Source organism: Homalodisca vitripennis, chromosome 2 (assembly GCF_021130785.1).
Source record: "Homalodisca vitripennis isolate AUS2020 chromosome 2, UT_GWSS_2.1, whole genome shotgun sequence".
NCBI lineage: Eukaryota > Metazoa > Arthropoda > Insecta > Hemiptera > Cicadellidae > Homalodisca > Homalodisca vitripennis.
Window position 1 is genome coordinate 90,140,883 of NC_060208.1, and position 72,089 is coordinate 90,212,971.

Genomic DNA, 72,089 nt, shown 5'->3' on the forward strand with positions numbered 1-72,089 from the left:
ATTCGCAAGTTTTCAGACGGCAGTCAGAGACCAAAATGTTTTAAAATGTGATATTGAAAAATACTCAACTTATTATTCAAAAAATACTCAACAAATGTGTTTTGACATGTGTTGAATAACGTGTGTGTGTGTTTTTTAAAGGAATGATTTGTTTTTAATTTTAGTATTTACTTTATAAAGTGGCTTAGAGCCCGTATCAATATAGTGTGATAACATCTGAGGCGGTGTTATCATTTCGCTGCTAACCATCGGCAGTTGTTTTGCTATGGCGTGGCTATAGTAGTATAAGGTTTGCTTGATTTACCCTAAAAACAGACTAATTTAGAAAATTTACTTATATTTGTTTACGGTAACAGCTGATTGTGTTTGCTTATTGAAACATATTTTGAATCGGATTTTAAGATAAGTTTCCATAAATATAAAACTGACGCGATGTGTAGAGGAGGGATTCAGATTCACCGGGCAATTTTAATATTATCGTGCGAGTTACTATACTCGTGTACGCTTTTGTGTTAGTATTTAATAATACTGAGTTGGTTTGTATAGCGCAATCATAAAACTTGAAATTTTGATTACTCCTCACAGAGAATTGTTTTGGTATGAAAATTTGGATAATGAATGGGTGGAATTGAAAGAAAGGTTTTTGACATATCCGTTTTCAAATACTTAATCATTATATTTTAAAGTTAAATAAGGAGGCACGTATTATTTGAAAATCTTATAGAAGAGAGTAGATTGTTCGTGTTAAATAGACTTTTATCTAGATATAACAGACTCCGATATGCTAATAGGTCAGCTACATAGGTATGAGTTAAGTTAATATCGTTAGCGTTTTTGATAATAATGATGAAAATCATTATAAGCAGTGTCCCATGTTTTGTTGAACTAAGAATTCTCTTTGATTGAGTATTAAATTTGCACTAATTATATTTTGATTTTTAATCAATGTTTTAATTAAGTCCGTGTTGACTATATTGTTTTGCCACAACAAAGAAATGAATATTTTCCATCGCATCAATAATATTTAGGGGAAGTTGAAATAGATTTTAGCGAGATTTAAAAAGTTCTTGTGAATTATAACACAATTGACAAAGTGTCAAAGGCAACATTCTGGTTATAACATTTTAAGAAAATATGATTGCAGAGTTAATGATATTGCTACGTAATTGCTACAGGACATTTATTAAGACTTATAATATATAAAAAAATTATTTAGACGACCCTATTTGACTGGCATTTGAAGTGTGTGAACAATTATAGCAAATGTTACAAATCATTATCATTGTATTTTGAATAATAACCGTTTTAGTTACAGATAAGTTTTAATAAACAAACAGTAATATATATATATATATATACATACTTTTATTTGATGCAATGTTTATTGAAATTAAATAGGGCTATTGCCATTTATCCAATTTAATGCATGTATATATATATATATATATATATATATGTATATATATATATATATATATATATACAAACTATTACGTACATAAAACCTTAAAACTACTATACGCTATTTGCTAGAAATTGCCGCAGAAACAAACCATGCAATACAAGTACATAGCCTGTGTGGGGAGACTGTTAAGCTATGGGTCTCAGCGGTTACTTAGTTGTAATGGAGGGAGATGAATGTTGTTAAGGCCGGATAATCGAGTCTATTAACAGACCATTAGTCGACAAAGATACATTACCCTCAAACCGACTATGCTTTGATTAGAAGGTAAAGGTTTACTACCAGTTCTATAATATTCTAATATATTCTATATTCAAATTATTACTATAGGAACTTACTGGTAATCTTATTATGCTAGAGAAATATCCGAATATGATAATAATTATTTGTAGATTTGTTTAAAATAAATTGAAAATTAACAGCTTTAATTTAAATCATTCGTAAGTTTATACATTTAAGGAATTCTTTCAGAATTTTAGAATGTTATTTATACTAATTGGTGTATTTTAGGATTTTAAGTAATTAGTACTATAGTTAATTAACAACTCTGAGTGAAAATGGCAAACAACTTTATATTTTGGGTATTCAAAATTTGTTTCACGTACTCACGTGCATGTTGCACCATACCAACTAACTTAGTAATGAGAGTTTGTATTGTGATCCACAAAGATTGTATGAACGTGCATTTAAATTCAACTTTCGCTACGGTTGTTATATTAGAATTTGTATTTGTAATATGTACCGATTTTATTGCACTATTGGAACTTTTTAAGCAAAATAAAACTTTATTTGATATTGTTTTTAATATATTTTCCTCGGAAACGCCGTAAAATGTTGGTCTTAACACATACTATCTCAGGCAGCCTTTGAAATATCTATCGGCTCTGTTAGCTATTCCAAATACATTCCTTTTGTGATACTTCCTTGTACAATAATACGAGGAAAGCCAGCGTTTGGATCCTCAATAACCTACTAAGATTAGAATAAATTATAGAAGTCCAAATTTATAGAACCTTAAAAGAATACATTACTATAATTTAGAAGATGATTGAGGAAATACCTATACACTTCACATATGACTATATGAGGTAAATAAGGCAAGAAATAAAAACTTACGTAGCATTTTTTTCAACTCTAATTTGTCTAACGTGCATGAATTGCAACACAAGAATTATTTAAAAAAAATTAAGATAATTTATTATTTCTATCAGTCGGCCAAATAATAACAATTTTTATAATAAACTGCATGATTCCTTAGATAGGGAAAACTTACACCCACCCCCATACCAGACAATAAGTGCAATTCCTTTTAATCTAACTTTATAAAGCACTTGAAAACTTTCCGACGCCAGCTGAGAAAAACGTGGAAACAATTGAAGTTCTTCAACGGCACCACTTTACAACAACTTAACTTTGGACAGCTCCAATTTACAACTTAACTTGACAGAGGAAGATTTTCACGCTTTAACTTACCTAGGGTTCATAAATACAAACTTGTATTATACTGTTATCTCGGCTCTGTTTTCCCTCCTCCATCATTTATAATATGAACAGTACATATATTCATATCATAAATATATAAACGAACATAATGTGTTGATTCGACTTTAGGTCGAAACAACTTAAAATGACAAGGAATAAATAATAATTTCCTCTTAAATATTTTGCTATAGTTATATATTTCATTCACACAAGGGATTATTAAAGGTCGGTTCATAGATATCCAGTAGCTCTTAAACTTGTTATATCAAACATGTATTTCTTTCATGAAATGCTGATGTCGCATCATATTAAATTTTTTGATTAATCTATTGACACATATTAAGTAAAAGAAGTCGAGGTAGGAAGGGTAACTCGGTGAAAAGGCCTATTTCACTATTATGATGAATGATTGGGGGGAGTGGACTTTCCTCAAATTCTAGCTTTCCTTGTTTATTTGGATAGACTAGCAGGCACTACCCAAGTCTTTTTCCCAAAAAGTAGTAAGAAACAGGAAATGGTTTTATAACCCTATTCTTGAATCTGCCGTGTCTGTGCAGCTAAAATATTCGCCATAAACTATCATAAACTTCAGGTAAATCAGACACCAAGTGATCATACACGACAATAAGAAGTATTATTATACTGGTAAATAGCCAAATCTGCAGCAGGGTGTTTTTTTATATTCTATACCATACCACATGGTGACAATTATTAGATGTCTCCTTCTGTGTCACAGTGCATTAGGATAAGGTAAACTGTCAGCAATCCTGTCTCATATAGCATATGAAAGGCAGTTTCTAATACATGAATAAAGGCTATTAAGGCTTAATAAAGGTATTAAGCAATAAAATACTAATTCACTCTTGTTTTTCATTACAAACTCATTACAAAACCCCGTGTTGACTTGTGATTTCAGCACAAGAAGAGTCCACATACGCAGTTGAGGGAGTAAAACCTGGATTTAATTAAGTTATGTAAAGTCTTCGTTGAACTATACTTTACTTTCACTACCAACCTAGAAGTAGCGTTATTTATATTATACCATTTTCTCTACTTTTTTGAAACCTTCATTACAGGTTTTTTTATTTTAAAATATGTAGCCTCAAAAATCCTCAAAATTTGCTCAAAACGATCAAATAATAATTCCCTGACAACGATACCACTATAAAAAATATTTTATAACTTAAAACAATATATATATATATATATAAAGTATATACGAACGTTCCTAGACACATGCTAAAATGTTATAGTACTCTTTATGAAAATAGGTCTTTAAATATTAAAAATAAAGTGACATATTCCTGTGAGCTCTTTAAATAGAGCGAAATTATAAAGAAAAATTAGAGGGTTTGTAGTAACTTCATAAATTATTAAAACATGAAAAAGGATGAAAACAAAGAAAAGCACTTACTAGGTAATGGGCGATGTGTATAGATAATTGGTTCTTAAAGGAACTTATAAAGCGCTTCAGACTAAAAGATGACATAATTGGATAACTTAGTACTAACAGGACTTAGCTGCTTCTGAGTGAGGATAATAACAAGACAGCGTAATAGAACTTTTAATGGAGCATATTGAAAAGAAGAATAATTGAATGCTATTAAACTATTAAACTTAACTCATCAGTAACTTTTTTATGATTTTCTCTTTTAAGAAAACACTAATTAGGTAGTCGAGTTATTTTTATTATTGTTATTTCAAAAACATATTCCCATTTAAAAGTACGTAAATATTTAACTTCCATACACAAACCTTTCTAATGATAAGGAAGCTCAACGCATTCCAAAGTATATTACTATAGTTATTGGTAATTTATGTATTTAAGGAAAATGTATAATAATGATCCACTCCAAAAGTTTAACATAGTAAGCTTTATATACATGAGTAGCGCTCTTAATGAACCCTAATAAGTGATTAAATACTAAGTAAACTGTTAGTACCACATTAATTTAAAATATCCTACTGCCTATTACTCCCACAATTCTTCAGTCATGAGCTTGCCACAGGTATAATTCATGAATCTATATGGTCGACACTTAACGGTGATTATAAGACCTCTCTTTCGGATGATTAGATAATACTATAAAGGATTTTCTAAGAGAAAAACATTAGAGGGAGGAATTTGTCTAATGCTACCTACTAAATTAACCCTAAAATGTATTTAAAATCAATTAATAAAAATACAGAGTAACTCAGAAACAGATGGTCCGATTTTTAAACGTCACATCTTTTAAATGCATACACACGTCATGTTGTTCATAATTTTAAATGTCAGTGCATCCTAAACATGTTGGAAAAGGAAAACGAGAATGATCTCTATTAGTTTCAAAACGGTGGTATAAAGTGTATAGAAAACAAGTTTTTACGCTCTGTATGGCCAATCCTTTGATACGAACCCACACCAAAATAAGTTTTTTGTTACAATTCTTCGTGATAGAAGCTTTAAGATGATAGCACGCATGACTGTATTTTAATCGTTTTTTTACAACCGTAAATGATTTTTAGGATGTATGGCTAGCAGATTATATAAACAGTTTTCTTTAAGCAACTAAACTAATCGTATATATTATTAATTATTATTAATCGGACTGAAAATCTCTTGTCTCTGTGTCTGTATTTTTGACATCGTATCATCTCAAAACCCATTTATGCATGTAGTGGAGAGATACAGTACTAAAATATTAGACCAATTAGTTTCACATGGTTATTCACACAGTAAAACGTTTGTTACACAAGAAAAATGGATTTTCCCACTAAAACCAACAAGCAAATTATCTTCTTCTCCTGTTTGAGCTGTCTTATCAACACATTCTTATATGATTTATATATATATATAAAATTAATTTTTAAATCGTTATGCACAGGTATGTCATTAAAATGTTGTAAAAATTAGGTTTAACCAAGAACGGATTATCTGAGCTGCAAGTTTAAACTGTTGTTGATATTTATTAACAACAGCATTTTGTAATTTTTCACTAGAGACAACAATAGAGAGAAGAGGGAAACTATGTACGAAACATGTCACCTCTGATACGTTTGTACCGTGTAGAGCAATGGAGCGGGAAATGACGCGCTGTCAAGATTGTTTTCCGCACCAATGATCAGAAACTACTGCCACCACTTAGACTGGCAATATTGTACCTGTGCACTGTTACATATTGTCTCCTTGCCACTTTGTACTGCGTCACACCTTTCAGTATCAAACAGTACAGATTTATATTCTTCAAACTCTTCATATTTATATTTATCATAAAAGAAAAAAAATAATGATAATACAAAATATTTTGTTCTCGATTTGTGGTCGTTGTGGAACATAGAATGCAATAACTAATTTTAATTATGTTGAAGGCATATTTAAAAATAAATTTTTATGAAATGAAAATAATTATTTTACTTAATTACTCCTATTGCACTCTTACAACTACAGTTTTTAATTGTGATCAGACATTTTTACACGCATGTAGTGATCAATATTTTAATTCTTATCATAAAAGTTTGACAAAATTTTAAACAGTAAAACTGTGTCGTACCTTTTAAATGGAGTCTAAAGTATCCTCAGAGACGATCCAAGTCCCGTTAGTTCTCTAACTACCTTCCATACAGTTCCGTGGAGGAATAGGTTAATATGTAATAAAAATTTAAACAATGTAAATTCAATTAAAACTTGGGAGCGAACATTTTATCAGATATTGTCGCTATTAATGAACCCATCTTGTTAAACTTAACTAATGATGCTTTCTTGACGATTGTAAGTGGCATTTATATCGTTCCCAATCAATTTGAGATGTTATGCAAAGTTTCTAAACATGATTTTCCAATAAACCTCTCTGCTAGGTATATTATTGTTCACTGCAACAGGATATTTAGTTTACATAATAATAAATTTACATTTATGTGCATGAATAATTAAATATTATTGTGTCTACACTTTATTGAAACAGAAAGAGAAACAAAATGGAATAGAGAATACGTCAAAGACAACAAATAATCCTAAATTAGCTCTTTTGGAGCTTAAAAAGTTTGTCTTCTGGCGCCTACACGATATTTCGAGTACTATTTGATATATAGAGTTTAAATTTTGCATGAAGCTTCATTTATTTGTCGGCAACATCGAATTATACATGGTGCAAATTATCGTATACGATTGTTACGAGCGTTATTTATGGTTTATATAGATCTAATAGGTAATTATAATGGAAACAATAAAATATATAAACAAAATTGTAAACAACCCGAGTACAATAATATGGCAATTTAACTTATGATTTTTTTGTTGGTTGGTTGGTAAGACTTTCGCTACATTCTACTGGAGCCCTCGATACCCCTTTTCATAACATTATCAGCATAAAGACAAGATAGAGTTCTATTATGGTTCCTGTTCCTCTATAGAATTTGGCAGAGCGTCAACGATGCCCTTAACTCGAGTGATACATCGAGAACGAATTGAGCTATAAACTGTAAGTTTAGTGTAATTTTCTTTCACTAAGGATTTTGGAGAAGGTCCTCTACTGTTTTGTCTCTTTTTATCTTCATAGGTGTCAGTTTTCCCTTTGATATCTGAAGTGCGGATTGAGCTATGGACTAGAAAGTTTATATGTAACTTCATTTCTACCTATGCAATGTCGTGTTTGATGATATATTTCTCTCGGCGTTTGGATAAGCGTTTGCGTAGTTAACTATCCACATGATATTTTAGAGGGAAATATTATCTATAGGCTTTCAAGTTTAAATAAGATTTCATTTCTAAACAGACAAGAATTAGTGCTATGATAGTACATGCCTTTATGTCTATCTGTCTGCATGATATCTTGAGAATGATACGATCTGTAGACTATTTTACATGGAACTTCAGAAAGTCCTGGCGTGTAGTATTACGTGTAGACGTACTCTTACCTTTAGCAACATAGGCAGGACAACTTTAGAGTACAAGATAATATATATTATAACAACTGGTTTCACAAACCTGTAGAAGATAAACCATTCAGTTCCTTTACAGCACTTAACAAATAAAAAATCAAAACATTTAATAACCTAATAATTTAATAAATGAGTAGATCATAGATAACATTTAAATTGCTTTACTACAAAGAAGATTGGATATACTCGTATATTGAAACCAAACAAAACCAGTAACATTTAAAGCGAGAAAATAATTTTGACTGAATTATTAATGTTATTCCATTTCTAATTTTCAATAGTGGTTGTTTATTTAATTTAGTTATATCGGTTTTTTTTATTGTTTTTAACTTTTAAATATTCTACGTAAAAACTTTCACAATATCTACGAACCGTAATATAATAGAAGGGTAGATAATTCAAATAGCTTATTAAAGATATAATAGATAGACACCTAATCTTATATACATACGAGGGCAGAAATAAATCAAATAAATGTGATATATCAGGATATTACAATACAATTATACATGTATGCATGGTAAAATTTCCAACTTGTACAGTTCTTAATATTTATTTATCTCCAAACATGAATTTTTACAAGTAATAATTTTTATTTATAAAATAGTTGAGCCATGGCAAAAATTTGCTATAAAATTTATACACAATGTAGTTATTTAAATTTCAAAATATTCTCTTTTAAATTGAGATTTACTATTATGAACATTTTCTACACTACGACCTGTATAGTGTTGACAGAGATGTTTTTATTCATACTCTATTCTAGCTTATTAGCAGTAAGTTTTTTAATATGTAATAAAATACAGCAATAACTTAAAAACATAAACAAATTCATCTACATTGTTAGTTTAAATAAACACGAAAACTATAAAATTACCATCTCTGTTGTCAAAGAACAAAGCGGCAATAAAAAACCATTAGTCACAGATTGGATGGTCCTTACTTGAAAGGAACTTTTAATCAACTGTAGAGACGCAGTCAGAGAGAGCGACGTGTTTTTCATTTTGGCGAAAAATAACGAATCGGAAATTGGAAAACAGGCGTCAATTACAATTATTTTCCCGTCAACTTGCAACAGAGAAGTGACAGCGACGCCGCCGTCCAGCATTATTGAGGCGTGTGTCCGGCTGAGCGAATCCGAGTCGAAGCTCAATCGGAGGTGATGGAGGATAATCAAATACCAGGTGACGAGAAGCGGGGGAGGGAGGATCGATGTGGAAGGTTGAGTGGGGCGCCGCGGGCGGCAGCAGCGTCGTGGGTCGGTCCACCTGCCGTCAGTCAGCATGAGTCCGCCGTCCGCGTCGGGTCGCCACTGGGAGGTTCGCCGATAGTCGTCATGAGTGGTGAGTCCGTGGGTGAGGCCGTGGGGTACACCCAGTGTATCAACCAGACTAAGGGGAACCAAAGTGACTTATTCCTGACTTTCTGCCAGCCAAATGTTTCCGGAGCGATTCCAGACGATATGGAGCCGGAGCTCCGGGTCATGGAGCAGATCGTCAGCATCGTCGTCCCGGTTCTCTTCGGAATCATCATCATCCTCGGGCTCTTCGGGAACGCCCTCGTGGTCATCGTGGTGTCGGCCAACCAGCAGATGAGAAGTACTACGAATCTCCTTATCATCAATCTCGCCGTGGCCGATCTCTGCTTCATCGTCTTCTGCGTTCCCTTCACTGCCACGGATTACATTCTACCCTTCTGGCCCTTCGGCGACACCTGGTGCAAGATGGTTCAGTACCTCATAGTGGTAACGGCCTACGCGAGTGTGTACACTCTGGTGTTGATGAGTCTTGACCGCTTCCTCGCCGTGGTTCACCCCATAGCCTCGATGTCGGTGAGGACGGAGCGGAACGCCATCATGGCCATCGGTATCACTTGGATCGTCATTCTTCTCACATCCATCCCTGTCTTCCTTTCTCATGGCGAAGTCACGTACTATTACTCTTCAACCGAGCACACCGCCTGCGTCTTCCTCGAGAGGGACCCAGTCAACAGGCCCGACGGCTTCAACAAGCCCGCCTTCCAGGTAGGATGGGTGTGGCAGTGTGTAACAGCTGGTACGGGGTTGACGCCACTTGTGGCTCTAGTACCTCTCCAACTATCTCTTATCATTTAATGACGCCAATGCGAGCCGTATCGACACCTGTTGATCTCAACACGGCAATAAGCGATTCACTACGAGAACCCGATAATGGATACTCCATCAGTTTTCGTATTATTTATTGCAAAATTTAAATCTCTATAGTACGTATTGGTTAAAAAATACACGATATGTGGCGAAATATGGATATACAGTACGATTATGTTACAAAGCTTAATATTAGTTAATTTTAGAACTTTTAATAATTCGTATAAAATACATATATAGCAATTAAAGGAATAGACTATTATAAATATATAACTTAAAGGTTTTACAGTATAAGTTCAAAGTTCAATTTTTAAATTATAGACTATTATCCAAAACAAACTCCTCAGCTTTACCAAAGTTATTCCTTTGTAAAATTACGCTTTTTGATGGATTGTTTTATTTAACGTCAATTTCTATTATTACACAATTAAATAAATGATTAGTCTAAGAAATTATTCAGTTAATCTGGTATTTTATGTTACCATATTTTTAAGGTATTTAAATAAACTTCATTGGTTCTACCTTACCTTACCTTACCTTTATTAATACATTTTAAACTATTTGTAATAAATAAGATATACAAGTAAACGTTTGTTTTTATGTATTAAAAAGATAAACGCTGGTAGATCTTTTTCAAGTTTGATAATACTTGGTATTGCAAATTTGTTGAAAATTATGAACTGGAACGTGGTAAAAGCATTAGGTTGGTATGACAAAACTAAGACGAGCTGGAATGTTTTAGTAGTACTTAAAAACGTTTAAGGAAGTCCAACGATAATCGCCCTCGTTCCCGTGTGCGAAATTATCGGTTCGAAATAACGGAGACTGAAACTTGTGAAGTTAATCTGTTAACTTCGATAATCCGGATATTAAAACGATCATAACATGACCCTATTTTATTATATATTCGCTATAATTTGGACTTTATTTTTGTGTTATTTAACTGTTATATAAATGTAGTTAAAATCATTATATAGTTTTAAATCAGTTACATCATGTTTTGATCTATCGAAGTTGCCATAGTTGTAATTAGTGTTTAACGATTTAAAAGGTTTAACTTTTAGTTGTTAAAATTATCTTGGACCATTTAAGTTACCCTAACTATACAATTCCTAATTGGTAATGTTTCGGTGGCTTAGGTAATTCACCAAGAGGGATCTTCAGGTAACTAAATCAATTATTTAGTATAAGGAAAGTGAAACGACGGTCACCAGAGCTGTGGGGGCTGCACAGGTTATGTCTAGTCGCGATATGGGTTTTTAGGTGTGGAAAACGTGGTTATTTCTGTAAGAGCAAGGGTTTTTCCTATCACTGCTCCGTTTCTTTTTTTTCATATATGTTATTACATGTATATACATAATCTTACAACTGTTTGCTCAATTCCCGGCATATTTCAGCAAAACCACTGCCAACATAATGACTTCAGTAGTATTAAGACCTAGGCGCATGTCCTGATATATTACAGAAGGCTGTAATTATAAGGCGTACAATACATTACACTTTCAGAAGTGTTATAGCAGACATATTAAACATGAATGTCCAGTTCAAAATGAGGTTTAACTTGAAGAATTGATAAGATTAGGTCAAACCTGGAATTGGAAAAATATAAGACTACAAAACTAAATTTAAACTAAACAAAAAAAATACTATTGGATGTGGTTAAAGTGCAAAATACTAAAATGTAAAGTTTTTTATTAGAAAGTACTACACATTTAATTGACAAGTAGTAGGCTTTTTTCAGACATGACAACAAATTTCAAGGCTTTTAAATAACCTTTTACAAGATTTGGTAACTCAATTTGTACAATTTTTATTAAGAATTCTTTCAAATATTTAATAATTTATATGAATAAAAAAATTGACATCGGTGAGATATTTTCAGAATATAATAGTACGGGTGAAAGAAATATGGACAGTATTAATTACATGTTCACTATTTAGAACTACTTAGACAAACTTCCAAGTATTAAACATATCGTCATATGGAAATGAACGCTATAAAAGTTATTTGAATAAAGAATTACCGGGCAGGCAGACTTACCGGTAAAACTTTTAATCAAAGTGTTTTTAGTCGAAAGATAAACGAGGAGGAACACACAGTGATAAAACTGTATCTTACTGCTGTTGAACATAAATCTCGGGTCTTGCAGTGCCAAACATCGGCTCAGATGAAATACCACTCTTTGTTTACCAGATAGTATATGACAGTACTAAATAACGGTTGTAAAAGCCGTTCTTACTCTTCTAATGTTTTCTGTCATATAAAATGATCCTATTATTTATCTCAGGAAATACTTTTTACGATTTTTATATCAAGCACCTTTAATTCGTAGATTATCAAGGAAAAGTTGTAATGAAGTCGTTGGATTTGATAATACGTGGTCAATATATATATATATACATATACATATATATATATATATATATATATATATAGATAGATATATATATATATGTGTGTGTGTGTGTGTGTGTGTGTGTGTGTGTGTGTTATAATATAATATAGTAGTGTAAATGAAAATATATGCAAATAATAACATATAGCTAATTATAATAACATATACAATTAGGAAAGTATAATTTTAAATGATTTGTGTTACATAGGACTTGAATTGTGTAGCACAGGTAACACTTCAGAAGCGAGAGGTGTTACTGGTAGTAACCCATTATAATAAATATTGATACAAGATATATTAACTAAATTCTTTTCTGTCTCGAATGAGGCTTTGAGAATTATTAAAGATAAGTTTTCAGTCAAAGTAATTATTCGACAACTTTACTTGTTAAAATGAAAACCTCTTAAACAACTTGTAACAACATAACTAATACTATTATTTCAGAACTAATTGCTAATTAATTTTGATACTATAACTTTAACAGATAAATATTATTTTACACAAGTAAATTAAGTTTTGTTTTAATAAACTACGTGCATGTAGCTTTGTTTGTTTAGTATAATTTTAATTGTTGGAAATATGACAATCAGAGATCTAACCATATACTAATATAACACATAATAGTAATTCCTATGCTAAACATCTGCCTATTAGAAGCATTTTCAGCACGGAATTTCATAGAGATTTTTGGCCCATATATATGTACTCTATGTATCGGCTTATATTATATAACGCGGGCTTGTGAACACGATAATAGCCGGTGATAGACACAGACGTAACTTGGTACAGAGAAAATATTTGCACATAGGTTGGATAAATTCGTTAGTTTTCCTAACTTATTCGTTAACTTTTCAAGATGGTGGCCATTTGTGTTTGTGCAAAATTAACTCAGCTATTTTTCAATATAGACTCAAAATATCCTTCTATATTGGATCACTTTAATCATAAACGCAAATAAAATTTGTTCTTGCATGTTTTTAAAAATCTTGTACGATTCCCAGGTAGCTCCCATACAAAGAGTTGAGCAGTATACAAAATTGCGGAAAAAATTGTAGACAGAAAACCGGCCCGTGTTTTATGTGATCTAGACTAAACTTGGTACAAAGGCATTATTTGAACATAGTTTAATTGAGTTTTTTTAGCCAATATTAACCAATTAAACCTTTTAAGATGATGGTCATTTGCATATATGAGAAAGTATTTGAAAGTGTTACATTAAATTAACTTGTCAACCTCGAGAATCATCGTAATATCTGCGTTGTGAATTGTATAAACCTATAACGCATGTTCAGTTTTACATTTCGAGATAACTGCCAGGTGTTAAAGCTACCTTTCTTCCTACTAAACCGGAAGAGACTTTTAAAATTATTTACATTAATATAATATTTTTAATATACTGTGGAATAAAATTATCAATATGGTAAAATATTCGATCCACTCATACTTGCATTATGTAATTGACTCGTAATTTACAAAATAAATTGACCGGAAATACTTTTCCTATGAGACAACCGCATAAGGTAAAAAATTGGCCATCGATCACCATGAAATGAACGTTAGGGTAAAATTCGCACCTGTGTACCTCAAATGTGTTTCAATGTTGTATTGGGCGAATTAGGCACAGCTAATTTATGTGTGAAATATTTCGTTGATAACGCTCGTCAGTAACAGATAAGCTGAGTTTGTGACCTTGCTAGTGAACCTCGTTACAAAGTCCCGGCTGAAATATATCGCACTATGAGGACCAAGCACGACTCCGTCTATCAGTTTCTGACAGGATGTCTACATAATGTGTTGAGTATTTGGAAATTAAAACATCGTTATTCAGCTGGTTTTCTCAGTTATTAAATAGTCGGGGTGATTTGTGATTATCGCTTTTTATCACCTATACTTCTATGGGCACTTCTATAAATGCTTCTTAAGGCTTATTAAATCGAATCTCGAACGAATTTTGATAGAACTCTTTGCTGATTTCAAATTTCACATTTATTTCCTTCAAAATCCTGGTCAAAATTAGTTCTCCAGCTCAAATGTTTCCTTTAGTTGGTTCAACCAAAACTATATGAGTGTGGTCCATCAGATAAGGAAGTCGTACAATTTTCTAAGAAAATTGATAATGTGCTGGTATAGTTACCATAAAGCTATACTTTTATTCATTTTCCTTATGGCCACTAACTAATAAGGTATTGCTGTAGCGCTAATATACATACAAGCCTGGGTAGATAAATGTGAAACTTTCCCGGTCTCTGGAATGGGTTTTCAGTATTTTCCTTAAGCTCTTGTAGGCCATTAAAAAAACTTAATTTAAATTTAGACCACATTTTGACACTTTATAGTTATTTGAGTTTCTTACCATTGAATTGTACTTAATAGCGTCGATGTATTTAATAAAAAATAAAAACAAAGTTTTTAAACATTTATTGAAACTGACATTTACGTGATTATCGTAAATGGAAGAAATTGCACAGCTACATTAAACGTCTTATTGCCGTACAGAGTTATCAATAAAAAATGAAAATAGAACTTCCTATATTGTCTTTATTCACAACAGTGTTAGTTTTGACTTTTCTGGGCTTAATTTGGGTCAGTTATTGTCGCCACAAGCCAGCTTTTCGGTAATGATATGAAGAACATTTCGTTAAGTGCCACCACAAGGAAAGTTTTTCATACAAAATGTACTTAATATTGGGTATTTAAAACTTCAAGCAACAGAAATACAAATTGGAATTTATCTAAAAGTTTTACAAATTAAAATATTATGCATGTATAAAATTATAATTTTTCAATATCGGTAATGAAAGTATCGAAATTGTTTAAATTCCTCACATGAATAGAATTCTTGCGAACATAGTTCAATAACAATGCATTAAGCTAATACATGTGTAAGGCTTTTGCATTATCAGCTGGCTATGAAAGCAGCGTAAGTGCTTCACAATATATAAACTAATTATCAATTCTTTGTGACGTGTGATTATTGTACTTGCGAATTGAATACATATTTAATTAAGTCTATACGAAGGACTAGTTTACAAAATACAAATTAAACATCGTTCCATTTGAAGTTAAACGTATGATTATTAACTAAGCTAATAATTGTTTTCGCCTCACTTAAAATCTACCTGGGGTTCTCGAAAACCGTATATTAATGACGCAAACGTACTATTAAAATCCATGCAAAAAGTATTTCAGTTACATACGACTTATATTATTTCAGTAATAGAGTTTTCTATAGCTTTATTAGGAATAAGACACAGATAAAAACAGTTAGAAAAGGGTAATATTATTCGCTCTTTGTTGTTTGTCGTTACGATATATTTTTATTTCATATTCATCATAAAATAAGAATTACAGTGTAGTTGATTATTGACGGTCTTTTTTTACATTTGTTAGCTATTAAATTGGTAAAAAATAACAATATGTATGTTTGAAATGATTTAAGGGCATTAACCAGTCGAAGAACCAAAGTTGCTGCAGTTCAAGGTCCAGTGCAAATAATGCTCTATTGCATTTTTGTTCAGCTTCACTTATGCTAATAATGAGAATGTCTGTTATAGTGAGAGGGGAGTTTCCTGAGTAACACCATGACAAGTAGTAATTACAGATCCACTTATAACGGAATGGTTCGTAATTCTTGCTGTATATTATATTGAGTTATTCCGTGCGTTAAAAATATAATAATCGTCTAAAAATGTATCATCCATCCTTTGTGTGTCCACGCGCATAAGATATTTACATTTAATAATTTAAATTTGAGGTATATGAAACGGGCAAAGTGAAAAGAATAAAAATGGAACACTATTGCCCTATGGCAATATAGATAATATTAAAAATAATAATGAATGGTCAAGATTAGATTCGAAGTTATGGTGTTTTCCTGTATTTGTAACCGGTCTACACGCCTCAATACACGCTACCAGTAATCTATATATTACTTTTATGAAATACAAACTTGTCATGTTTGTTGTATCATAAATACTTTTTTTTAGAAAAAACGACTAAGTTTATACCGTAAAACTGTGATACACTTAAAAATATAGGTCTATTATCTATTAGACCTATTGTATTGGCTACCTGTAAATATATTTCGACTCTATAAGATATTTTGAAGTCTTAAAATACATATAAATACAGCAGGACACGAAAGTAATTATTACATATGTTTGTATAAACATGATTAATCCACATTGTAAAGAAAGGAACGTTTGTACGTTGCCAAACTATAATAAAAGAAAAACTTTCACAGAATATTTAATTATTTAAACAGTTTATTAGTTCTTTCTTCTTGAACTACATTTTAACGTATAGGACGTAAAATTACGCAATAATGTCATGGGTATCACAGTAAAGAACATATATGTTTATATATTGTTATTTTTACGAGTTACTTGGAGACTGAAATTTGATTATTTTCAGCTTCAGTATGATACTATACTTTTTTATAACCTATGTCAAAAGTTAAGGAATTATTTTTAGATATTTACGCATCACCAAGTACAGCATTACAGTGAGTTCTTACACGACTTCTTCAAAATTTACAATATAAATGAATATTACTTTTTTATTCCCGAATTTAGAATTATTATTGGAGCGTGGCATTTTAAATAATGTTCAAGGATACAATGTTGTCATATTTGTCATAACACCAGTTTTTACACATGTAGTTAACAAATATGTCAAAACATAGTCACTCTTAAAGCTATTTAAAAATGTGATTTAATTAATTGTTTGATATTTCTTTCACTGTCTTCACTGCCAAATGCAGACCACTATAAGCGAACATTTGAATTTGCATGATAACCTAACTAGTTCTTTATATTTTGAAAGTATATGAAGCAGTAAAAACATAAAAACTTCGTATGGATAGTAAATCTAATTATATTATTTTAAACTTTCCATTATATTAGTTGGATTAGTTCCTAAGTCTCTGGAAAAATAAAATTTGAACTCATTATTTACTTTAAATTAGTTTTGATATTTTCAATTTTATAGAGCACAAAAGGGCCCTGAGAATAAGTTAATCCAGAGTCACACGCTCAACAAGTTGCCAGTGAGGAAGTGTTTCCCGCTTTCATTTACACTTTTAACAAATACCAACCCTCTTTCCAAATAAACAAAAGAGTTACTCAACGGATGTTTTACAACATCTCCTTCAACCTTAGCTGCTTCCATTATTTAACGTTTTTGCTTTCATATGTTGCAAAATGAGTAATCGGTTATACAAAAACGCAGTTGATCAGAGGCTGTTCTAATTTCGAAACATTTTAGAATTTCAGAAATATGGGAATTATTGGGGACTTTGGATATTTGTGACACAGTACACACACACACACACACACACACACACACACACACACACACACACACACACACACACACACACACACACACACACACACACACACACACACACACACACACACACACACACACACACACACGCACACACACACACACGCACACACACACGCACACGCACACGCACACGCACACGCACACGCACACGCACACGCACACGCACGCACACACACGCACACACAATTAATGGTTTTATGGTGTGAAACATGAATATAATCTATGTTTATATTTTGAAATCGAGAAGCAGGACTATTCTTTTACGAGATATCAGGTCTATTATGGTCATCGTGTAGTAAAAGCTTATAAAAACGTTATATCTCAATAAATACTTTAAAAATAACCTACGATGGCTTAACTCTTTATTGCGTCATTTTTTGTATATTTTAATTAACGAGAGGATCTAAGTATTATTTTACATTGACAATTCAAGTATAAGATGAACAAAAACTATTGATGAAGTTGAATTTTAGTACAATCAGTAATTATTGTCTGTTTTTGATAAATTTAAATAGAACACCTAAAATAAGTAACAAATAAGTAAAGGTATATATTTTATTGACCAGTTTATGTAAATGTTTCAAAATATGTGTATTCTAATAAACATATTAAATCACCGTACTGTCGTTTGGGGTTTGTCTGCTATAAGGAGTTTAAGTAACACATCAAAAATTTGGAAAGCTTGGTATGAAAATTAGAATTTTGTCTTTTGACAGGGAAGGCTTGTTTTAACGTACAAGTTATAAGGAAGAAAACGGGTTCAAATGATTCCGCTCGTAAGACCTTTGTCATAAGGTAAACTTAACTTTGACAGCATTTAATTATTTCAAATATTTCAATGACCTTGGCCATATTTAAGTATTTCTCATTAGAAAAGCGGTCGATGGTTCATGTTATAAATACAAATGAAATACATAATGTGACTATAGGCGATAATATCGAGAATATATAGAACGAAAAATATTCTTCGAAATCTGAGGAAGGTTTGTACGAATAGAAAAGCCTGACAATTAAGTTATTCTTCTATCAGCAAAAGTGGTTATATTTATCCCTATTAATATTAGACTATAAATGTGAATATAATTTGATGTTATGCTTTCACGTGAAAACTACTTAACCGATCATCATGAAACTTTGTACACATATTGTTGGAGGTATTAGAAGTAACATATTTATTATTTATATTTATTTTTTAATAAACAAAATTAATTTTATTCGAAAAATTAAAAAAAAATCTCAAAATCTAGCTACTTCAACGACATTTAGCATTCCAGTAGTGAAGTTCCAACCCTGTTATTTTCTTCTGTCATTATTACATGGAGCTTAAAACCTTTTTGAGGTTAAGTGTCATTTTTGTGGTTGGATAATGAAATGTCATTATTTTAAATCTTACTCACTTATTCCAATCAAGGGCAGACATTACAGGTTACGGGAGTCCATTTAGAAAAGCCATGCTTCTCTTATGGTCAACTATATGTAGCCTGTTCGCGAGTGTCTAATGCCCGGAATTTACACATATTTGCACCTGACGGAAAGACTTATAGTACCTATAGCCTACAAAAAATTCTACATATACTCTTTTTTATGTTTTTAAATTGTTAGAATTCATTCACGTTGTTGTAATTTAATAAAGCATAATTTAAGTTTTTTAAACGTCACTGTGTGTAGTATTTTTTGACAATTTATAATTCTAGCTAAGCAATAAAATATAGTTATCATATTAATTCATTTATATGTTAATGATCCCATACTTATTTATAAGCTGAAATGTGAGTGAAGCCACGGGTAAAAGCAATTTAATCCATATTTAACTGGTATTAAACAGCTGTAGACACTTTACTTAGATTTAGTCAATGGGGAAGAAATATTTGCTTTCAACTTAAATTTTAGATCAGTGTTTGATAAATTGTGAGTCAGATAGCAAAGTCAATTTAAATATCAAAATGTTATTCCAGATTGCGCCAGTGATGAATTTAAAACATCTAATGCATTGTAAATTCCTCTGTATTGTGAAAAGGCGGTGGCTTAAGGAAAAACAGATAAATGCCTAAACATTATTTCCCGGACGACAGTCCGAGAAACCATAATTATTCCATAATACAAAACTTTATACACGACATTTTGTATGGACCTAATAAGGATTCCTTCCCCCCCATGCGGGAAGTAGGATAGGGGGTTTCTCCTTGAACATAACAGGATTTTAAGTCCTCAGTATGTCTGTATATTTTCTTCGTCGGGACAATAAGGCAAACCAACTACATAGCCCAGGGTTTAAACTCTTCACTAAAATCAATGTCGTACAGGATTAATATTTAGGAGGTTGGGCAACACAGACATACACATGTCTTTAAACTATCTAAAAACGTATTTAACCAATTTCACCTATGAGTCTATTGAAACTGTTAAGTAACAATGTAAATGTCTGTAACTGCAATACACTGTATAAAACAAGAAAATCTTTTATCATAGCTACAAAGTGGTTTGAATTATGACGGTGGTTAAAACACTGGTCATAGTAAAAAAGTATTGTCCAAATATCTTAAACTAGGCCACTTCACATCAAAACAGCCACATTATCCGGATGAAAAGCAGATGCTGCAGTTGCTTTGAAGCTTTGGAGATGATCAAAGTCAACTAGCCTAAACAAGCGTAACTGTGCTATTGTTTGCTGTAACAATGAACGTGGTAACAGGTTATTGTGTACAGTAACATTGAACGTTTTAACAGATGAGAAATACAATCTCAGTAATGGCTATAGTGATTCACTCTAACAGTAGTTAGTGGTGTGGGTTTCGAGTCTCTGGTTGTTATTATTATAACAAGTAACTTTTTTATAACGTTTTTAGAAAGTTTCACATAGAGTTTGTGATTATTGTAATGTGTTATCTATTAAACTGTTCACTTTAGAAATGTTGATTTCCTATATAATTTTATGTCGTTGCATTCAATAAGGGAACTCAAAAATAAAATTATGTATTTGTAATACCAAAAATATTCTAAAATATCCGCTTTAAAACACTTAAGTCATTCCAAGAATTTAGTATTTGTGTAAACTTTTCTAAAAATTAAATATAATAACACAAGTACGTTTAGACATATTATATTCAAAGAAAGCTCCATTTTCCCAAATACTCGTATATCTTGTAGTGAAAAAATGGCAAATTAAAAAGTGAAGTTTATATTAAATCAAACCTAATTTAGGAACTTATATTATGTCTACAGAGACAAGCTGTATGGTAAAAACATGAAAATAGTGATCCAAAAAGATAACTTATTAGTAAATAAAAATTCATAAGACTAAAGAATAGATCGCTGTGCGAAATAAATTCTACTGTTACAAATTGGAACAAACATCCACCGGATGTAAGTTGAGACCCACTTCCGCTCAGACACTGCTGTGAAACAAACAGGAAATGATAACACATCGGTATCAGAAGTTGCTTATCATACATGCTGATATCAAAAATATTTTCACTCACCAATTACCATTCACAGTAAATAATATTAGAGTTTTATAAATATGTTTAATTTATTTTTTCAAGATACCTGTACCTAAAGTGATTAATTAATTTGTCATGTGTAGTGAACAAATTAATAATTTGCTATTGAAATACATTTTTATTAATTTCGTATAATTGTTCTTAATTTTTTAAAGTAATTAATTCATTGTAATTACTGGTGGAGGCGTAGACAATACACAGGAATGGTAAACTGCTAAACTATACAATTTGTTGTTAAAATCAATGAAGTTTAACTCGTAATATAGAATCCAATAAGAAATTTTGTTCATGCTTAGAGTACACATTTTTATGTGCTAAATTTATATTCCTGATCTCTGCTGTTATTTAAAATGACCTCAAAATAATAGGATTCTGATATAAATAAAACATGTGCTAGTTAATTTTAGTGTGTCGTATTGCCGATCGAACTCACAAATAAATTTTCTCACAATTGCCCTTGCTTGAAATATATTTAATTCACAGCCATGAACGTATTTTAAACTTACCAGCTATGATTCTTCCCACCGTGGAAGTGCGGAAATCACATCCATTTGTTCCATATACCTGTACCCACTTACTTTTGTAATAATCACCCAAATGCATACAGTCATTGATGGCAATAAATATACCAGCTGTATATTAATTTTAGAGATTTTAATTTTTATAAAAAAGTATAATTATATGTAGAAACTTTGTAGTTGGTTAAATGCTTAAAATACGTCATAAGTAAGTAAGAGAATGACTGCTGACGATGATTTTCTGCAACTATGATAAAATTAGTGTTAATGCGGCAAGATATGTTTTAACTAGTGAAAGTAATTAAAAGTTGTTTTGCGGATATCCCATTCGTATGCTTTTTAATTAGAATAAATAACAAGTAAAGGGAATTTGAAGTGTATTTCTCTACTACTGAAATTACTTCAATACGTGTTTTATACTTATTGATATTCGCCAAACCGTATAATTTTGTGAAGTAGTAAGTGGGTGGCTGTTCTTTGAACAAAGAAATGTTTTCCTTCCATTTCTAAATGAGAACTCAGTAAAGCTTCTTGCAAAGCCAGCAAAATAACTTTACTTTGTATAGTGGAAATGATAAAAGGCGTATTTTCCGTGAAAGCTTTAATCATCAAACTCCCTTCCGTTGAATATTTTGAAATATTTTCTGTTAAAGTAATTCCTACATTACGGTGCGAACAAAATGTAGAAGTTCCTGTCTTTATTGTCGACTTAGATGGAGAAACTATTGTTTTAACCATTAAAGCCAGAAACCCAATACAGGAATAAATATGGGCACTTAATTTTGTACCGTATCTGTTATAAAAGGACATAACTTTTAAAATTGTATAATTAGAACACAAACACAGATTTTACCATTATCTCCATCTTTGCAGAGTTTAAACACATCATGGGCTTTGCAGTTTATAAACACGAGTCTTATCGGTAGGAGAACCTTCCGAAATATCTCACCTGCTAAGTTATAAGCTTATCCTTCACAACCCCCTAACAGTATTACTGGGATGTAATAAAAAAACTATTGCAATAGGTATCACAAGAATTCCTGAGTTCTTTTAGTCATTTCTGAACCATTGAATGCCTAAACTTAAACGTCTGCGATTTAAAGGCCTGCAACAGGAGAGGGACACGTTTCTCATTCTTCGAATAATTTTAAAAATTCAATATTTACTTGAATAATTTCTGTGATTCTGATTAAAACCAGTGGAAATCAGTGGATCAGTGGAAGAGTTAAATATAAAATAATAAAAACTAAATCAGGACAAACAAAAGCATAATACCGATAGTTTGGTTTTCTTACAATCAAAATTAGGATAGAGTTCATGATTTGATTTTTTCCCATGCATTCACTTTTTATGAATCGTTAAGATATTTAGGGAAAATATGTTATTTTGATATCACTTTTCAATCATTAAGTAACACATCAAATTGCATTGAAAAGATAACTATCCCACTTTTTCTTTTAATACCAAATTCATCCCACATTCTTTGTTGTACTAAATAATAATGATAAATATTTAAAATAATGAAATTAATGTTTTATTTATTTGTATTATTATTATTATTATTGTAGTTTCTTTGAATAAGTTATTATTTTTATATGTAATTAAATATACTATGAAGGTAAGTAGACAAAACTTGTGATCTAAGTAGTACCTACATAAATTATCTTATAAACGATAATCGGATGCAACAGAGCAGCAGAAACCTAACCGAGCATTCAACCAATACACAATAGTCAAATGGTTGTTTAGTCAAGCCCAATAACACAGACCCTTGATTGGTCGCAGTCGCGGACATTGTGTTTGTCAAACGACGACGCCGAGATGAGCTTGGTCAAGCTTTCACTCAATTGTGCCCTTTATTGCTTCGCTATTTACTGTTCCATCCGTCCTGAACTCGTTTGTCTAATTTGAGTAGTAAATTATACCATAATTTAATGCATATTTAATTCAATCGCTAGGGTTACTCAAAATGATGTATAGTAAACACTAATAGAAGTAACAAGACGTTAATAAGACGTTACTAATAGTTGAGTTTTAAATGTATATATTCATTTCACATTACATAGATGATCTCTGTATATCATAAATAATTGTGTAATATTAAGTGGTATATAGTATTTAACAATATGTCTACTCATTTTGAACTATATATATATATATATTCTTCAAATAGTTCAATCTCTCTCATTCAAAACCTTTTAGACATTTCTTTGCATGTATTTATGAACACCATCTCCGAAAGCCAAATTCATTTATAGCCATTAAATAGTCCTGGCTCAATCGGAAGAAGTAGAAAAATTTTGTGACAACTGATACACTAATTAAAATATTTATTTCTTATGGTATTTACATGTAATAGAAATCTCAAACACCATATGAGACATAAAACATTGTTTATTACATAAACTATACTTCTCATTTTTACTCTATAAATAAAGGAGATGTGAGTTGAAAATATTTAAACGGTACCAAAATTGGAACAAAGTGGTGTACTGGGCTGAAAACTAAATTAGTCATCATAGTTTTGTACAGGTACAAGTCTTAACAGGTTTGGGATAGTGCAGGTATCGATTCCAAAAGCCACCGTTATATAGCATGAATTTATTAATATAAATTTTGCAACGGGTATACACTTTATATAACAGTTTAGGGTTCTGGACGATAGGTATGATAAAGATATGTAGAAATTTAAATAAATTATATTATTATAGAAATTTCAATAGGCAGAAATTGTATACCATACCTACTTAAAAATAAAAACAATTTGTTTTAGGTTATAACTCGTTCGATGCACTGTACATATAAATGACATATTATACTTTTACAGTGTTTCATAGCCAGGGCAAATTGCGAAAAGTATAAGAACCCAATCATCTACAGCTCGTATAAAATATGTTATAATATTCTGTTAATATTTTAAATTGTCAAAAACTTTTAGTTAACATTTATAAAATATTTAAGAATTTCTAATGTTATTGTTAAATTTAAATTAAAAATTGGTCTCGGAGATTTCAGTTATTTTATATTATTTCTATTTTCGGGATATGTATCTTAAAGAACTGTGTAGGAACGTCTTAAGAATTTTCACCCAAACAAAATCTATCGCTTTTCTTAAGAAAGTACTTTAAGACAACTTATAAGTTGTTTATCCGACTAAAACGGGTGTTGAAGAAGGTGTACTAATGAAAAAGGAAATTGACATAAAATAATTTCAGGTTTAAAGGTTGTTTTAGTTCAGATTATTGTTAAATCCACATAAAGAGAAAATGTGCATATACAAATTATTAAACATTTTTAATGTGGCTCTATAAAAAATGAAATAAAATATGGTTAGAGATAACGTGGTATAATCTAAGACTTTTGTGGTTGTACATAACTTTTTTAAGCTTTGACTGAGGGTAATATTAAATAGAGGGTTATTCGTTCTCTGTATTGGTTTTTAACGTGACACAGAAGGTAGTTTAAGTCTTTATTTGAACGTTTCTTGAAACAATAAAAGGGTTTAAAAACATTCTTTGAATTAGAAACGGGATTTTTTCAACTAAATTAAATACTAAAAAAATGCATTGAGCTCGATTTACGAGACGTTACATTTACAAAGTAGTTTTTGAAGTTCCTTTACATAGTTTGCATTAGTGAAATGAGACCAAATTGTGAAAACAGTTTATCAAAAGTAATAGCCTGTGTAACGTCTTAAATACAACGTTGAATTGTTATCTTCATTCCTTCAAGAAGAAATACAGTATTACCTATCTAAAATATACTGAAGACAACTATGAATAGAGTTGTAAGAACAGATAGCCTACTGTATGGATCTGCTGAATAATTTGTACTCAGTTTTCTCATTTTCACCTCATTAAACAATCGCTGTCCTAACTGAAATCTCGTTTACGAACCGAGAAGTAAGGTGACCTGAATTAATGATCGTGCAATCGCAGTTACCGGGAAAGTTTCCAAGTGCAAAAATAGTCACCTTAGAATTTTATAGTGGCTATCAGCACAATCTGTTCCAAGTTAAAATTACTTACGTGCAGAAAATTATTTTTATTCATTATTAGTATGAGTGTTGTGTAGATGGATCCAGAATTTGCTTAGGCTTTAAACTTCTTGTCTACACACACGTCTCCGTTTTAATTTTTGTACTAAAATTCTTGAACTGACGATCTTATTTCAAGAGATTTTGAGTTACCTGTCGTTCACAAAACAGATGTAAGGTCTTGTTTATCAATATATATATCATGATTTTAAAGAAATAATGTTACACAACTGAATTGTGTCTTTGACAAGATATTCTTTTTTATTGTTTTATAAAAATATGTTTCAATTTTGAGAGAATTTTTTTTATCCGAATACAGTATAAATCTTTGAAAAATGGTTCCGTATTTAGTTCTAAGATTTATAATTAAATGTAGCATAAAAGGGAAAATAAAAAAGTATACATCTATTCTGAATCAGAAACTAATGCTAACTAAATATGTAAATGTTTTGCACCTCTAGTTACTGGGTTTTTACTGTTGCCATAAAATGTGTCTGCTGTCCACAATTATTCTCATCACAATCCAAACAAAATTACTTTCAAGGGTGTTGTCCAATTTTACGGCCGCATTCCCTTCACTGCAGCCTCCCCTTGTCCCCTCCCCATGTTGCCACTCCCCTGGGATGTTGTTGTGTCTGTAAACTCTATAGCCTCCCTTAATCTCTCTTGAGCGTCTTTCACTAGTAGAAAAACTTCTAGCAGGATTAACTGAATATGGATTAATATACATAATATTTATCAAATTAGCATAATTTCTTGAATTATAATGGAAATATACACTAACAAACAAGAAATTCTTCATGTATTATATATATATATATATATATATATATATATATATATATATATATATATATATATATATAAATGAATGTTTGTGTGTTTGTCCTTTATGGAATCGTACACTAATTGACCGATCATTATGAAAATTGAAATGTATATGTACTTTTCGACGGAGAAGGTTTATATACTATACTCATGTATAAAACTCACCACGAAGTGGCGTTTTTAAAGCGCCTGCACATTATAAACTGCAATTACGATAGAGTTACGTATATTAATTTGCCAAAGACTATTTGAAGGCACAAAGTTAGAATATATGTTTGTCTTTATGATAAATATATGGTTCAACTTAAAGCTTGACTGTTAGACCGCTTTATAATCATGCATTCATTTCATTTTCATTTATTTATCTCATTTACATATAATACAAATATAGTGATAATAATATACGCGAGAAGGTACCCACATGGGCAAAAGCCTGTGTGTGAGAACCGAGTCCATTTAGTAAAGTTGTAGTATACACACAAAAAGTTCAACATTTTATACATTTGCTAATTTTTAGACTACAGGTAAAAGTGTATTACATTTCTCGAGGGATACTAAAATGTTTAAATTGCAAACTTTGGTAGAGAATAATAATTGAAAGTAAAACTAAACTAATAGTTTTGATTCGGGCAAGAAAATATTATCTTTATTGATTATCCAAATCTTCAAAATGTAAAAAGCCAACTTTACACAACAACGCGCGGGGGAAAATGAAACTATGTGTGAAGAAATTTATGTGTTCCAAAAAGATAAATAGAAGTAAGTAATAATAACCTACCTATTTAGAATATATAAAATCTGAAAAAAAAACATACCAACACTTCATTTAATTATTTGAATTTACAACTGTTTTGTAAGTGCTTTGTAGTAATAATGTTTTGATTTGTATTTATTTACAATCATGTTTTAATTTAAAATATATTAATAATCAAGGCCTGATTTCGCTTTGAACTTACTTTGACCACTACTGCACTGAGGCTACAAAGTTTATATTGGGGGAAAATATAACACAGTAATTCGTTAAAAAGGTATACGTATTTTAGGGAAGTATGCAACTTAGCAAGGTCATTAAATATAAAGTGGAAATGGTACATTAAATGTAAAACTCGCATTGCGCAATAATTTACGGAAGTAGGATTTTCTGTAAAGACCAAACTACTGTTCAAAGTAAATTTCTGTGGAGTGTTTTATTTTAATTGGAACTTGTAATTCTGAAAATAACCTTTATCAAATTAAGAAACTGTAGAACAGCTGACCCATACTGACCTGTGTCAGTTCTGTAACCTATATCGGTTTGTCGTCATTGGTGCTCGTATCAGCCGACTATTGCATAAATCAACCATACGACATTCATGTGGACTAAAATAGGTTACGGTCTAATCGTTAACTAGCTTTACGGCTTTTGTACGTCTTTGGAAACAGTTATTTCAACTCAGTACGATGAGAATATGTTATGTATGTATATTTCAGAACATTTAAAAAAAGCTGTTATAATCCATACAACAATGAATACACTATAATTTATTACTTATGTAATATGTAGTGGCAATTTCAGAATTCTTGTACAGTTCGTGGTGTGTGGCTAGTTATGTGTTCTTAAGGATATCATATATTAAATGTATTTGATATTATTTTTCATTCCATAGAAATACAATTTTCCGATTACGTATATGGCTCCTTTTTAAATGTTACATATGAAAAACAAAGATAAATATATAAGAAATCAAACAGTTTAAAAATGAAATGATCATATAAGATTAATTTTTAGTACAAAATATACGCATGTTAAAACAGAAATATATCTGAAACACAATTCTTAAATCAGGAGAATCGCAACTGAAGTCACAAAAGGTTTCAAAATCTTAAGATTAAATATTTTATTTAATCACAAATGGTTGCAAGATGTCATGAAAATCACAATATCACTAAAGTGATATATAATCGCATAATCATTAGACGTATTATGTAATAAGAATTTAAATATCGAATATAGGTTAACTCTTATTACTCATTAGTTCTTTATAAGAAACTGTTTCAAAATCCTAATAATCTAACAGCGGAAATCCTAAATTTTCATCCTCCTTAAAAATTAACATTAAGGTGTCATATGAGCACTATAGGCAATCTAATGTACATCTCTGTTATACCTTCTAGCCATCAGTTCATTATGAAGTTTTTGTATTGATATACACAATATGTACTTTTCAGATGTAAATAAAAATATAGCATAATTTTTTAAATTAAAAAGAAGCATTAACATTTTCTCTAGCAATGCGCTCTATTTAACAGGATATAAAGTGTAGTCTCATGTGGAAAGAAATTTAATGAGAAATTCGTGAACACATACATTTTTGCTCACAATTAATTCTTCACAAAATCATATTAAATATAAAGGTTTGTGCTCAATACTAGATTATCTTTGAATCCCTAGTACTTGGTAGATAACGTTGACATTTTAACATTTTGGACAGACATAAATACGTAATATCGAATATTTCAATAGACAATTAGATCAATTCACGGTATTCCTCCAATTATTCGTTGAAGACGGTTTAATCGACCTGTGGGCTTTCATACATGAACATCGAAAACTGTCTCACTGACTCTTGGCTCCCAAAGGTTTAAGACTACTACTTTTACAAATACTAACCAAAACTAAAGTTTTAAATCAATAATTTTATTTATAGTTATTACTAAAAAGCCACTTTGTACTTAAATTGTAGCTCACCGCACATTATTTATTGAACCAATACTGAAACAAATTATGTGAGATATTGCACAAATACTCATATATGATTTTTGCCACTGACCTTATGATGTGGGTTTAATGAAATCTATTCAATCATATAATTAACGTATTGCAATGGTAATAATTAGGTAACCTAATAAATTCATATAACTAGGAGACTCACTAAGACAGTGTTTAATCTCCTACTTTAATTTTCAAATTAACTGACCTTTATAATTAGCCATTTAAATGTGGAGGTATTGATAAAGACGGAAATATCTTACAGTTAATGGGAAATACATACTTAATCATATATATAACTATAAATATTCCTACACTTAGGAATAATTAGAGACATTTTGAAATTGCAAACGAATCAACTACTTCTTTTTGTTAACCACTGCAGTTGTAAAATATGCGGAAATCAGCAAGTGTGACAAATAAAGCTGAATACAGCAGTCATCATTTGTAGAATGTTTGTTATTCACGATGGAAGGTTTGAAAGGTTAATAGTACTTTGGATGTTTGCAATTGTTATATGTTACAAGAAGTATAACACTTTTTCTGTAAAATATAAGCGTTGCACTTTTGTAACGTATAACTACGACAGCAGTAATTTGTTTGCTTCAAACCCGTCAACACGTCTCTGCCCAATTAGAGCACTTTTGTTATTATTCGTGTTACATATGTATAAAATATACTATTGAGCACGAACCAACATCCGATCATTGGTATTCTCACAACACAAGGGTCCCGGTGGAGTTTCACTAGAGGCTACGTCGCGTCGCTGTCTGAATAAATATGAACAGGATGTTCTTCATTGTTTATTGTACCGAACTTCGCGTCTCGTTGATCTTGAAATGGGTTTGCAACTAAATTGTTTTAATAGTTCCGTCTACGTGTGCTGAGTCAGATACTGTATTATGGATAAGCTTATTCGTAATATGGAAGTAAAGAAGCAGTTTATACAGACTACGGAATTACTAACGAGGTATTTATTTGTTTATACCCACAAAATAACAGGAAAATACAAATGTAAATACTATCATAATGAGTACTACTTAAATATATTTATGTAAACAATTTTTAAAAGAAAATTTAAAATAAATGTATGATTTATGAAAATATTAATGTGCTGAAAACTTGATGTTTCAGTAACTTGCGGATCATCAAGATATTGTAGAAAGCACGAGTTGTCCGTGAAAAGTAGTGCTAACTGGGATAATCTAAAATTATGATAGAAACCCAATTATTGACTGAGCTTTAAGAAAGCCTATCACTCGTGGGACTGTTAAATACCATTCCTGTCTGTCTGTCTCTCTGCACGATGTGTTGAAAATGAACTGCCCTATAAAATTAAAATCTCGAACGAAGCTTCATTTATATGTGAGGAACACTTGTTATATGATGTTACATATAACTCTATGGGATTTAGCTGAGCGTTAAATAATACTTTTACAATGGTCTTATGGGTAACCACGATGGCAACGAGAAAATAGCAGACTAAATAAATTTGTAAGCAAACTCAATACACCCATATGAGATTCAAACATACCATATATTGACATATTTAGTGCGATTATCCCGAGATATCGAGGGGTTCCTGGTAAAATCACCCAAGTCCATTTTTTTCTGAAATCATGATTTTGTAACCTATAGATGGTGGAATTCAAGATCTACAAGAGGTAAAGCCACCCATGTCATTGTTAACAATAGTAAACGAATTATGGGCAAAATAAGTTTTACCCAAATGGTTTTTACTTCTATTCAGTAGAAGTAAAACCACCCAAGTTACTTTGGGTGATTTTACCTCTATCACTTTTGCTGTGGCTAGATGAGCCAGCTGTGTTTTTTAACCTATAAGGCATGTGAGTGGTTTTACCTCTTGTGTATACATTGTGATTGTATCTATATCACATTGCCTTTAGTAAAGTGCACTAGTAAGGATATTGATAATTAATAAAGTGCTTTAATTAATTGTGAAAATGAAACGTTCTAAATTGATTTGTGAACTATCTGAACGAAATGAAGTGTTGGAAATTAACAATCATAATGAACTAAGTGAAAGGAACCTAACCAAACATGATACAAATCTAACCAATCAGTTGTTTATATACAGTGGTGAAACAACTAGGTTAAGTTCATCTTGTTCAATTCCAGGTAATAATTGTAGTTTACTATGTAGGCCTAAGGACCTGAACCAATCTTCTAGTTCCTCAGAATCTGATTCTGACTTAGTATACGACTCAGATGCAGATCCAGAATACTTACCTAAAACAACGGATCCTATTTGCTAAAGGACTGAGAAAATATTTAAAACTACAGAGTACCAGACCTGTACTAAAAAGAAAGTTTGAAAGTTTGACGATGAATCTAGGCCTACGCCTATGACTACTGGCAATATTGTTATTAGGCCGACCCAAATTGAAAATGATATTGCTTTACCAAATGCTTTATCTTATCCTGAGGTTACATTACATGAAGCAAATGGTGATGTGGATGATCCTGAAATAAATATCATTACTATCGCTGATACTCCTGAAACTGAACCATTAAAAAAGAAACCAAGAAAAATATGGAGCAAACCTCACCCAGAAACCTGGAAAGTCAACGCAAATAAATCCAATAGAAAACTAGGCCTACCATACAAAGCCAAAAAAGGAAAAAGTATGCCACCTAAAATCCCTAAGCCCGTTGATTGCTCATAGTGTGTTTTCCAATGAACGTCCAAGTTCAGCGAAAATATCCGTAAGGAAATTTGTGCAGAATTTACATCGAGTTCATTCGAGCAACAAAAAAATTTAATTTTGTCCCTTGTTATAAAATCTGTATTGAAATAAAAAGAAAACGAGATGATGACTGTAAAAAACCTGGAAAAATGTTCAACTATTTCTATTTCTTTGTGAAAGAGGGTGAAAAGGTTAGGGTATGTAAACAGTTTTTTTAAAACCCTTTCAATTAGTAACGCTCCTCTGAAAACAGCATTTTCTATGCAATCTGAATTAACTGGTAATTTTAAAGGCTCTGATAACAGAGGTCGTAAAGAACCTCCGAACAAGACTTCTCAAGATTGGATTAATAAAATCAAAGCTCATATTGAAACTTTCACTACAATGGAGAGCCATTATTGTCGCAAAGACACCGAGAAAAAGTACCTTGATTCGTTGCTTTCCAAAAGTAAGATGTATGAACTTTTCAGTGAACAGTACAAAGATGAAGAAAACGTGCCAAAAGAGAATGTGTACAGAAAAGTGTGTTGTACAGAGTACAACCTTAGTTTTTTTCATTGTTGTAAAGACAGGTGTCTCATATGTCTGAACTATGAGAGTGCTACTGATGATGAAAAGAAACTGCTCCAAGGTTCGTATGACGAACACATTATCAGGAAAAACGAAGCGAACGACAGCAAAGATTATGACAAAAAAAGAGCAACTGAAGATCCAGCTTTCGTTACTGCGAGTTTTGACTTGCAAAAGGTTCTACAAATTCCTGTTTCAAATGCTGGTCCTGTGTACTATAGTAGAAAACTGTGTGTATACAACCTAACAGTGTATGAAGCAGCACCATCTAACAAAGCCTATTGTTTTTGTTGGAGTAAAAATAACGGTAAGAGAGGTAGTTGTGAGATCGGAACTTGTCTTCTACAGTGGTTTAAAACATTACCTGCTCATGATAAGGAAGTTTATTTGTATTCTGATACATGTGGAGGTCAAAATAGGAATCAGTTTGTAGCAGCTCTATTTTTGTACGTAGTAAAATATTTCCAATTTGATGTTATTGAGCACAAGTTTTTAGAGAAGGGGCATACGAAAATGGAAGTGGACTCAATGCACAGTGCAATAGAGCATGCACAACAAAATGTTTCTATAATGTGTATGAGAGATTGGTTAACAGTTTTTGCTATGGCCAGATCTAACAGGCATACTCACAAAAGGAAGAAGCCAAAAAAAGACGAGTATTTAACAAAAGAACTTCAGTTTAGCGACTTTATTGATTTAAAAGGTCTAGCAAAAAACACTATTGAAAATAGAACTACTGACTCAAATGGAAAAACTGTAAACTGGCTGAAGATAAAACGTTTACGGTATGAAAAAGCGAAACCTGGAACTGTGCTATTCAGTTATAACTGTAAGGGGGACAGTTATCAAGAACTACGCGTGATGGAAAACAAACCAGGACGACCAGTAAAGCAGTGCGATCTTAAGAATCTCTATTCTGGACAGCTTTCTATCTCAGAAGCAAAGAAGAAGGACTTGCTGAAGTTATGTAAGTCAAATGTCTTTCCTACAGAGCACCATTCTTGGATACAAAAGTTAAAGACATCTGGACCCAAGAACACTGTGGACAAAACTCCAGAGCCAACCACCGAGGAGTACTTTTTTGAGGAAGATCAAGAAAATTCTTATGCCTAAGATGTATACAGTCTACCTACTACGCCATACCTGTTAATTGTCAGCAAATAGTAAACTTTTATTTATACAACTAGGTGTTTTTATTTTGTCTAAAATAAAGTTTAACTTAATCAGCTCCGTTGTCATTCTTGAGTAATGTGCTTAAAACCCCATTTTCGTAGTGGTAAAACAACCCAAGTCACGTAAACAATTTTTCTTATTTTTTAAGCAGGTAAAAAAAATAATATTTTGGTTAAAAACTAAATTACTTAAGGTAGTTTTAGTATGACTACTATTTGCTTTGTTCCTTTTCTTATTAAACATCAACAGTGATTTTACAGGGAAATTCGAATGTTTGTTTTCGCGCTACTGAAAAATTTAAAAACTAGGACTTGGGTGATTTTACCAGGAACCCCTCGATATACAACATAATTTTATAATGACTTTGAATGAAGACTTTTATTATTTAAATACTCACTCTTTTATTTAAATTAGTAAATATTATTGAAATAAACCTCATTTTAATGAAAAAAATATGAATTTAATATGTGGCAAAATATGGCGAGAAAGATTTCATATTTATAAATTAAATTTTAAATAAAACTTTATTTCTACAACAATGCGTAATATTAGTGTAAAATTTTTGTTTTCGTATGTTGCATGTCTGTATATTTGTCTGCTGGACACCTCAAGAATGAAATCAACCAAATGCTTGATTATTTCTAACAGCACGGCTGCGGTTTGATGCCAGATAATTGCGCTGGTTGCAATTATATTATTGTAACGCATTACTGCCTGTGTATATTAACATTTATATATCAATTACTTAATATAATTTATTTATATGATAAAGAAGAGAAAATTTGTTCTTTAAAACGAAGGAACAATTTTTTTGTAAACATATTTGAACCTCCTAGTAAAATTGGGAACGTAAGTTATATGAAACTTTGAAATATCACTTAACTATAAGTCCTTTAAAAGTATATCAGTATTCTATTAAAAACATGTTAACGTCTTTCTATGCGTTATAATAAACTGATATTGACACGGTATCAATCAACTCAGGTTTAACAAACCTTGTAGATAGCTCAGGTAGTGTACATAGTTAAAATCTGTCAGGTTTCATTAACCTGCAATACAATAGTGGAGATTTGATACTCATACAGGTATTTGTTTAATGGAACTATTATGTTGTATTTATTTTACCTCTTTATAGGCCAAAAAGGCTCCTTAAATACGAAAGAGGTGTTATCAAGTTCTCAACTATATACGTGAATAAGGATATTAGACCTCAGCGTTTTATTTAAGCTACTGTTCATGCCAATACGTTTTAATACAAGCTAAACTATATGTAATTTAAAAAAGCAACTTAGCTTAAGTCATCCGTTACATAAATTATACGCTGAAAAAACAACAGTGTTATGTGATATGGTTGATGGGAAAGCATAGTAGTTAAATCTTAAAGCATCGCGAAACCTGGTGGGTGATGGTAACTGAGATCGATGTATTTCAAAGACCAGCTATGGTAGATAATTCTGAGGAAAACTGGAGAAAGTGTCATAGCAAACCTATATAAGTCCTTGCAAATATGGGCATGATGACATAAGTTCTAGAGAATTTATTTAATTTAGGCCAACCAGAGAAAGGGAGAGTGAGTGAGCGGGGGAGAGAGAGAGATCAATTGGGGGAATTAACATACAAATTTGTATTTTAGATGATACTGCTAAAGGTATGGTGTAAAAGTGTAACAGTTCTGTTTCGCATTAAATTGAATAGCTGATTAAAGTACCTATTAACACCATATAACGTTCCAGTTGCACATTTCAGCGGAGGTAAAGTTGGAATAGAGGCTGTATTTTAGAAAAGGAAACCGGATCCGGAAGCCAATATCAACAGAGGCAGCAGGAAGCGCTAAATGTTGACAGGCTGCGGCACTCAAACAGCTGATGTTTCTCACGCCATCAAAGACTACCGAGAGGACATGTTTGTCTCGTAGGAATTTAGTGGTGTTTGGACAAGCCCGGAGTTCTTCGGATCAATACACTAAGACACATCTGTGTTTACAGCGTTTATTCGTTTAATCCACTTCTTTGGTTTAAATCTCTTCTAGATTGAAGCCAAATTACCTATGTTCAATTCATTCTAATGTTAACACATTCGAGTCTACGCTCGAGCCAGACGCGAGCGCCATTGTTTAAACCCCCGGCCGGCGCTCGAGCGTGACTCGAGCACAGCTTTGCCGATTGATATACGGAGTTGCTCGAGTGATATTCGAGTGCCGTCTGCTGCATTAGAAAGCCAGCTTTAATGGTTAGTTCAGAAAAAATTCCGCTAGGCGCTACTACGTCATACCCGCTTGAGGCTTTTGTTTATCCACTGACGTGGCCTAGCGCGTCGTCAGTCTGTCTACGACAACAATAATTTTTTAGCATTTGAATTTGTTTGCCAATTAAAACAATTATTTGTAAATATGTATATAGTAAATGCCTTTAAAAACATTGAAATTACTTGTTTTATTTATTTAAAAGTTAGTTTTCAAGTAACACAAGACATGCGGGAGTTTTTATTTTTCTTCAAAAAAATGTAAGATTTGAAATGTTTTAAAAAATTAATTAGATTTTATAGGAATATAGTTTTACATATCAATTTAAAGAGGAAAGATAGAACTTTCAAGAAAATATAATATCTTATACATAATATTTAACAGTTTTCTAAAAAAAAAAATCTGAAAACCAATTAATTAATGTAGACCAGGCTATAAAAACAGCAAATAGCGAGCCAGACTCCAATGTGTTAATATTGAGTATCATAGTACTAACGTTAGTGAAAAGCATCGTTAAATTTTGTAATTTCGAATAGGTATAAGAGTAATAATTATAATTTTAAAGTTAAATTTGTGGCAGCAAATAAAAATAAGCATCATTTATGGCTAAATAACAAACGTTTCCATTAGGTTATAAAAATTATTTGTTAATTATTGTACTACCTTTTACATTTGTTTTTCAGTTAGGTCATGCGAATTTCGAATAGCAAAAATGATTTCTAAAGTAAATATTACTTAATATGACTTCTTGTTCTAATATGTAAACTAACAAAAATACGTTTTTTTAAACGTGTGGTTGTATTGTAATTTTAACTGTGTTTTTAAATATTTATAACAATTTATTAACAATTAACCACCTTTTATCATTTCTTTAAAATAGTTTCGATCTTAGAAACATTGCCTAAACAATGAATTGTCTTTAAAACCCGAGCAAATTAATAGTATACTGAAATCTTTGTGCTTCACCCTAAGCTTAGTGAAAAAGTGTTGCAGGGAAAGTGTGTACAGGCTCTAGAAATATGAAGAGATTTATACATTGGATTTCTGTAAAATACCCGTTCTATTTCTTTAATTAGTGCGTATAAAATATTTCAATTTAGTGGAATTTGGAATGTTTTCCATCGGTAGACAAGTCTCTTCCAGTCATGGATAGAGGGGAAAATTAAAACTTTCTACATGTAAAACTTAAATTTATAAAAACAACTAGTGATAAAAGAACAACAATGATAAAATTCAAAACCTTCCTCATATTTATCATATCAAAAAGAGCAGACAAATCATGATTTATTTAAAACCCAAAAAATAGTTTTATATATTGCCCCAAAAAGTGATACTTAAAACTTTACTGATTTTGTTGACTACCTAATATTAAATACTTTTAATACTAGTATTTAAGGAAGCGTTATATTCCTTAAAGTCATTGTTAGGAAGAAATCTAGGTAAAGAAATGAACAAAAGTTATAATATAACTTTATAAATTTATATCAATATAATTAAATATATTTATATAAATTTACAATATTTTATCAAGGCCTTTATATCTGTACCACTTAAATATTAATATAAATGGTAAAATCTTGAAAACCCGTTAAATAGGCCTTAAAAAAGCTACATTGTTAAATGTAATTGATACGTCTACGACATGTCACATCAATTAAACAAAAAATTTTATTAACTGTTGCCGTGAACTATCTCTTGAAATATAGTGTTCATTTGACTTCTATTACTAATGAATTAATATCATTACGCTGATAAAGATAAATATGTGAGGCGCATATTGTTTTTAATAGGTATATCAAATTTTAAACTGAGGTAACTAACGCTTCGTGTCATTTTGATTGAATGAACCACCGAAACATAGAGATGCAGAGTTCTAAAATGAAACTGCTTGTATGAGAGTTTTTACTCAGCTAATGCCTTATATAAATTAGCTAGCAAGAATACAATCAGCTAATACGAAGCATAATGAACTGTTAAATTAATAAAAACCCATTTATTATTTTATAGACTGAGATATTGACTGAATTTTGTTATTATTATGGAAGGTAAGTAATTTATTTATTTCAAACCTTGCTGGAGTCGTATAAAAATCTTCCATACAACACTTACTATTTTATCAGTTTTAAATGTCTGTGTTTGTTAAATAGAACAATGCTGTTAAACAAACAGGAAATAAATCCTTAATCTTGAAAACAATATAGTAGTTTGATTAGAAAAGCACTTCTCTTATACGAGAAATTATTAGCGCACAATACACGGTACGGAAAGTGTCAAAGAGCTTGAAGTGGCGAAGACTGCACGTATAGGCTATCACATCACTATGGCTACATTGACGTCAGCGGACTATGACATCACAAAGCACGTCCAGGTGATGGCCTACGTGTCCAACATGCGAGAAGGTGTCATGTTGATTGAAGTTGGTTGTGGATGTGTTTGCCAACTTCACAGTCATACACTGTTCTACAATGGAAAATTTAATAGATACTTTGTATTAGCGTATGTTATTGCAAAGTATGCAAGTTGTCTGGTAATTACTGTTCAAAATGTTACCAGACTATCTTCCTTAATTTTCTATCCATATGTCTGTATGGATGAAGATAAAAAAGACAAGTAGTCAGTTATTGATTATATCTGTGTGAAGTCTTGAGATGTCAATCTGAAACTTTTAACGTTTAATAGTATAATAAGTCTATATCTTGGAAAAACGGTCTTATATGTGACATTGAAAAAATATTGTTTTCTTTTATTAAAACCACTTGTTTTCAAAGTAATAAGGCTTTTACATATTAAAATGGACGCTATTTTCAAGGTCAAAAATATTACTTCGATACGGAGTGGTTGTTTTTAAGCGTACAAAATTTCAGTTTTATATCTCAAAAATCATATCGGTAGACATACATAAAACTTAACAAGATGAGACTATACAATACATGACAAAATTGTATGTCTTAACATGTAGAATAAAATGTTAAAGTTTAAGGGAGTAATTACTGGGCGGACACTTTGCAAAAACACTGCCAGGTGAAAAAATGACTATATTTTTATTTTTTGTAATGTCTTCTATACACATTGACTATGGCACATGTAGGAGTTATAGAAATTTTGAAAGAAGGACTCAAATCTCAATACTGTCAAAATAGTCTCAGGTAGGTTTAATACAGTCCATAAAATATTGCTTATTCAAGGAGACCTTACTACCATTAGTTCTTTTGAACTGTTCACGTTTTCTATCTTCATAACATTAATTTAAATCCATAAAAAGTTGATTACACAATTTCCAAAATTTATTCTCAAAGTAGGCCACTGTGGTTTATGTTTTATTAAATTGTGGTTGTAATATAAAATCAAGACTGTCCAAAGTCACGTAACTCTTCGCTTTAGCAATATAATAGGACAGCACCTTATATCATTTCGTAGTTGACCCAATTTACCAATTATTTTGATCGAATATGGAACTGAATAACATGTTTTCGTGTCCTTAATTACTCATATAACTTCACGTTCAGACAAATATTTATTGTACAGAAAGGATAGCTTAGTTTCGGACACAGACAATTGCTTTCGTTGTACATGATAAAAAAATGAAAAATAGGTTTTGAGCTGTAATTTGTGTAATCTATCCTCCCACTAACTTTAGGAATTAAAAAATGTACAGGTATAATGTTAAACAAGTATAAAATATTAAAAATCACCAAAAGTACAGAGATGAAATCGTTAAAGTTTACCTGACCACTGAGCAGGCTGTAAATAAGAAACTTCATTTTAATTTGCTATACTTCATTAGCTTTATTATTTTATGTTTCATTAACCTTATTATGCCTTAAGGATTTGTAGGAACCTGAAAAAATATTTGATTCTAATCGTAGGGATGTAGTGTTCTGATTTTTTATTTACAACACTGTCATCATCCATTGTCAATAACATATATTAAACAAAGCAATTTTACAGCTTATTGCAAATAAATAATATTATTTATAGTGTAAACACCCAGGACTGTCTCGAAGTGGAATGCAAATAACCGATAAAAGCACGTTTCTATTTGCACCGACATCTGTCTTGATTCCCATCTCCCAATCCCGTTGTCGCGTTCCAGGTCACGTTCTTCGCCACGTCCTACGTGATTCCGCTGGCTCTGATCTGCGGCCTGTACCTGTGTATGCTGATGCGACTCTGGCGGGGTGTGGCGCCCGGGGGGCATTGTTCTGCGGAGAGTAGACGGGGCAAAAAGAGAGTCACCAGGATGGTGGTGGTGGTCGTCGCTATCTTCGCCATCTGTTGGTGTCCAATACAGGTAAACGTCAACTTTACTCAAAAATGGGTAAATTACACATTTAATATTATAAAAATAAAAAATAATAATGTTTTAATAATTAATCTTTTCTAATATGCAATATTTATGTATACTATATTAAAAAAATCAATGTATTTCCTACAAAACCAGTCCTGGTTCATCACCTCATGACCATGGTTTTGAATCCCGGTGTGGAAATTTCATTTGAACCCAACCAAAATAACTAATTCATTTGTACCCAACCAGGAGTGCTGTGGTAAAGGGTTCTGGATATAAATCCAGTCCATCTACACAAAAATATCATTAAATATTTGTGTGCATGTTACGTTATTGTCTATGACAATATCAATGTAACGGTAAACATCAACACATCATAATCCAGGGTGGGCCATAAGTTACTTGACAAAAATGCACTGCTTTGTTTTGTTGTAACAGCTGACAGGTTACAACTAGAGTAAAAGTGATACTGAGTGACTGGTAGTGTCAAGTGACTTACGGCGCACTCTGTATTATGATGTGTTGCTCATTCATATGTTTACTATCTGTTATGTTATAACAGGCTTAATTATTATTATTTATAAGTAAAGCAGTAGTATAGATCGATTTGCCTTTATAACAACCAATGGTATAATACATTTTTAATAAGACACTGGCTAATTTGTATTTTAATAATTTCCACGCATCACTTTGAAGCTCAAGTCACAACATTAGTAGTATTCATTATTATTAGAGCGTATAGCTACATTATAATCAGTTTTATAATTGTTATTACTTTGAAACCTCGGAAATAATCGAAATAAGAAGCCTAAAATATTAAATACAAATAAGGTTCTTTTTCTAAAGACATACATTTTTTACGAAATCTATGCTTTTATTACTTAAGATTCTAATATTATAAAGAATATATAAATTAAAATTGAAGATACTATATTTGTTCATTTGAAATATTTGCAAGTAGTAGTTGGATTATATACCATATTGGTTATTGGTGAATTATTTTATGTGTATGTTATTGGGAATTGATAATGCTCAGGATACGATTACTAAGTATAATACAATCTATAGATAAATAGTGAGGAGGACTGGTTCAAGAACAAATGCTATTATTTAACAAATTATAAAATAAGTTCGTGATTCTGTAAAATAATATGAGGTATTATTACATTTTGGTTTTACACCATGTACAAAGTTGCAAGATCCAATTTCCCTCGTATTTTTAAACAAAAGTCTGATATCTCGCGGAGCCCTGTTAATAAATAATAACCATGTCTGGCGGCTGATTTGTATTCTTCCAGTGTTTTCCCATCAAACTTTTCCCCCTTTAGTAAACTTTCGGTCTAACTTTGGCTTTTTTAACTTTACAAACATACTGTGTTCCGAGCAGATGCGATCCTTTAGGTAAACGCTATTACTCTTTTGGAATCTTGTTTTACATTATTGTATCTTATTACAAGTTTGTCCTTAAGAATCTGCTCAATAACACTTTTATTTTTATTTTTACATTTTTATTTATTAAAAGCAATATTCTCTTCGTCAAAAATAAATTTAATGGTTGAAGCCAGTATTAATGGTTTTCTTCCAATTTCAATAAAGCCTTGAGAAGGTATAGATCACAATATACTGTGTACGGTTACATTAGTATGACATGTAATTATGTAACATGAACATAAATATTTAATGACGAAAATGTTGGTTTACTACGGTATCATGTTCTAACAAGCTAATAGGGCAAAAAAGATTAAATGTACTAACATTTCTTAAATTTTGCTATAATGATAGCAACATATTGTAATTTGCATTATTTATGAGTTTACGATTAACTTAAAGTGTATTTTATTATAACGTCGAATTTTAAATTACTTGTTATTTGCAAGGTAAATTAAAACCTTCGAGTAAGTGCTTGTGAAAGCTGAATGTACTGATTTCTCGACTCTTCCATCTGCTGCTTCCTGTGTGTCCACTTCATCCCACTTGAGCCCAGAACATCAGACATTGGGACTTTATCAGATGCCGTCAACACATTTCCAATCCTTCCAAAGGAGGAAAAACATTGCACTAATGTAAAAAACAATTTTTCAGACGCAGGTTTTACGAAGGTTATACATCAGGCTCGGGTGAGCACCTGTTAGAGCTTTGTGGCATTCGGGGTCTTCCTCATAAATGGATCTCGTCTCATCTCAGAGACAGATACCAGTGTGTGCAGATCTTAGGTGTCATATCCAGGAGAAATAAACTGGTTCATGGAGTTTCACAGGGATCTATTCTTGGGCCGGTTCTTTTTCTTCTATATGTAAGTCGAATAAATGCATCGATCAACAATGGAAAGATAATTCAATATTCCGATGATACGACTCTGTGCATAAAATCAACTTCGAAAGAAAATCTAGAAATTCAATCCTTCATTGCTGTGAATTGCTACATTCAACATTTTTCTGAGATCAACTTAAGAACAAACAGTACAAAATCTAATGTCATCAACTGTCGTCTCCGACAAAATGCAGATGTAAGCCACCCCGCAGTTTTTGTAAAAAATGAGCTCTTAGAGAATACTGACTCCACCAAGTTTCTAGGAATGTACCTTGGCAAAGGTCTAACCTGGAACAATCATGTGGACTATATCTGTGCTCGTGTTACTTCAGGTATCTACGCCCTGCGTAACTTTGCCAACTATTGTTCACAAAAGTCTTAAGAATGGCTTATTTTGGCCTGATTTATCCATACCTGACATATGGTTTAAGAATTTGAGGCAGTTGTGCCAAATACAATATAGTAAGAGTATTTAGACTACAAAAAAGCTGTCAGAATAATTTCCTAATTAAACATCAGAGGGTCGTAAAGGAATGCTTTCAGGGAGCTTGAATTGCTAACTCTGCCCTGCTTCTATATATATGGAGGTATTGTCCATCAAAGTGTGTTCTAATGCTGGGTATTGACATTCACCTATGAAACTAGAGGCACAAGATCATACATAGGACGGTGGCTTTCGAACACTTGCCGCCACAGGCTGGAGTTAAATTTCCGAATCGGTTCACTGAGGGTTTTATACAGTTGGATAATTTAAACCAGTTTAAAGCTCTTTTGAAGCGCCTACTGGTGTAGAATGCATTTTATTCTATCGAGGAGTTCATGGCTGGCTGCTGGGAGAATCAGAATCAAAACTTTAATAAAAATTAATTAGTTAGAGCCCCGAGTCTCATATTGAATGAATGTTGGCGTGAATGGGCAAGATATGTATGTTTGAATGAGTATTGTAAGTATGAATGTGTATAGTAGGGATTTTAACTAATAATATAAACCTAAATTATGCAATGCAATGTCTTATTTTCAAAATGTAATGTAAATGTAAAAGAATTAATATTATTAGTTGTATCAGAAGTCAGGTATGATTATAGCGAAGAAAAGTTTCTCTTCCTTTTTTATTTATCTCAGCCACGGTTCATCCTATTTTTCAACAATCCTTCATCACTCTTACTATTCAAATAATGTATTTAGTTATCGTCTGTGGAAATAAAAGAAGTAGTTTAATGTGTATTGGAATTCAAGTCGTATATTCAAGACTTAAGTGCACATAGTTAGTACTTAATTCGTATAAATTTTTATATAGTAAATGTATAAAATACTAGTTCTATCACTTTACAATATTCATACGTAGGCTGATTTTATACTTATATTTTAATTTTTCTATCGTTATTGGAATGTTATATTATACAAAAAGCAAGGCATAAGGGACTTTTAGAGCATAAAAATAAAATAAAAATATTTTTATACCCATCACCAGTATTTCAACAGATATAATGTAAGAACACATGATCTATTCTATTCCATGTTGTTATTTTATTTTCTTATAATAATAATTTATTTGTTAAATTGTAATATATTAATATTCTGAATCGTTTAGAAATATTTTATAATACAGTTGCAACACGTGCGTAGCTGAAAGAGTTATTTTTTTCAAATTAACTATCTTAGGAAAATATTATGTTCCAAAATAATATTGGAAACATATAACAAAATTAAAAAAACTGGAACAATTTTTAACAAAAGTAAGTATAGTGGTAAAGAAGTAAGGGTAGTATACAACTAATATGATTATATTAACATTCGTATCGGTGGTTAAAACAATACAGATACGGATATATTGGATCAACCTAAAGAATTAACTAGTGTGATATTCTAACAAGTTTGACTAAAAAATTGCTGTAGTAAGTTCACGTCACCGACAGCGCCGCTAGTGTTGGTTTATTGAAATTGGCTACAATCACTGGTGAATACCGTACTCGATGTGTTATTGTTTCATGAAACGAACTCTGAAACAGCTGATCAGCTTACATTTCACACCGAACAAACACGGAACGATCCTCAAACCAGATCTACAACTTAGTTGAGCTTGGTTGTTCTGTAAATCATCTGAAATAATTGGTACTCTAAAAATTTAATAATGATTTTGGGCTGATGTATTGCAGGATAAAATTGCATCACCACCTCCCTCACTACTTCTTTGTCATATACATTTCATACTTTAAGAGTTTCATTAAATATCTAATGTATGCACCGCACTTCCTACAATTTACAGACCTTAAAATGTGGTCTACACTGCCTGTTACGTGTTGGAAACGTACAATTACTAATGGCGTTGGCAGAAGGAATATGAGACTACTCAAATGTCACTGTGTTGGTAGCTAGTACACTTTAAATAGGTTTTATTTTATTTACTGGTTTGAAAGAAGTCACAAAATATAAATTCAAATATATATATATATAAAACCATTTCAAACATATATACTTATTCAAAAAGAATTAAATCATCCATGGATACCAGAAAAGTTTCGTCCTATGATACATATATACTCATGTATGCAAAAATACCTCTGAGAAAAATGATTTTGAAAATGAAAAACACTATTATAATTTTGTAACAAAAACTTTTGTATAACTTCAAAAGAAGTGAAAACTCAAACCAAACCATAATAAAAACATTTGAAAGTCAAAACTTTATAGCTCGAGTTGTAAAACTAAAAGCTATATTTTTATCCTTTCAACAACATTTAAACAACACAATAAAAAGGGACACAAATAGATTTGTATACAATACCTAGAATTTACACAATTAATTTCAGTGTTTGTGAAAAAATATTATATTGCCCAGACAAATCAAAGTTTACAATTGAGATAAAAAAAACACAAAAAGCTTTACAATCAATTAGTTAAACATCAAAATAAAATGTTGCTTATAATCTTTGACAAATTATTCATAGTTATGAAATTATGAACGATAAAATGTAGACTGTTGATAATAAAACTATTGAAAAATTATTTGCAAAATTACAATTCAAAGAAATATTTAAAATGGCATGGAAATTGATAAACAATCGAATATAAAAACAAATGTTTAAATAAAATCAATTCATAAAATTCTTTGACTTCACCATGAGAGGTTTTGTCCGTTTATAGTTTATTGAGTCCTACTTATAATATATAGCAAGTACTGTGATTCAATGTTTATTGAAATTAAATTTGGCTATTGCCAATTATACAAATTTAATTATAATGTGATATATTTATATATATATATATATCTGTATATATATATATATATATATATATATATATATATATATATATATATGTGTGTGTGTGTGTAAGTACAGACATTATTGAAATAATTTAATTTGTTATATATTTATATAGTATGCAATATAAATGTTTTATTGAACGCTAAAAAATTATGCATATAATGTGAGGCTAAGGAGTATTTAAGTGCAAAATTGCCACTGGCATTAGTGTTGTCTCTTCTACATTGTAAAAAATCTACGCTTCGAACTCACAACAAGCCTTTGAATGTACGTTACTAACAGGACAGCACGCTCTAATTACTGAAGTTTACGGAGACGCGAGTGGTGAAATCTTAATTTACGATCTCACATTTTCCGTATCGCTAATCTAATATTGATATACAAAGACATTTTAGGGCTAAACTAGTCTATAAGTGTTTTCTAAAAAATACTCGTAGCTACTCTATCAATAGTGTATGTTATAAAAATGTATAAATAAATGTCTCTAATCTTTTTTTTATTTCATCTTGTATACATAATTGTTCAGAGTGAACCTGGTAAGATGTACAAAAATGCAATGGGAAAACGGGATTTTGGAATTTCTATAATATTATAATTTATTCTCAATAGTGATCACTTAATGTAAAATTATAATTTAATGGGGTGAATTGGTTCCATAAACTGATTTCGTTGCTTCCGTTGTGTATATTTATGTTATATCTAAATTAATAGCATAATTCCACATCGACAAGTTTTTAATTACAGTAAAATAAGAAATAATAGATAAAAAGAGGATAAAAGTTCATTTATACTGAACTTGTCTTTATAAAAACTCATAATATCATATTTGAAATTTAATATGTAAATTTTAATCATTAAAAACAGTGGTGAGCCTGCTCTCAAATAGGGCCGGAGATTGAAAATTTTAATTAAAAACACGTCTTCTTCAAATACATTTAAAATAATTTATCACAACTGGTGCTATTTTAACCCTCTTGAAAGACTAACTTTTGTTAGATAAACCGTTAGGGGGCATTTTTGAGTAAATGTGAAATGGGGTATATATTTCATTATGTAGGAAATTAAGTAAAGATTAATGATCCGATAGGTCAGTTATTATTTTAACTATTTCTTAACGAAGAAAACACTGTGTTATTTGTTGAACTCGAATTCTGTTATTTTTTGGTAAGCGAGATGAATAGGTTAAGTATTATTTAAAAAATTTGCCTTTAACCATGTGTCATATGAAACAAGTTTATACTTAAATCTCCTGAGATTTTAATCCAGGACCTTCGGAATTAGTACAATCTGTAAAGTTTTTCTAAAACTAAGACATTCCGAGGTGAATAATTTTATTTCTTTGTTAAACTGATATATTTCTCCCATTATATGGAAGAAACCGCATTTAACTCGGTATAAATACTAAAACACACATATTATAAAAGCTTTAACATACTAAGGATGATCAGACGACCGAGTTATAAGGTTTTACAAAAAGTGTCAAGTGAAATTTGTTTTTGTAAAAGTTAGTTATTTAGACAGATATTTGAAAACAATACAAATATAGAACATGTTGAAAGGTTACTAAATTGACGAAATAATTGTGATCTGAGTTCACGAGTGTTATATTTGTAATTTAAATAAAAGCTTTGTACAGATGGTCAAGAGAAAGAAATGTGTAGTAAGTAAAGGTAGAAATAGTTCAGAACCGATAAAGAGACGAAATGCGGGAATTATCAGGGTTTATCATAAGTTTGCCAATGTCAGCCTCAGTGTAAAGTCTCGTGATTTGGCTTGCAGGTGATACTGGTACTGAAGAGTGTAGACCGGTACGAAATCACAAACACTTCGGTGATGGTGCAGATTGTCAGCCACGTCCTGGCTTACATGAACTCATGTGTCAACCCCATTCTGTACGCCTTCCTCTCTGAGAACTTCCGGAAAGCGTTCCGGAAGGTGATCTACTGCGGGCCGGATCGAGGCCACCTGCCCGGACACATAAACGGCCGTCCGGACCAGGAGAAGTCGGCGCTCACCAAGACGACCCGGACCAACGACATTTTATGAGGTGTTAAACCGGTCAGTGAACTACTCCTTGAGTGTATTTGTATATTAGAAACAAGTACTTTTAAGGTAGTAAGATACATATTGGTTAAAAGATTTAATAACAATTAAATATACTTGTAATAAACTAAGATTCGCATATAACACATAAATTACTTTGGAACTAAAAACTTTTTTCTAATTAAAATAAGGTTTTTTGTAATTATTTATTCTCTATATGTTTTCTGTGTGGAGTACTCACATATTAACATTCACATTTAAGTATAGTAAACATTTAAAATTTTATATTTTATTGTAATAATGAAAATTAAACTGAAATAAGGAATTTTTAATTACACGAAAATACGATGTTAAAACTCGTATTTTCATCCCTACACAAAACAATTATAAAAAAAGTTAGTCTTCGATGAAAATCGTGTGAAGGGTAAAATAAACTGGTATAAAATTGTGGAGAAACCAATAAGCATGCGTTCTATTATACTAATATTGTACTGTAGTGTTTAAAATAGGAGTTACTAGTAGCAATGTTGTAACTGCCGAAATCGAATGAAATAAACCAGTGATGAAAATGTTATTAAATAAATGTTATTATTTATACTATCAACGATGATTAACGTAAGTTCGTTTTCTTTTTAATATTAATGTCTTAAACTTAACTGTGCAGTAACACTGACCCAAAAAGTTGAAATAAACATCGCACCATTACTACATTTACTCTAATTAATTCGCATATTCAGTTTATTCAGTACTTCGCGGTCAGTAGTTCCATCAGCTGGCCACTCACAGAGAAATTAAGATAGAGTCATCCTTTTAGTCCCTATTTACTCATACTACACACTCGAGCTGGTTTGCAATCTATTTTTATTGGCATAGTGTATTTCTCCAACCGTTATTGTGTTTTTCTATCGGAGTCTAATTTAAGGCCCAGAACAGTCAAACTATAACGTGCTTTCTATATTTTATATGTATAGTATTATAGGTATTTATATTAGGCGCCCAGAGAGTGGCATTCTGGCTGTTTTTTATTAAATTGTTTATTGTGAACTGAACTCACAACAAGTTGTATTATTACTTTGAATTTAATTTACATGCAGCTAACCACATTACTGGCAGCGTGGTTAGCTTATTCTTAAGAAACTCATGTATATTTTTGTATTTTGAAATTTTATGGAAGAATAAATCATTATTTCATTATTTCATTATTTCATTATTTCATTTTTTTAGTAGAACAAATACGATGTTTAGTTTCATTTTAATAGTTTTAATACATGAATATTTTTCTAGACTGCGTTTACATGTAAAGATAATTTCTAAATTTCTTTCAGTTTAAATATATAAGACATTGGATATATTATATGAAAGTTGTGTTTATTTATATAATTTGTAGTTTATATTACTTAAAAATCCGGAAACAGTTTTAAACGTAACGTCAAGTGTATAAAAAAATTTTAGCCTACACCATAAAGATTCTCCAAAATGTACAATTATTTTTAGTGATCCTTAGTTTAAAAAATACTCTTGTAAATTTTTAATAAAGATTGTTGTACTAATATGCATTGTAGATGAGTTTATAAGCTTATATCCAACAAGAAATAAATTATAAGTAATACAAATGTTACATTAAAATTAATTTCTAAATAGTCATGTCTAGCTTAGTCAGGAAATAACTACAATGGTGACCTTGACAGAAAATGTTGTTTCCACCAGATGAATGTCCGCACAACTAAAATTAATTAATAAAAAAGGTTGTTTATTCATCTCTGTATCAAAGGATTATTAAATGTTTTTGATATAAAATACTTTAAAAGTTACATATTATTGATAAATGAAATAAAAATGGCAAAAGTAAATGGTAAACTTATATACAGCGATGCAATATAAACAAAGACGTGTATCGCCATATTTTTTTGTGAATGCCACTAAAGAGTTTAGTATTTTTATCTTACAGGATAACATCTATTTTATCAAATTCTCTCCAAAAGCACGAAATAAAAGTCAAATGTGATATATTTCAAGGTATGTAGGTCCTTAGGTACAGCAAAAACCGATATCACCATGGATGGATGTTCGGGAGTGGCACATCGCTAAACGCAAATGTCGATGTATTCGGGTGCAAGAGTGAATCGACAGGTCTAGCCAACTGCAGAGGATGACTGTTAAAGTTGGTAGGGCTCCCTAGGTGTTATAAGCTGTTGCTAGCCTAGACATAAGCGCTTGCCACTCCTGGCCGCTTTGACAAGAGAGGCTTGTATAGAGCTGTTCTTCCCTTCTTTCAAGCAGACACGGCTGAGATTAGTACCAAAAATCCTTCCTCATGGTTCTCGTCTGGAAGTGGACCCCTTCCTCAACCTTACCCATCCAGGATATCCTGTCCCTCCGGTAGCAGCGCGATGGTCTTGTTAGGACTACGTGCAGTTTTTCTATTTCTTCCCCTAAGAGAACAAGATAGTGTTATTAATAGTGTGTGTATTAGTGTAAACGAGGCTTGGTCAGATGACTTACGCTTTAATAATTAACATTAATTTTAACGCATACTAGATAACGGATTAAATAGTAATTCTTCTCACACAAAATGTACCCAAATTAAAAAAAAATCTTTATTATAAAAAGCATAACATCTATTTTTATAGAAAAAATATGCCACTTAATAGTATTAAATTTATTGAACATTGATAACTATATAATGATTTTTAGAATTAGGGAATGTAATTTTTATCCAAATATAGTGGTTTGTATATGTATTAATGATATTATTGATTTCTGTTTCAGATATAAAAGTTGGTTCAGCTCGCAGTTTACTTACCTTTGTAAATAAACTTAAGACCGTTTTGTTACTTGTTTTCGCTTTAAAATTAGTAAAAAATATGGACTTAAAGAAAAATGTGATTATGTAAGTTTCTAAAAGGACATTATGGTATATAATGAACTTGAATCTTTGTATTGTGGTCAATTGAGTTGCTCACTTTATCATCGTTATCAGTGTATCAAAGTCATAGGCTGTTTGTGTTGGCTGTTATCAGTGTTTACTGTTTCGTTGTTACTAAACATGTTATCAATAATCTAGTGGCAATTTTCTATTCAACTCTGTGTTGTTTTTAAACTCATTTGCATTTTTGAACCCGAACTTTAATATGACACGAACTGATGTGAGTCTTATTTGTTGATATAATGCAAAGTTTCCTTACTAACTTGTTAAATATTTAAAAAGTAAGGAACACACAAGGTTATAAAGAAATCAAAATAAACATATTTTACTCACAAGAAATGCACAATCTATTTATTCTTTATATTAAATATCAATTTCAAACAAGATAATTAAATTTTTATGTAAAAATAGTTTATTAAAACAAATGAGTATGTATAAATAAATAATATATTTTAAATAAATAAGAATTGTTGTAACATGACGCTTAATCAACCTATCAAATGGTGTATTATTTTTATAATCTACATCTGTAATGCCTTCTCAACAGAAACACAAATTTTGTTGAACCCTTAAGTTACCAGAGTGAAAATAAATTCCCTGAGTATTATGTTCCCATTGTATACGTACCACGTTCGATTGCACGACTCTACGGGTCAGAAATGCTCAATGACGTCGTCACGGTCTCGACCAATCAGAGGCGAGACTGAGCCCCGGATTCTTCTGATTGGCTCAGACACCGTGGGACTCCACCATTGTATACATCAATGTGTGTGTCTTTATATACTCATTGCTCGGATTAAACCTGTTGTACAGTTCTTGTAATTGGATTTAGTTCTTTGTTGACGTTCCCTATAGTTCTTTTGTTTTACTAGCCTTACCCTATTTAGTCTCCCTCTGGGTAATCTCACTGGAGGGTTAAAGTTGTTAAGATTTCAAGGGCATCTCATTGGCTGAGTGTTCCAGAAGCCGGAGCTTATCACTGGATGGAAAGGAAAAAAATAATTTTCTGCCTGTATATTAGCACGATATCTCAAGAAGCAAATTAAATATACTCTTGTAATTTGTAATGAAGCTTCGTTTTATTTAGTTTTAGCTTCATCACTGAATTCAATGACGGTGCATGTCACTGATTGGATTTTAGAGTATTAGCGAATTTTTTTTAAAATGTGTCTTATGGGTAATCAAGATGGTAACGATTAAATTGTAAAAATAAGGATATTTATAAATACATTGAATACAGTCGTAAGACATTTTATCATGTTCAATTTAAAATAGTGTAGCCTAACTACTCCTACACATACATCATCACTTGATGACTTACTTAAAAATTACGTGATATACAAATTGTCATTAAAAATATAAATATATCAGGTGGGAATATATCTTGATGAGGATTTCAGTCGAAGACTTTCAATTCTGGCGTAATTGAAACATCAATCAGTAGGCTTGCACAGTTTCTCTTCTGTCTGCTGTTGGGGAGTAGGAGTAAATGCTATCTGTGTGACCGTCGGACGTTCGTATACATATTCTCAAATTTTAACATCGTTCTTAAGAGTAAAATAAACAAACTAAGTATAATGTGACATTTATTTTATGATGGTGTACTAACAAGAGTGATTAAGATACTTTCTTAGATTCATGTCATAAAAAATACGGTTAGATTGCTATCGTGACAGTTACAGTTATTTCGCTAAAGACCTTTGATACTTTTTTTATACTTCGTAGTAACGTTTATTTTTAACAGTTTCAATTATTCAATACTATATTTCTTATACCAAGATGTCTATTTAAGAAAGTACACCTTCTTTGATGTTAAAGTTAAGACAGGAAAGAACAGTTTGAAGACGGGTTCTAAACAATGCCAAACTTGTTACTATCTGCAGCTGGGAGGCCTCTGTGGAGTTTTCCAGTTGTTTGCACGTGTTATTTATGTACAAACTGTGATGTTAAATTATTTACGCTAAGCATTAGATCAAAGTTAACAAAGAAATGACCAATAATGAAAGATTTAAATTATGCAACTAGTTATACATCTTAAAACAAAACATTTTTTTGCATGGACATTTATTTTAATAAGTTATTTCACTTGCTCAACAAAACTACATTAACATTGAGATTGTTATTTGTATTTTGTAAATAACATTGGTTAAAGGGAAATCATCTATACATTCAGTAGCTCATTTCAAACTTTAAAATTCTCTACAAGTCGTATAACAAAAATAATAACGACTAAATAACATACTTTGAGCAAACTGATTATACGATTTCAGTAAATTCCTCTAGGAACTCATTTGCAGAATAATAACACCTTTTAGTTCTCTCTTTGGTTGCTCTGTAGTCTTAAAGTCCCGAAGCAACGTTTTGTACAACCATGGGGTGGAATAATGAAGATCCTTCTCAGGAAAAGTAAGTCAATGAATAAGGAAAAACTATATTCCTTGTGACGAGAATGTAAGTATTTCAAATAATGCAATCTTGAAACAACTAACGATTGGCTTTAAATAAAGACAGCATATATTTTTAAGTTACATACCACATTTGAATGATTATAACCTCATATAAGTTTTTATGCAATTCTTTGTAACTTTAAATTTACAAATTATTGCTCTTCTACGCAACGAAGGTTTGAAATCAAAGGCGAAACTAGCAGTCGCTGACATAATAATCTTTGGTTTAAGTATTTTACATTTTTATTATAGCCCAATCACAGGATATTAAGTGAATTCTTTTAAGGAGATCAAACAAATCGAAATAGGCCTTTAATTGCCAGATAATTTCTCAAGGTGCAATCCAGGCCGTGTTCTGTGATAATAATATTCTCATTGTTCATTTAAAGAAGTGTCTGTAAATCTCAAATATCATACATGTACTCATATGAACAAAATAAATGGAGTTTTGAAGAAAAAGAAACATGTCATTTTGAATCCGGTAAAGGGCTGCAAGAAATATAGATGCCATGGTATTACTATTTAATATTAATTTTTATTTGAAAACACATTTACTAATTATTTACATAAATCTAACACATTTTTACTTATTTGTGCATAATTCTTATAATATGTGACAATATTAGGTACAAAACTTACAATTACATTGTCTAGATGAAATGTGTAAAACTATACGTGACAGTAATACAATAGTTGATATATTTGACAATTTTTTAAATACTTTAAATATGTATTACTGATTATAGTAGTGTAGTAAATGTTTCTTCACAGTACATATTGATTCAATCTAATATATTAATGACAGAATAACATAATGTTTACAAGACGAGCTCTCACACAACATAACGATACGCTAAATCGGGTATGGGTAAAAAGTGGAACAATTGAAATAAAATATACATCGTCCCATATGTTAAGAAGTATAATTGAAAAATTAACGAGATTCTTACTCTCTTCTTAGGATATTATTATTTTATTTTTACATATTTTAAATTCAAATCATAGTAAAAATTATTACCTCCTGTTAAACTTGAACTACAGTTTCGCAATGGCTATAGTTATTCCGGCCAATCGAGCCTTATAAGCTGTTTCTTTAATTTTAGAAATCTCTTTATCTATAGATCTTTTATATTCGAAAAGTAGTGGGACCGATTCTTCATTTATTAGAATAGACACTCATATTTTCCAAAATCATCCTATTATTGATACCGACACACATTGTCCATGCCACAACGATCTACCGCTAGTCATACACAGTTTCTTAACTTGGTGAAGACCAAGAGTACCACACTGAACAAAAAGACATAATAGCTTCACATCCAGAGTTAATCAACATGTCATGTGCTTTCTCGACAGAGACTATACAGAGTTTATCACTCGTTGACGTCAAGATACAAGAGTCTACTACACTTACTTGGTTGTGGGTTTTAAAGCAACTGCCATTGTTAGACTACTCTGTGAACAAATGTTCAGTACAGGACATTAAAGTTTTAATTGTGAAATAATGTAATGTTTTCAGCTTAGTTAACATATTATTGGTTAATACTAGATTTAAATAGCGCTCCCTAACGTTCAAACGAGTAATCTCATTAAATATTATTTTATTTATACAACGGGTGAAAATTTAGATATTGCAAAAATAGTTTTATAGTGAAATTATTTCGAGAACGTAAGAAAAATTAATATAACATCTTAGGTTTCACAGCAGAAGACGTAATAACCTACTGTTATACTCAATTGACGTCATACAATTAAGTTTAAATTAACAAGTAACGGAACATTTACATTAAACAGCACTTAATGTTTTCCTTTAAAAACGTTTCTAATCAATATGTACACTTTTAATGTTTTATTTGTTGAAGGATTGTACCTTTAGAGTTTAGTGAAGCTGTCGATCGGTATTTTTACAAAGGCAAACACAAATTGCATTCCAGTATCACAATCTAAACTAGTCTTTCATTGCTCCTTTGATCAAAATCTATCATTATATCATTAAATAACCATAACTTAAGAATAATTCTGAATTATAATTTTTGTTCTGTGATATTGTGAATAAAGTTAATGATAATTTTATAACTAATATTTCATGTTATTAACTTCTTTACTGTAATATCAATATATAGTCATAAAATATAAAATGAAAGAATGGCATTATAGAGGATTTGATTTCCACCACGCAAGTACTTTCAGAATTATATATGGTCTTGATAACGTTTGTCTCTATAATTTTGTGACATATTCTCAATGTTTACAGCATAAAACGCTCCACAAAACAACAATATTATTATTCTGACATACAAATGCAATACAACGAATTACTATACTCGATTTACATAGAAAAAATCCACTGAGGATTGAGTGTTTTCAAGTAGAGTTGATCACAATCAAGTGATAAAATTCAGTTTGGTGGGTTTGCCAGTGGCTGTTACCGATGACTGATTGCCTACAATGACAGATCAGGGTTGCGGCCATCGATCTGAATACAATGGCCCTCTGTCCTTCCCGTGTCGTAAATCTCCCACACTGCCTCTGCAACTCCAGTCAACATCTTGGTCCACAATTTGAATGCCTTTCTCTAGAGCCCTTGTAATGATTTAGTTACCCAGTTACAATAATGATAAAGTTGACCAGAATGTAGTGCCATGAGACATCTATATCTGCGTAAAGTGATTGTAATCGACGATAATAAGATAATATTAGTGGTAGAGTAAAATAAAATCGAAACTTTACTAAACTTTCAACATAGAGAATGTTTATCCTGACTTAAAATTGTTATATGCCGTTGTAGTGGTAAGTGGAATTAAATAATCCTGTAAACTACTATTTAGTTCCTAATAACTTTTTTCTAGTTCCTTCTACCATGTGCATAGTAAATAAGGAGAATAATATACTTATAATCACTGGAAAATGAACTTAAAGATATCTCTTAAAAAGAATCCAGTTTTTATTAATCAAGAGCAATATCCTAGAAAACTATTGAGTTTAGTTAAGAAATATAATGCAATCCCTAACGTGAAGTAAATGGAAAAGTGAATTTTGATAGTAAACTTGAAATACTGTTGGCACAGAAATTATGTACCCCGAGTTGGATTAATGTTTTTGGCCAAAACAACAGCCTTTGAGACGGCTGTAGTGAAACGATCTTGCAATTTATCCCTTAAAAATATGGTTAAACTTCAAACACTTTTACCTCATTTTTTTATTTGTATGGTTATAAAACAATGTCTTATTTAGGAGACTTGAATAATACAAGTTAGCTTTCCTTGTAAGCAAAAAAATAACAGAACTAGAAAGTGTTTGGATATTTACTGATTATGTATTTAAAATGAGACCACTCTCATGTTTAACATTAAAAATAAGGATGTATAAGTATATATTTAACATAAGTTTAACTTATTGCTTTTATGGGGATACAATAAAGATGGCTGCTAGTAAAGCTGTCATTAAATTTATTATGAGAAGGTAACATGCGATAAATAGAACAATTATTCATACTGAGCTATTTAATAAGCTTGCTGCAAAGAATCAAAATGATTATGATTTGTAATGGAGGACACAATATACATAACGAAAAATGTGTGTTTTGTTGATTATTGAAAAAACGTCGAAAGATGAAGAAATTGTAGTGGATGAAGGATAAAGGGAAAACCACTACACCTATTGAAATGAAATAATATACTATTACTGTTTCCGATAGACAAACAAAATCAATCTTTCTGGTAGGTAGGAACAAGATGCAATCGATTTTTTTTATCATACCAAACTTATGAATGTGGTTGCACACTATTTCACGCATAAGGATGCATAACACTGACTGGTCGGTTCATGCCGAATCCAAGTGCCAATTCATATAGTAATACTGAAAACAGCTTTTGCATTTGGGATAGAGGCAATTTTATGTTATTTTTTCAGTGAATGCAGCTAAAGCAGGAAATAATTTTACGTTATTTACATTTAAAACAAAAGGCTAGTGATTTTGGCGAGCATAAGGTATCAACATTATTTGCATAGTATCACAGAAAAATCTCTGCACTCACTCGTATAATTTACAACACCGCTGTTATTAAGTGAAACATTAAGAGTTGAGTGTAAATCAAACTGCTTTGAGTTTCTTATCGTAAGAATAGTTTTACACTTTAAAAATGTTTCGTGTCTTTTATAGTTGCAGAATTATCAAAGATATATTAATTTAAAGAGACTATTAATATGCTTGAAACTCTTTAAATTTCAACTGTAAAGTGTAACTTTGAGTGTACTAATGATAAAGCGCAAAAAGTTCAACATTTTCTAATAAAAAATAAAATATATAGAAAAATAAAAACTGGATGCGTACAAAACGAAACATCCTATAGTTCTAAAACCAAAATAAGGCCGTAAAAATGGTTGAGTTTAATATACTTCTTATTGAGGCTAAATCAAGACAGCCGCCAGTACAACCGGCTCTTAAGTGCCGATAGATCTTTCTTGGACAGTTCCCTCTATACTTCTTTCCTCTTTTATCATTACTTGCATTTTGAACGAGTAGGATTTAACTTAACTTTTGGGTTTTCACTTGCTGAAATTGGTGTGTTTGAATCGCTAAGTTATGGGTAAACGTCCTGAATAGGATAATAGTTATTCATTATAACATTAACCTTTATACATTTCTTTAAAAACTTAATTAAAGAAAATGCAAACATCACTGCCAAAAGCCATTACTCACTGAAAGGATTAATGGTGTCATAGCTCATTATATCTAAGGTTTGCTAATGTGAAGCAAGTTTGACAAATAAAAATAAATTGCAATAATATATTAGTCAATGTAAATATTATTCAACCGGTACATTCCTGTCCGGATGGAAAATCTTACTTAAGGTTTCGTTTTTCATGGCACTTTGACACGAAATATATGACATAGTTAAACATTTTATACGAACAGTTTACTGAGTTATCTTAAATTCTCTAGAATAATGGTAACGTCTAAATCAAACTAAAGGTGGATGTTATTTCACTATTGGCGACAATAAATAACAAAAGAGTGTTGGTGGTGGGGGTTTAAGTTTGACATGAAAAATACGTTACTGTACATCTGTTGATTTCGATTATAAACTGAAATTTCATGTATTAAGGTTAACATTAAGGGCGAAAATATATACTGAGGTTATTTATGTTAAACCTTTGCTATATAGAGGTAAAATTATCATTGAAGTAAAGGCTACATTGAAATACAAAAATTGTATTTATTAAGGAATTGGATATATTGAGTTTCAATATGTTCAGATTCCAATGTTTCATATATTATAGTTATGATAGTAGTCGTTTCATTCCGAGTTGACCATTGATTTCTTAACACATAAATAACTGTAATTATCTCTTTACTTTAACTAAAAAAATGTTGTTATTTCTACTGTTAGATATTAATCATAGATTCAACTCCATGTACACAGAACATACTCTACTTGTCAAATTTACCAATTGTGCATCATAAACTCGTTACCAGAGTAGAAAGCAATTAGCACCGGATGGCGTTTCACACGAGCCTCGAATTGTTTCCAATCGTTCAATTGTTTGACTTCCCCACAGTCTATTGATTACCTTGACACAAAACTATTCTGTGAAATGTTCTGAAACCCTATCAGTCGGTTGTTTGGAATGTGGTACTTGTTCCCTATATCTTGCCATCTTGTCGTGAATATCATGGCATTTAATTGATCAAATTACAAATGACAGAATTATGCCTCATCACTTACTAAACATTGGGATATGACAAAGTCAAGAATCTATCTCTACTGATAGTATCTCAACTTCACGTTTGCTTCTAGCTTGTATGATGTTAAACGCATAAAAGGATAATATTAAATGCAATGGAATATTATTCCTACATCTTAAATTGTTGTTCTCTTGATGCAGAGAGTGGTGTCGTCAAGATTGTGAACTGCTTTTTTTCATATCGAATGCTGAATTAGGATTCAACTCTAACATCCAAATATTTATACAGTGTATAATATACACTCTATATTCCCCTTCTAATACATGACTAGGAGCTAAAGAATACATAACCTAGATCTTCGGGTGTTTGGGTTAATACCATTTACACAATGTACAGGTGCGTTTGAACAGATTTTTACAAATATTTCAAATTTTTTTTACAAATATCTAACAATTGTAAAAATTCCCCGAAATTGTGCTTCTGCAAAGAGTTGCGGAGTATGGAGGAGTAATTTGTTATTAATTAAGTCACAGAACAAAAATGTTTAACCAATATATCGTCTGACCCAAACAGCCTTGATATATCGAACCTCATTATACTGCAATTATATCGATATTCTGTATTTCCTCTTAAAGTTCGCAGGTATGAAAATTCCACCGTATTTCGAAATGTAGTACAATTTAGACTAAAAATCTATACCCTTACTAAATATCTTTCAAATTATTCGTATCTCTTTCTAAATAACCAAACGTATTCAAAATAAACTTTCAACAAGTTGTTAAAATTAAATATGCCTTTTTATTTTTATTAAAATCTAATAGGAAACATATGAGTGTTGTAAAGAATAATATAAGTTTTCTGTGTAGTTCTGTTATGAAATCTAGGATCATACAACCCTCATAAAAGCTCGTGTATTATTATTGCAGTGGACGTTTGTTTATTGAAGTTGGTACAAATGTAGTGAAAATAGTTAACGAAAAGGAGATTAAAGTAAGTTTATCAATGATTTGAAATTGAAATTTGTGGCGGTCGGGGATCCTCTCACTTCCTAAACTGCAAATATATACCATCACGAGATAGTCATTGATTACCTTAATTTAATGTTATTATAGTCGTTTATGAAGTGTATTTTAAAAGCATTCGTAGGTATATGATGTGCCTTTGGTGTTCTATCTCAAATATATCACAAATGCTCCAGCTCGGGAGTATGTACCCATCAGATTGGCTGTGTGGTCTTTTAAGCTAGAGATTATTTTCTGAAAATGATTTTGAAGCCACAGCTCATTGGAACAAGGAAGCGTCATGTTAATTAACCCTTTTATCTTAATTGACCAAGAGTGGCTTACAGAGACTGGTTAAGGTTGTAGTTCTACTCAGTGAATTGATTAAATAAAAAATGGGTTCTACTACATAAGACAACCACCAGAGGATTCTACATAAGTAAAATCAAAAGCGGAATATTTGTGACTCTGGTTACATATAAAAATATACCATATGAACAAACTGTCACACATTTACTTTATAATAATTATTTGTAACATAGTTAATAGAAAAGGCATAGAAGCAGTTGATTTTAGTTGGAATAACGCTTCATCCATTCAACAATAACAATAATAGGCTATATGTTCCATATTCTGCTTGGGATATTCAAAACATTGGTATACTATTGCCTCAAGCTGATTAATATCATTATCATAACTAATTATATTCAAGGTAAATATTATGATATTGGCGATCCTATCCAAATACTCGTATACAAGATGGAGCCAATAATTTTAATGTTTTATGTTCGGTGATTAATCATTTAAACCATGAAACTCCCTAAGTACCTCAAAATTAGGAAAATTTGTGAGACAGAGAGCACTGTACTCTTAATACGGCAACTGCTACAAATTTTCTCTTTCTAAGAAGGATAATTTAGAACTTATTTCATTGTTACAAGTGAACAAAGACTGTGCGTGTACTTTAACTGAGAATTACAGATTACATAAATATGTTTACAGTTACATTATTTTTATGTTATTAGACAAAATTTCAATAATTTGTTTTACATACATAACTTATATGCTTGTACTTCAAAACATAATGAAAGCATAATGCATATGTGGATACATCCTATATTAGAAATACAATACAAATTTACATTTTGAAAACCAACTATGAATGGAGACGTTGGCGAATTGAAGGTCTTATTTTGTCAGAACGATTCAATGCAATATTCATAACTTAGTAAATTTGTAATTATTTAGGTATATCTGTACTAAAAATTCACCACAATTTATTGGTGTCCCTTAAAAGATACTTTTTAAAAGTAAGTTTTAATTTGTCTATATAATTATGTTGACATATCATGTAATTATTATTTTGAAGTCTCATACGAGTAATTTAATTAGATCAATAAACCAAAACGACTGTGATTGTATCTATAAATCAAACAAGGTTGTGAATTCAGCTATATTTATCAGTAGTGATGCGCTTGAATGCTTTTATTTAAAATGTAATACGCAATTTAGTTTCTAAAGTAAAATAAAAATGTAAAGTTATAATAATTGCTTTCTTGGTAATATATTTATTGTTTATATCTATTGACTAATTCTCGCATTTCTGTAGACCTCAAAAATATCGTTAGACGTAATTATATGGAGGCAATATTTAGAAAAGTTTAGAAGGTAACAATATTTTTCTGCTAAACGTAATAATTTTCAGTCGTGCAGATATTTTACACAGCGTAAATTGAACTATGCCAAAATTCTTCATTATTCAATTTGGTAAGGTTTACAGTCCTCAATGAAGTCAGAGTTAATAAATAAATGCTAAACACAAACATAATCCCTTTTTATGGTAAATTATCTGAAAATCTTCTCAGATGTCATCGATAATCACATTTTGCTAATAATCTTGAGATAACGAGGTAATTGGAAGAAGTAGAAATCCCTGCACCACATTTTGTAAACTTATTCAAGCCCGAAACCCCATAAACCCCAAATCGTGGTTTACTTTTTCCTCGTGTGGATTTATGTCCCTTTGCGTTACAGAGATAAGTATGATCTATCGCATTATCCATTTTTAATACACCAGGCGTCTCCAATAATAACACTTTTGTACTTCGTTATATGGATGGAGATTTTTTCCAAGTATCTACATGTAAGTTATGGAAGAAAAACTCATATTTGTAATTGAGTCCATGTTGCTGTGTCAGTGGCAGAAGTTCATGTATTTGTCCATGTTTGTATATACACAAGATCCAAATCGTAGCTCATTATAGATTCGAAGAGCTTCTTGATCATTTTCTAGACAAATAATAGTTCTTTGTTTGAAGGTTATTTTTGACGATGGAAGGATTGTGAAGGAAACTGGATTTTTCCGGACATTTGCCATCGTTCAGTGAAACAAGAAATCAGAAACACTACGTTTCGAGATCTGCAATCTGATCTCTTCTTTATGTAAAGAACTAACCTAATACATAATTACAAACTAGGTTAAAATAAACAAATCTTACCAAAGCGTTGTGGCACGCATAAGTCAGGAATCACAACCACCATGTTGTTTGTCGACTTCACTAACTCTATAAACATGCACTTAATAAAAAACTATACACAGCACTAATCATTAAAACTGAACTACGGAATACAGGTCACAATACGTCTTCAATTGTCTACCAACCACCTACGACGTCGGGGATCGTCTATTTAACCCATCAGGGATCACTTCTGGCTGGTTTATACCTACCAGTTGAACCCACCACTGGGCACAGCAAAAACCGATGTGCCCCTTCAATCTGGGCAACCTTATGGATGTCCAGTAGCAGCACATCACTAACCGCAAATGTTGAGATTCCGGGGTTCATGGGCAATTCGATAGGTTTAGTTTACTGTGGGAGATGGCTGTTGGAGTTGGTGGGGTTTGTTTCCTAACCTCAGAGGTTCTTGGTAACCTCAACAAGGTTGTGTCACCTCCTGCCTACTTTTACTGGAGAGGCTGGTTCAGAGCTGGCCTTCCCTCTTCCGGGGAGACATGACTTTGAGATGTAGTGCCATAATACCTATCCTGAACATCCTGTCACTCCGGAAGGAGCGCAAAGGTTCTTTCAGGACTAAGTGCAATTTATTAGCTTCTTGTCCTAAGAGAACAAAAAAAAGAAAAAAATCTTATTCAAACTAATCTCGTTTTGTTAATACGCCTTGAATGATTTATAAACATATAACGTTATTCATGTCACTTCCTATTCATGTACAGTGAAATGTCTCACTTCAACCTTACACCTAATCTGCAAAAGATAAAATTCTTACAAATCACAAAACCATCGTATGTCCTTCATTTTTATATTATTTCTATTTTAACTATCAGTCATTTTCCAGTTGTTATACTTACAAACTTAGAGAAATATATGTCCCAGAATACTGATGAGCTCTGGGAAAATTCATGTATATACCTCGCTACGATGCCTTGAGGATACCAATCTTCAACATCACTATAAAATATGTACCCCTAACATATTTCGCGTTGAATTACAGGCCGACGTGTGCAAAACTAGTTAGTTCTAACAGAGAATAGTGCTGGACATTTTCATATCTGTGCCAATACTTGTGTGGGTATAAATTAAAATAACAACTCTTAACTTATTACATGTATAAAATGTTCTGGGCATTTAAAACTAACATTTGTCAGTAGTTTTACAAGGCGTTTTATGCCTCACCATAATCACTGCACTAGTTCAATGTCAGAATTAAGAGAATTCTTTTCAAAGTAGTGTTGGTTAGTTTTGAGTAATAATACAGGTATTTATTCATGAAATCCTGCAGGGGTTTTTATTGTATTTTCAGATTATGACACTAATATAGAGTTCTAATATTAAAAGCTTTAATAACTTAAACGAATCAGCAAAATTACCGAATCGCCGTTTTTAGAATTTATTCATATAGAGACTGATATTTATCTTTAGAATAGCAGTTAATTATCTAATATATTCTTTCACCCGGTATTAGTTTTTTGAAGTTGAACAGTAAAAACGTACGTAAAAAGATTTCAAAGTACTTTCTATTCAAATTTGTATTCAGATTAAAGTATTACTACAGTGCGTGCAACAATTGCTTATATAACTGCGATAATTCTCCAATAAAGAAATGCAAATCATATACTACTATACATTATAATACTATTCGTATAGAATAAATCATTTATGTAAACAAACAGCCACGAGCAACAATAAAAACTCTGAAATGAACACCATCCAATTTAAAACTGGAGTTGAAAGCCATTTCTTGTAATACACTTTGTCAGAGTTACGGGATCCAATTTCTTTCGTTAAGTGTTTTGAAACAAAAGCTTATATCTCTTGAGCCTTTAAAAAAAATCATAACTCCGTCAGACAGCTGACATGAATCTCCCGGGCTTTTATACTCTAACTCCGTCCTCCTTGTTACCGAATTCTATTCAAAGTTTTACCTTCAAACTTTTACTTCTAGATCTAGAAATGGAAGCCGGCCTTAATACTCGGCTAAAACTCTTTATAATTTATGTTAATAACTTAAGTCCAAGTCGGTGTTTAATATTAGATATAAATATTTATCACTGCTAATGTTAGTGAATTCAACCAATAAACTAAACGATTATAGCTTATGTAATATAAAACAAGATTTTTAACACATATAAAAATATACGTACCAATGATAAGGAATTAAAAAGTTAATAGTGTTTTTAAACTCTTGGATAATACATGGTTTTGCCACTGTGCGTTTATTTCGACCCAACGGCGCAGAATAACGACTGCGGCGGTTATCGCGAGATAACTGAATCAAGCAACGTCGACCGTGGCTGCTGCTTGAACGAGTGACCGCTGAGCCATCCTGTCCTTGAAAGCAGCCCGCATGGTTGGCTGCTTGGTGGTGATTTGGACGTCACCTTTAAGTTGTTGGTCCCCAGATTAAGAGTTGCAGAGGGCTTCTAAGCCCTAATTTCACCTGAAAAATAAGACATTCTTTATTTTTCTTTTTCTCAATATCTAGTAAGATATGATGGAAGCCGTAAGAACAGAAGATAAATACACAAAATAACACAACAGTAAAACTTACTATCATGGTATAAAGCTCTAAAAACCTTGTAGGATATTTAATAGTACGCACCTACGTCTCACCATCCTTATTAACAAATTCTGTCTATACGGCGCTGCGGTTGTTCATGTTTGCACAAAACATTACTTGGTTTACTGAAAAGAGATATTGTGTTTTTAAAATATAAGGGACATAAGTATTATTTTATTATTAAATCAAGCATGTTTGAAGACGACAGTCATATAAAGGTCATTTATAGAAAGCAAATAGAAAATTCAAGCAAAATGTTACATTGGTTTTTTTAAGTTTAGGTACATTTATTGTACTATCACTAGTATAAATGAATAAAAAATTTTCCAATATAACTTTATTTTTGACCAAGGCCTTTCGGAATCAAAGATTTCATCATCAGGCACTTCACAAACCAACAAACATTGGTACATTGTCGTAATGGTTTCTCCCCTTGTGGTTTTTGTAGCAATTTATAGAGAGGGTGGGTGGAAGAAGTTTGAAAAATATACTATAATAAAGTATTAATAACTGTGAAAAAACCATAACTTCTCGCATATTGCATCTGATCTTGTATTATTAATACGCATTGAGCAGAAAAAAGGATGATATCCCGTTTGATTTAATTAAGGTTGTGTTATAGCTGGGCTGTAAAATTATTTTAATTTAAAAATGGCAAATGTTTCATATCTATTACATTTAAAATGTGTAAGGTCCTGTACCTTATATAAATAATCGAGAATACAAATTAAATTTACTTTATTTCAACTGAGCAGGACATACATATAAGAAGCCGAACACTTGCAGTTATTGTTAGCAAGAAAAAGTTGTGGGTTGAAAAAGTACATATATTTATTTTCAAAATGTGCATTATTGACTTGTTATTCCCAAAATTTCAAAACTAAAAAATAACATGTTGTTTCCATGCATTTTAGGGATTTGAAAATACATGAAATTATTAGGGGTTTCAGAAAATTGCTCAGTAAATATTAATAAAATTAGTTTCAGGATTAATTGTTTTTTAATAATGATTTATCCTCAAGAAGTATTTTTAAGAATCACGCTTCTGTTACTTTTTGTTCACATTGCGCTGGCTATCGGCCCATAGATCCATACGGCCCATACACATTAATAATAGATTTTAATATTCTAAATCAATAATGTCATTATAATGATATCATGTTATTAATATCTATTTTTTAATATTGAGCTTTATGCTTTCCGAACGCTCAGCTGAAATAGTAAAATCATTCCAGTTGATAACTAAACCATCCATCCACACTTGCGGTAGCCTGCTGGCAGAAGTTGTATCGATCCAATCACATACTAGTGATAAGATTATATGTAATAACATTTTTTTCTTTTATATTTAATATTTGGTATTAATATTTTTTCCGTAAACGATTATTCATTATTTATACAATGAAATTAAACCTAATTATAAGCAATTACATAGAGGTAGTTTTGTTGAAATATTCAATTCTCTTTTAAGTAAAATTGCATACATACATTGTTAAACATTATTATTTTAGTCTACTTAATATACTTAATGAGAATTAAAAGGTTCTCCTTTATAAAACACAAAACAAGTATAAGATGCATGAGAACTGTTACTGGATTCATGGAAGTTTTATAATTTCTGCCTCCACGAAACCAGCCATATTTTAATCTACCAATAACTAGTATAATTTATAAAGGTATTATTTTTTTTTAAGACATATTGAGCGTGTTTTGAGTAACTTCCTAGTTAACTTCCATTCCATCATTGTATGTAATCTAGATATTTAAAAGTGTAATTCAATTAAACCCTGAGCACAGGTTACTTTTCTTTCTTCAACAAACACAAACAGAGTAAATGTTTATTACATTTTAAATCATGTATGAGATGGTGCTTTTATTTTTAGAATAAACTATACGATATAATTTCGTAGAAGAGAAATACAAAGCATATTGCTTTAAAATTTCGTGGGATATAATATGTTTCAAAAACAAGTTGATTAAACTTCAGGATTATTTTTGTTTTTTGAATTTGGAAACTGGAAATAAGAAAGGAATTTTGCACTGTAGCTCATAACACGTTCAGCGCGATTGACACGTTTTCATACCACCTGCGACCATGTCACCAAGCACCTGGACTGAAAACAGCAAAAAGTCTCTCTTTATAAGTCATGAAAGAGCTGTACAGTGGGAGAAAATAATAAGGGAAGAGTTCCAGGAACATTTAGTTAATGAATGTACATTACAGCAGAAAAAAACGTTTTCAATTAAAAATGGGAGTTATGATATATCCCAGTTGTTTGGATTTAATCAATATCCTCCCTATAATTTTTTTATATTTTCTTTTTTGGTAAATCTTAGGTCCATTGCAAGCATGCAGGATAGTGGACGGATGAAAACCCTGTTCAGCTCTTTCTTATTATTATGTCAATAGCACAGTGCAGTTCTATAGTGATCACATTGAGCTACAAATGTAACAGGTATGGTATTAATGTACCCAGCATAGTTTACTAAGACAAAGCAGTCCAGACAGTATTACGTTGAAGACTTCATCTTTCACCAAAGAATTCTCCTTCACTAATTTTCACATTGTATATAAGCTGTTGTTTATAAAAGGAGGAGCTCTTTATCTTGGGAGATTACAATTATACAGTATATGATCAACCTGATTATTGTTATTCACAAATAGGATTAAATTTATTACAGTAAGTTTTTCAACATCAAAGTTGGCATCATCCGAAGGATCAAGGTGTGTATCCAAAAAGATTTTAAAGCTACTTATCTACATATATCAGTCGTATATCAGTTGGATACCCTTCAAGGCTTTGTGAATGGGTTTCATTGGACTATACAACAGTTTATTGAATATTAGAAGTAGTATAATAACACCCTTATATTATATTTTAATAACAATTTGAAATTACATTACAGTCGTACAGTTATAACGAACACTGACCTTTATTATAATAACTTCATAAGCTGTCTACTGTTTAACTAAGTAAATAACATGATAAGAAATAAATATTTATACGACTAACAAATTATATTTATTTATTTTTTCGTTAAATAGTTAAATTTTTTTGATATCTCTTATTTGACTATGTTATTTTCATATTACAAATTTTTATCATCTCATCTGAGTTTATATAATTTTTCAATTTTGTAAATGGACCTATCTATATATAAAATATGATAATTATAACCGAAAAGTAAGCATAAATATAGTTTAAAATGTATTAGTTATGGAAACACTACTAACTGGAGATAGCTCTATAATACAGTAAATATAAAACTGGTTTTATATTAGAAAATAGTGGCAATTTTTGAAACATAAGATATATATTTACGTCCATAAAATTGGTTTATTTTTCTTTATTTCAATTTAATATATATTTTTAATGTCCCTCTTTTTAATAATATTGAAAAGTTTTAATAGAGGTACAATAAAATATATACATGTATAACTTGGTCATAAATTGGTGATTGGGGAAATTGAACTGGTTGACCCATTTATTGATAAAATATTATAATGTATAGATATTGCAAGAGTAACGGGTTAATCTATTACGTGTTTGCTGTTATCTTTTATATTTTGTAAAGCAAAAATAATGAATTATGTAATAATGTTTATTGCTTTGCCATGTCTAAACATTAACTTAAGACATCAGTTTGCGCAACTACGTAACAGAAAACTGCAGAATTGTAATGTGCATCTTGATCGCACATTTGTTTTGTTTATGTGGTCGTTACATTACTACAATATCCAACAGTTGTCAGCAGTTGAGATTGTAAGAACCTCTATATCAGTAGTTGCAAAAATCTTAGTGATAGATGTTTTATTGTTATTAACACTATTAAATCAGTGTATTGATAATGGTTTAACCACGATTATACCCAAAATGAAGCTATTTAATGCACTGTTTATGTAAATAAATAACAGGATAAGGACTAAATATTTATACGACTTAAAAGTATATTTATTCTTTGAGCTAAATATTTGCATTAATATTTTTGTATGCTTACTTTTACTGTGCTATTTTTTTACTAAACATTTCATCATCTCATTTGGGTTGTTTTTAGTTTTCAAGTATTAGAAATAAACCTAACAATATATAAAATTTAGTAATTATTATAGAAAAGCAAGCATGAACATTTTGAATTATTTATTGCTCCTGGAAACACTAATAACTGAAGAGTGCTTTATAATATGTAAAACTGGATGTCATATTAATAATGTATTTTATAAGTACCCATTTTGGTTTTTTATATTCCTAGGACTGTGTATTATATTATATGGAAAATCTGAGTGATTGTAACGATTAATAAGCAGCGTAGATCGTGGGCTTCATCTACCCAGAATTTAATCATTCAAGATAAATTCAGAAATAGAAGGCTTTCAGGGGCAAGATAATAAATAACTCAAAGATCTGGTAGTTTGTAAACCTAAAGATGATGGTTTCGTGCTGTTATCATAACATGCAAAATTTTTATTTCTACATTGTTTCATAAATTTATATTGAGCTGTTAATATATATATATATATATATATATATATATATATATATATATATATATATATATATATCAATATATATATTAACAGTTCTTTCAATGGCTAAAATTTATGAAACCAATGTAGAAATAAAATTTTGCATGTTATGATAACAGCACGAAACCATCATCTTTAGGTTTACAAACTGCCAGATATATATATATATATATATATATATATATATATATATATATATATATCTATTAATTTGATGTAAAAAGAGAGAAAGGTCTATAAGAATACAGACAAAATAGTATAACTATTATAATACTTCATTCGATCATACCATTGAACAATCGAAGTGAAAACAATATTGTTTGTCACTCTGGAATGTAACGCTTCAAGCCATTCAAATGTTTAGTAAACAAGCCAAATTAAACACGTGGCCGTAGAACTAAACCACAATGGTTGAACCAACAACTACCAATCCGCCTTTGTTCGCCATTAGTATGCGTTAAATTGTTTTCATACCATCTACTTTGCAATATACACTCATAATTTAATAGCGTCCAGCTGTTCTCTTATTTAACAATTACCTAATTAAAATAGTATATTCATGTTCTATAGGCAATATAAAATCTATCTGAAAGTATTTTTTAATTACTACTTTTCATTCAAACTGGCGGAAGAGGTATTAGGAGCATAAGGGTTATTGTGGTGAACTTAAAAAATTAAGATACACAAAATAAATTATGAATGTAGTTAACAATATTTTATCTTAAGTTTATAATTTTTATTTAGGACGTTAAGTTTGTAAAGACGTATTTTCGTTTGACAAATAAACAATCCCTTTTTAATCATAAATATTGTGATTTACAAATCACAAATCACTTTAGTGTTCATAAATAAACACATTGATGTTTCTATGCTAGTAATAATGTAGCTAATCACGATATTAATAATATTCGTCAAAATTTCGTTAAATTTGATAGCTCTAAATCTTTGATAAATACTAAATCTGACGTATAACTGAAGTTATGTAGAAGCTCGTTACTATATTTTAACATCTGAGACCGGCGGCACGGCATACTAGAAATCGGTTTTAAATAAATAAACATGCCTTTTATTTCAAGCGATTATCAGATACATCTGTTTTTTCATAAAAAAAATCAAAATCAAATCCAAATCGTTTATTCTCCGAAAAAAAACTCATAATAACTCTCGTCAACATAATACAATATATTTTAGACACTAAACTTATTTAAAACAGTTAAAAGTACAAAGTTAAAAGTATAAAACGTTTCACACCAGTGAAAAGAGGTGCTTCTTTAGCTGAAGTTTAAAATGGCGACCTTTAAGCAATTTAAGGTCACAAGGGAGACCGTTGTACAACTTTGGACCAAAATGGGAAAACCCCCTTCGACCAATCTCCAACCTCACTTTGTTAAAGTGACGTTGGAGACTCTGCCGAGTGTTGCGGCAAACGATCTCGGCAGACTGCACAGCCTTTCTGCCAGGTACCGTGGCTCCCGCTGGAACAGTACATTGTTTATAAGGCAGCAAGTCTGCATCCTACACACGGCATCCATGGTCATGAGTCCTGCATTATCTCGAAAGGGTGACACGTGATCTCTTCGACAGAGCCCGTATACAAATCGAATTGCAGTGTTTTGCATTCTTTGAATTCTTTCTACGTCTTCCTTTGAGATGCTATTGCCGTATGCAGGAAAACAGTAATAAAAAATTGGCTAAACGACAGACAGGACAAGACGCATCTTAACGGACTCTGGAAGGATGGATCTCAGCGTATACATGTCTCGCAGTCTCCCCAGTGCTCTCTGAGAAACATACGACACATGGTCCGAAAAACCCAGCCCACTGTTCAGCACAACGCCAAGCGTCTTTACAGTGTCACTTACACTCAAGTTTTCGTTGCCAATCCTGATTTGCACGTTGCTCTCTTTGATACACTGCACCTGAGCTGCTGATGCTGATGCTATGTAGAGAACCGTGCATTTTTTAGCGTTCAGCTTAAGACCATGTCTCCCCGACCACACTCGCATGCTCTCCAAATCTGAATTTACATTAGCAATTGCCTCCTCCAACCCATTTAACCCAAATGGCATATGCAACTGGCAATCATCGGCATACAGATGGACTTTGCAGTGGCGCACACAGTTTTCCAGATCTGATGTGTACAATGTGAAGAGTACCGGGCCTAGACAACTTCCTTGCGGGACGCCCCTAGCTTTCACCAGAGGAGAAGAAGTCATCGTACCCATCCTCGTCATCTGTTGCCTCTCAACAAGATATGACGTAAATCAGTTTAGTGCATTATCCCCGAAATCAAGAAACTTCATCTTTGCAAGCAATAAAGAATGGCTGATTGAGTCAAAAGCCTGGGAGTAGACAAGCATGACTAGTGAACTACACCGGCCTCCGTCCCGAGTCTCAAACAAGTCACTAAACAAGTTAACCAGTGCAGTACATGTCCCGTGATGTTTCCTAAAC

At 31.3% G+C, this 72,089-nt stretch overlaps 1 protein-coding gene across 1 annotated transcript; it reads left to right on the forward strand.

Annotated features, from left to right (window-relative positions):
• Positions 1 to 9,104: 9,104 nt before the first annotated feature.
• On the forward strand, positions 9,105 to 51,716 carry LOC124354345 (allatostatin-A receptor-like). Its single transcript, XM_046804721.1, has 4 exons — positions 9,105 to 9,887; positions 40,155 to 40,352; positions 47,705 to 47,983; positions 50,738 to 51,716. The coding sequence occupies exons 1-3, from the start codon at positions 9,201 to 9,203 to the stop codon at positions 47,969 to 47,971; spliced, it is 1,152 nt and encodes a 383-aa protein (XP_046660677.1). The 5' UTR covers positions 9,105 to 9,200; the 3' UTR covers positions 47,972 to 47,983; positions 50,738 to 51,716.
• The last annotated feature ends 20,373 nt before the right edge of the window (positions 51,717 to 72,089 follow it).

Coding starts and splice junctions, on each gene's coding strand:
- LOC124354345 (XM_046804721.1), top strand. CDS start 9,201: ATGAGTGGTGAGTCCGTGGGTGAGGCCGTGGGGTACACCCAGTGTATC. Junction 9,888..40,154: donor TCAACAAGCCCGCCTTCCAG/GTAGGATGGGTG, acceptor GTCGCGTTCCAG/GTCACGTTCTTCGCCACGTC. Junction 40,353..47,704: donor TCTGTTGGTGTCCAATACAG/GTAAACGTCAAC, acceptor TTTGGCTTGCAG/GTGATACTGGTACTGAAGAG.